Source organism: Phallusia mammillata, chromosome 1 (genome assembly GCF_965637545.1).
Source record: "Phallusia mammillata chromosome 1, kaPhaMamm4.hap1.1, whole genome shotgun sequence".
NCBI lineage: Eukaryota > Metazoa > Chordata > Ascidiacea > Phlebobranchia > Ascidiidae > Phallusia > Phallusia mammillata.
Genome location: NC_137252.1, coordinates 5,921,837 through 5,993,345, shown reverse-complemented (window position 1 = coordinate 5,993,345; position 71,509 = coordinate 5,921,837). Strand labels below are relative to the sequence as shown.

The 71,509-nt window shown below is 36.9% G+C and overlaps 5 protein-coding genes and 1 pseudogene across 6 annotated transcripts in view; 1 reads left to right on the top strand and 5 right to left on the bottom strand.

Annotated features, from left to right (window-relative positions):
• Positions 1-5,035, bottom strand: part of LOC145237161 (uncharacterized) — an 8,272-nt gene extending 3,237 nt beyond the window's left edge. The window contains exons 1-6 of the mRNA XM_080099927.1: positions 4,913-5,035; positions 4,235-4,364; positions 3,675-3,856; positions 3,391-3,611; positions 2,798-2,935; positions 1,281-1,318 (exon numbers count right to left, since the gene is read on the bottom strand). Coding sequence (XP_079956053.1) covers positions 1,281-1,318; positions 2,798-2,935; positions 3,391-3,611; positions 3,675-3,856; positions 4,235-4,364; positions 4,913-5,012 — 809 coding nt within the window. The 5' untranslated portion in view covers positions 5,013-5,035. The remainder of the gene's footprint in view (positions 1-1,280; positions 1,319-2,797; positions 2,936-3,390; positions 3,612-3,674; positions 3,857-4,234; positions 4,365-4,912) is intronic.
• Positions 5,036-15,334: 10,299 nt separating this feature from the next.
• On the bottom strand, positions 15,335-18,011 carry LOC145220661 (pre-mRNA-processing-splicing factor 8-like; annotated as a pseudogene). The gene is made up of 5 exons (XR_013858252.1): positions 17,994-18,011; positions 17,378-17,517; positions 16,570-16,710; positions 16,033-16,235; positions 15,335-15,625 (listed from the first exon to the last, which is right to left on the bottom strand). The product of XR_013858252.1 is annotated as a pre-mRNA-processing-splicing factor 8-like (transcript).
• Positions 18,012-19,506: 1,495 nt separating this feature from the next.
• LOC145220047 (pre-mRNA-processing-splicing factor 8) lies at positions 19,507-45,766 on the bottom strand. The gene is made up of 44 exons (XM_080087345.1): positions 45,526-45,766; positions 44,967-45,128; positions 44,673-44,837; positions 44,396-44,537; positions 43,890-43,966; positions 43,054-43,266; positions 42,642-42,767; positions 42,387-42,492; positions 41,810-42,003; positions 41,264-41,383; positions 40,955-41,042; positions 40,191-40,412; positions 39,606-39,740; positions 39,051-39,194; positions 38,371-38,553; positions 37,922-38,128; positions 37,281-37,444; positions 36,308-36,434; positions 35,883-36,075; positions 35,518-35,629; positions 34,965-35,148; positions 34,457-34,587; positions 33,668-33,814; positions 33,093-33,275; positions 32,559-32,703; positions 31,520-31,767; positions 30,820-30,999; positions 30,321-30,456; positions 30,041-30,176; positions 29,490-29,653; positions 29,128-29,274; positions 28,424-28,584; positions 27,972-28,186; positions 27,121-27,335; positions 26,287-26,434; positions 25,089-25,258; positions 24,637-24,735; positions 23,927-24,120; positions 23,053-23,194; positions 21,881-22,120; positions 21,562-21,701; positions 20,746-20,886; positions 20,210-20,412; positions 19,507-19,797 (listed from the first exon to the last, which is right to left on the bottom strand). The coding sequence occupies exons 1-44, from the start codon at positions 45,651-45,653 to the stop codon at positions 19,637-19,639; spliced, it is 7,038 nt and encodes a 2,345-aa protein (XP_079943471.1). The 5' UTR covers positions 45,654-45,766; the 3' UTR covers positions 19,507-19,636.
• Positions 45,767-46,425: 659 nt separating this feature from the next.
• Positions 46,426-52,717, bottom strand: LOC145209257 (uncharacterized). Its single transcript, XM_080079523.1, has 11 exons — positions 52,601-52,717; positions 51,848-52,150; positions 50,706-50,987; positions 49,876-50,007; positions 49,453-49,602; positions 48,421-49,314; positions 48,276-48,361; positions 48,116-48,212; positions 47,610-47,706; positions 47,245-47,388; positions 46,426-46,858 (listed from the first exon to the last, which is right to left on the bottom strand). The coding sequence occupies exons 1-11, from the start codon at positions 52,641-52,643 to the stop codon at positions 46,681-46,683; spliced, it is 2,406 nt and encodes an 801-aa protein (XP_079935649.1). The 5' UTR covers positions 52,644-52,717; the 3' UTR covers positions 46,426-46,680.
• Positions 52,718-53,788: 1,071 nt separating this feature from the next.
• On the top strand, positions 53,789-54,529 carry LOC145205717 (oxidized purine nucleoside triphosphate hydrolase-like). The gene has a single exon (XM_080078467.1). It carries the CDS (start codon positions 53,861-53,863, stop codon positions 54,395-54,397), a length of 537 nt encoding a protein of 178 aa, XP_079934593.1. The 5' UTR covers positions 53,789-53,860; the 3' UTR covers positions 54,398-54,529.
• LOC145205708 (putative E3 ubiquitin-protein ligase DTX2) lies at positions 54,436-60,519 on the bottom strand. The gene is made up of 8 exons (XM_080078458.1): positions 60,320-60,519; positions 59,024-59,259; positions 58,220-58,303; positions 57,762-57,954; positions 57,200-57,291; positions 56,851-56,953; positions 56,059-56,201; positions 54,436-55,078 (listed from the first exon to the last, which is right to left on the bottom strand). Exons 1-8 carry the CDS (start codon positions 60,459-60,461, stop codon positions 54,863-54,865), a joined length of 1,209 nt encoding a protein of 402 aa, XP_079934584.1. The 5' UTR covers positions 60,462-60,519; the 3' UTR covers positions 54,436-54,862.
• Positions 60,520-71,509: the final 10,990 nt, after the last annotated feature.

Here is a 71,509-nt window from a genome sequence, read left to right as displayed (position 1 = left end):
ATTACAGTTTTATGTGCAGCGTATTTGTACAGCATAAACAACCAACAAACCAAAGCATCGCATAGGTTTCGTAACCTCACAGTACGAAAAATAAATTTCATATTATTAGAAACGTCTCTATTATTCGGTAACAATTAAGCGCGTTATGAAAGGGTTTGGATTCTGATTTAATTGTTCGACTTCCCATCGTTCGAAGTCCCCGCGCAGCCAGTTCCGCTAAGATTTGACGAAAACTGGCGACCGCCAAAGCAGACGGTACGAAGTTATGCGAGGATATTCGTAGGCAACTCTGGGGTCTTTATCAGTCGCTTAGTAGGAGCTGGTAAGTAAACAGGTGCCAAATTGCTCGAGTTTAGTTTTAGGCAAAATTTAAAGTCGTTTTAGTTCGTTTGTTTGTTATTGTGTGTAAACAAAAGAAAGGTACGTAATGTGACCCTGTTTCGCGTATAAAAGGATAAAATTGGCGTAGAAAAAAGGTAAAATTAGGCAATACATGACAGGTAAATGCAGCAATAGTCAGTGCCAAACATCTTTTATACAAAAAGATAAAAAACAATTAGCGGCAAAACTTTTAACATTTATTGAAAATCTCTACAATCTGTACTGTGTTTTTCATATTTTGTATAATCACTCCTAAAAAGATTTGCAGCAGTCAAAAAAGAATATTCGTCATGATCTTATAGGTTACCAACAAAATTAAAAGCGATGAATGAACAGAAAACATCTCGAATGGCGGCCGTTTTCAATTTCAGTATTTCAAGAGTAATTTCGCTACTCATACTGTTCTTGAAAACGACCGACGTTCGCTGACGTCATCGATCGCGTCACAGTGCCGTCACAGACAAAGAATACAAATTTAGACAGGTTAAAACACACGACAGTGCATTTTGTGTATTAAGGGAGCATTCTTACTTGTGGACCACGTGCTGGGATCTAGCGACATCGTGTGGAATAATTATCTACCATTTTTACTCGCATGATTGGAGTAACGAGTCAAAATGTAATTTTAAAATGAGGTGTTTTGATGTTTATGTTGCTATTTTGATGCTTTTAATAAAACGTTACTATACAATATTGTGTTTGCTGAGGTTTTGCAACTTCGAGACACACCCAAATAAAAAAAACTTCGAATTTAAAAAATAGGGTAGGCAAAAGCTAAGAGTTTAAAAGATTTGAATTAGCAATGCATTAATGTTTGAAATATCTATAGTTTGTCGAAAAGCTGGTTTCAAATGCAGTAGACATGAGATGGGAAAGAACGGAAAAACCAAGTTACTTACGTGATATGTGTCAAGGTTGATTCTGGGGGAAAACACACCTGAAAAATAAATCAGATGCGGTCAATAAAGGGCTTGTCAAATAATGTTTGTTTGTATCAAGAACTTTGAAGCGATTGAATGAAATAAAATGTTTTTTGGATACTTTAATTTTCAAAAGTAAATCTTATAGAGATAGAGCCCAAATAAAACTAACAATTGCAGTTTTCCAGTCCTTTTAGACTTAATCATTTGTTCTATTTTTTTATACAACGATTTGAAAAGTATTAAGATTTCCATATTAATAAATGACTCTAGCTTTAAGTTCCGTTAAACCATAAACAATGCGCTTTTGAAATTAAAAATTGTTAGATTAGGAACGCTTGAATGTAGCCAAATGAAGTTTAGCAGAAAAGATGAACAAGCCCAAACGTTTGGGTGATTTTTGTCCAACGCACGCATTTAGACACAGTTGCCAAACCAACAGACTAAATGAAAAGCTCAATTGCTAATACTTGTCAATCAGTGCAAGTGATGTTACGCATACCAGGAAGCTATCGAAACATGACCCTGTCCAGCAGGAAACAATTGAGCTTTAAATGCGAGTTACAAGAAAATACCCAACGTTTGCAAGCTGTGACCGTAGCAAATTTAATGTTTGCAATCGCTGGGTAAATTAATTTCAATTTTCGTCCATTTTTATGCACAATAGCAAGCATTACCCGATGTTTTCGATTTAATGACTGACCAGTGGTTTCAATTTCCACAGTTTTTTTCTGGAATTTATACTCGCTGGGTGGAATGGGCTTTGTATTTACGCATCAGATGTTAGGTGAACTTTAATATCTACTAGAGCAGTGGCCGACAACCACCGGTCCGCGGCCCCGTGCCGGTCCGTGAGTGGTTAGTCACCGGGTCGCAAATAAAACTTGCTCAAGGTTCATATTGAGTCAAAGTAGTGATAACTGTAATTAGTTTTCAGTGCTGAACGTTTGTGGTTTTTAAAGGCCGGTCCGTGATTAAAAAATTCAGTTTCAAACCAGTCCTCAGTGCAAAAAAGGCCGCCGACCCCTGTACTAGAGGAAGTGGTAAAATTTTCATTAACAGTTGGCCGTGAGGTAGTGACCTACTTTACCGTAGTAGTTCCAAAACTTTTTATCATATTTTTTTCGGTTCACTAGCAATAAAAGCTAGTGTTACAAATAAAAGTCGTTTTTTTAATTTCTCACAACAAAATGCAGGATATATTTCAGCTAGATTCGCGGAATTACGCACAGAAATGATCCAAGGACAGTTCGTCAACTTACAAAAATAAAAACCAAGCTAAACAAACTAAAAATATACTTATTTCAGTTCCAATTTACTGCTGTTGTTTTGCTAATTGCAAAACATATAATGATTACCTAATTTGGTACTTACACAATTTGCAATTTAGTAAAGTGCAATTACTCAATTTGTAAAAAACATTATTCCACGATGTCAAACAAACTGATGGCATTTGTATCTTGCGGGTATATTGAGAAAATGATAAAGCATCTTACTTTTGTGTGGTTGCTTGTAATATTTCCGACATGTTCGTCGAAAACCAGATGCACATCCAAACACAAGGTGTCGCTGTCCTTCGCGGAAGTGGTCAATGTCATTTTGTTATCTTTCATCAAATGTTCTTGGTAGTTTGCCTTCAAAGAAATTGTGTTTTTTCCTATTTTGGCAGGTGTTATGGACTTAGAAACACTGTACGGCAAGGCATAATATAGAAAAAATATACCAGTATTGAATATACGTTCATCTTCCTAAACTATAAGTAATCATAACTTAGTGACAATAGCAGAATTCGTGTTCCGAAATGTTTACTTAAACGCAACCATGCCATGTTTGTTGCAAAATGAGACACTAACTGTCATAAAATGGTATATCTTTATAGGAAACAGAACACTTGTGTTTTCATGTAGAATATAATAACAAATTTCGCTAAACATATGACAAAAGATTTTATTTTACGTCATGTATGCTGTAGCGGCCTGTTAGTTTTTAAAACCAAAACCAGTTTAGGCGTACCAATGAGATTAATTTCGCATAAACACTTCCACTACACCTAAGCTCACTTAAGTTGCTGGATTATATGGTAAATAACCTGCTGTTCGTCCTTTCCACAGTTTGGTTGCATTGAGTCATCACAAGTATAATACATGACCTTGAGTTTAGGTCGCTCTCCCATTGTCTTGTAAACGTACTCGGCCATTGTCTTTCCGTTCCACCACGGGTGCCGTATTTGTCGGAACGTGATGTCAACCCTGTTCTTCTCTCGGTGGGCGTCAAAGTGCGGCGCCGAAAACTTTAAGGTTTTATGCAAAACTAGAAAAAAGTCAATTTTCTGTGGTTGGGGCTAAAAACTTTATGACGTCACAACCAACTTACGTTCTTCAATTGCAGAATACATGATGACGTCATCGCGTTGGTGCAAGTCATCTTCGCCTAGGGAAATCCCCTGATCGGTAACCCACAAGTAATAGGTTTCAAGAGGGTCAAAATATACGTCGATGACGCAGTTAGTGTGGGTGACGTCAACGCAGTTCTTTAACGGTGTCCACGGTTTTTCGCTACAGAAGAAAACAAATGTGTCAAATGCTAAAGAGAAATAAAAGAGTGATAAGTTTTGTTACTTTTTTGCACTTTTTATTAATCAGGTAAATTTTAAAATGTAAAGTAACGAAAATGGCAACGTTGAAGAGTGAAAGCCACTGTTTAACTAAAATTATTCGTTTTAGATCAGTTTTTTTCGCGTTAAATTAAAATGATGTGTCCAATAAATTCCAAATAAAAGAAATTAAATGTGCATTGTGTGTCCCTTATATCGTTAGTCCTTTCCAAACTAACGAAAAGTGTGCAAACTTATCATTAAAGCACAAATATAGGGTGACACAATTTTTTAACACAGGAACTATAAAGTGAAAACTCACAAAGTGTTTCATACTTACAAGTAGTAATCCGCATAGAACACAGTGTAATGTCTCTTTCCATCGTTGTCATCGTCCAACGGGTCCCACCATAAAGTGTGCACAAAATCCAATGTTGTTATTCTGAGATTGGAAGCCACTGCTACTGCGTCTGTCGAATTAACAAATTGGAAATCCTTGTTTTTTTCTGTATAATGCCAAGGATATTCTTACACAACAGCGAAAATATTTTACTTGTAAGCAAGGGTATATTCACATTCTCTAATAATATGCGCAGCTATTTTCAGACTGGTGATTATTTCAATGTATGTGATATTTTTTTTGCGACCTAAACAGATCTCTTTATCTCAAAAAGTTTTTTTACACCAATAAACTTAAAGTTAACCTTTCAATCTGAGATAATACAACAGCACTTACTGAGTGATCAGAGAAAATGGGTATAGAAATGCAATCGCCATTATCTTTGTACTGACTAATGATGTAACTTATTAAAACTAGGGTTTGCAGATTTTGTTTGAACAAATAAGAGATTTTTCGGACGTTTTAGGCCAAATATTTTTTGCGATATGACCGACAGCTTTAAAGCACAAAATGTGTCCGAAACTGTGGCCTAATTACGTTCTATTGAAACGAATTTATCACTATAGTTATGAAGTTGCAATTGTAACATTTTAGTGTAGAGTTTGTACAATTTCTTACCGGTTTCGTTTTTCACGGTTTTTTCAGCCATCTTGCTTGCGTTGTTGCAATTTCCTCCATTGACTTGCAACGTAACAAGAAACAAAACTAATACCTTCATTTTACAAAAATCCTACGCGCTCTGTACAAACAAGAGATTATACACAAATCAACAAATTAAAACAGTATTTGCATTCCAAAGACATCCTGTCCAAAAGAGATTTATTTTCCACTATTACTATTACAAGATGCGATGTGTAGGTTATATTCACGCAAATGCAAATGCTTGGCCTAATCGATGCAACAAAAACACACATTTAAAAAGCATCATTTTCGTAAAACGCTTGCAAATATCGAGAGGCACGAAAATGTGCCAGGGCAAACAGTTTAAGAATTGTGCTAACTATAAGGTTCAATTCAAATGACTTGGTAAAATTCATTAAATTCACACAAAGAACCAAAAAATTATAAAATCGCAACAGCTGACTATGACAATACTATAAAGCAACCGCATGCAGTTCTGTGCAAGATTGCTATGCGAGCTGTCATTTATATTTGCCCATCGCCGACCATAATTTTTTAAGAAGAAATGTTTCAGGAGATTAAAATCAGACGCCGGCATAAACAATCAAATTTACGTAATAAGTTCAAAACTTGGGTGACTCGCTTACGTGAAATGCTGCGTAGTGATGACGCCCACACTGAAAAACTGATAAGATCAAAATTTAAAGGAGAACCGACAAAATAATATTTCACACCTACTTTTAGGATGAGTTAAGTTAAGTTCGCTTGATAAAATCTTAGTCAAACAATTAAAGTGTGACACTATAGCAACGCAATAAATACGCAATGTTTAAACATTACGGAATGCCAAAACAGTAAAATGCACAGTTGGTGGGTAACCTTTCTAAAACAGTCTTGAGGTTTTACAGTGTTAAAATCAATGTGGTTTACAAATAAAGGTACATTTTACCCCACAAAAATTGTTGATTCGAGTATCTTCCGATTTCTGATTAAAAAAAAATAGCGAAAAAAATGCTTAAGCAAAGAAATAAAATGCAAACTTTTCAAAATATTTTGATAAATTACTGTGTTTTGTCTTTTTTTACCAAACAAGAATGTGAAATAAGCACTAGACAAAAAACTCGTATTACAAAAGGCATTAAACAGTTACAGAAGTCTGACAATTGTAAGGATTTAATCTGCCCGTTTTCCTTTAAACGTCAAACCTACACACCGCATACTTTGTCACAGCAATAAAGATCTGTTTAAGATAGGACAAGGTCGTTCGTTCAGTGAAGGTCGAACCCACTAATGATTCAGCACATAATTGTTTGTGCGTCATGCTACGTAGAAGTGTCAACCGCCATTTGTATGTAATCTTATTAAACGCGTGGTTGTGGCTGAACTTTTGAGACATTCGTTACATTATGACTAATTTATAACGCTTAAATGTCAAAACCGCAATTTTCGCAGTAAAGTTTGATTTGCGTGGTAATGAAACCAATTCAATTTTTCAATAACGTGTCAAACGCTAGCAATGTTAGATGCTCTAGCAAATCATACGGTGTAGCTGCAGCGCGTTTAGCCATTATCCATCGATTGTGCCTTTCACTGTTTTGTGCTTCATAACGTCTTAAGGTTGCGCAGCTATTTCCGGCTTGGTGATTGTTTTTTAGTGCAAGTGTGTCGCTATGTTCTGTTTCATCCAGCGAAATAAACTCAACTTAACTTAACTCGACTCAAATGTCGTTTGCAAAATCAACCAAATATAGCTGTCATTTTGGCTTGAATCTGAGCAAAACCCAAATATAGATGAGTATACATAAGTAAAGACTAAACAGGCGTCAGCAACCTTTTTGAACGAAGCGTATCAATTTACTTGTTGTGTCAAAATAATGGCTTCGCGTGCTAACATTTCAGCATGTAATCGTGCCCAGTGCCATTCAGAAGGAGGACAAATTCGTGCATGTAAGCTCGGTTTTAAAACTGTTTTATTACAAAAATCTAAACACAAGCAAAGTGATAGTTCAGGAAATAGTTTGGCCTGTCATAAAAAATCACTTTTGTCAACTTTGGCATGCATGTTGGAGGTTGCCTAACCCTGAACCAAATGCAAAATCATTACAAAAACACATTTTGCATTTTAGCTTGACTCCGAAGCTTTGACAGCAGATCAAAGGTACATAACGGTAAGACTACTATTGAATGGCCTTGTTTGTGTGGCAAAGAATCCTGTCTGTATCAAATAACCCGCCTACAATGCAGATGCCTGACACCTTACACCCGCCGGGTCGTGCTGGAATGGTGACACAGTAAAACATAGGGCACCGGCAACAACAAGTAAGGTACACAACCGACAGTATTGATAGAATAAGCCTACTGTTAGTTGTATGTCTTAAAATGAACACAAGTTTATAACTGGAAACAACCCTGAAGCGCCTATGCAGACCAGAGATCACGGCATACTCATTTATAAATCACAGTACGCCAGGTTTTTTGAAGGCGTCATACCGAATCAGCCGGTCACTTCTCATATGGCAAGGCGTAGACGTAGACTATAAAAATCTATATCGTTGTTGTTGTACGTATTATCGTCGTTATTGGTCAAAATTTCCCTTCAAAATGATTTTTTTTAATTGAGAAAAAACATACACGTTTATCACAGCCCACTGCGGGAGTAGTGGATTATCTATTTTGGCTTATAGTCATGATATCCACATATCAGACACAGTATTGAAATAAATTGCCAAGCTAACTGAATGCGTAAAAAAAATCAGAAATTTCAAACAGTTGACTTGAACAGTTGATTTTTTATGTCACAAGACACGTGCAAAAAGGGTGAACACAATGGGCCATTGAAAACCTCGCATTCGCTGCAAATTGTTGCAAGTATAAATTCAGAGGCCAGGGTTCAAGACCGCAACGCATTGTTTCACACGGTTCATTGAACCGTAACAAACCAAGACTTTTGTCCTTTTTTGCACCTGCCTGCTATTCGCAGTAAAGGCGTAGACTAACAGATGCCTACTTAACCAATAGAGGTCAGAAATTAAACGAAAACAGATACCAACATGCTATAAATGCTTTTCAGTATTCAACTCCCTATAGTGCAGTGGTTCCAAAACTTTTTTAAAACGACCCAACTATTATTTTAAAAAAAAATTTGTGATTTTCTGCGACCTATTGATATGCCTAATTAGTATTTTACTTTTTATCTGTAAAACGCAGAAGTTTTTCAAAAATTTAGTATAAGTGAAAATACTGTGTCAGTTTTGGCCAAAGTTATTCGCCCTTTGACCAAACATCCCGATTTGGCCCAAATTTTACGGAGAGTTCGATATGTTTACAGCCATGTGCAACTTGTCACGTTACAAACAAAGATCACATTAAAACAATTTGTTGTAAAATTATAAAAAAACGCGTCAGTTAAAAGCCTAACGGTAATAAGTAGATGCCCTTGTTACAAAAACAGGCAAACCAAATTTGGTAAAAACTGCCCTAGTACACTGCAAAAATCGTTAGTGTAGGTCTAATTGATCACGGTTAATAAAAACCTACATAAAATTTAATTTGAGTAAAGAAAGACCAAGTTATTGCACCCAGTCAAGCAGAACGACAATTCCAATAAATCTACGGTTTTGTATTAAATATCTAAACAAAATGACAAGGCAAATTTGCACAAGAAATCTCATCCCAATTACTTTGGCACGTGTCTCTACAAAAAAGTCTGTCAAAACAGGCCGGTAATTCAACTAGCACTTAGCCTAAAGCGTTAAAAAACCAGTTATAGGCAACACCCTTAAGCTCTTGTTGTCATTTGAAACTTAATCAATGCCCCATTGTCTGCCAACCAACACAATGTGACCAAACAATCCTCTATGAATGAAAATGTTTCCAATCTCTTGAAACAGGTTTTGACACGGCATATCAGAAGTAACGGACTTTTTCGTCGAATAAACCAACTGGATTCGATAAAATGTATTCAGCTACACAAACTTTTGATCATATTTCTCCAAATTCCAAGAAAACAAACGCTTGTGCATCAAAACAGGCCCACCTGTGAAACAAAATAGAGACGGAATGCTAAAAAACACACAAATTGCTGAGGCAATTAGATTTTACCACCAAACCTGGCTTGATAAATAGAAATTCACATATTTTGACCCAAATAATGGACAATTGCAGAGCCAATTATATATCATGAGTAAATGCATATTTATGAACACAAACAGCGCTTACACAAATTGCAATACACAAACTTGAGAATGCGTTGTACTGAATCAGACTAGACTAAGAGTCTAGTCTGGGTCTAGCCGCTAGACCTTTATTTAAACGAGGGATGGGCCTAAACTGCAATTGTTCTGTTTGGTCGAGCACTGAGCATCTCACGTTAACGCTCGGTGCTCGGCCTAGCACCCTCAGGTGGATTATGACGTCACAAACATCCCCTATTCCACGCAAGTTTTGGCTTTACAAAGTCGCTTACGTCACCAGTGGTGTATTTAAGCCGTGTAGGCCTTAGAAGTACGCGTTTTTTTACAATTATAACGCATTTAAATAAACTGTCATTTTTGTTCTTGTGTACCCTTTCAAAAAAAATTCGTACGTTAGTATAGGTAATTTGGTGCTCGGGTCAGTTTGTGCAACCGCTACCGAGTACTCGGGTTCTGGCTCGGCTCGGCCCGTTCCTACTTTAAACTATAGCATGGGTTCAAATCCCAAAGCAATGCTTCATCTGCCGGTTCATATTTAATTAAGTTCCTTGCAGACATTGCAGGAATGTATGTAGAAGTTGTTATTTGGGCGGCTTTTTTGGTAACGCTCATTCCCACAACCTTGCCGCATTTTTAAGATACGAATTTACGCTGTCTGCACGCTTCTTGACAATCTTGACAAGTTGTAGTCTTGGATTTCACGAAAATTAAAAGCTTGAACCAGAAACGACACAATTGTACTTGACCTCTGCGTTTCCAGCTGTAACAAACAGCTGAGTGGTTGACGTACAGTAGGAAAAACAGTTGCACGCAATTTGCACTGGTTTACACGCTAGGAAATTTAGACAACACAACTGTTTACTGAAGTGTGCACACGTACGCTTCACAAAAGGGGGTGGTGACCTTTGGTGCGTCGTTGGGTGATAACAAGGGGAGGATTACGTGCATTGCCACTAAAAAAACTGGTTAAAACCAATCAGCATATTTTGACAAGCGGCATTAAGAGCGTAATATTATTGTGAAATTTCATAATAAGCTACATAGATCGCATCGCATATCTCAATGAACATAACATAACGTTTTGTAAATATATTTCCATGCACCGCCTAGTTCAATTTTATGCACAAATGCAAGGTTGCAATCGCTTAAAACTACATAACTTACAGCTTTTTATCCCACCGCTCATTTTCCCACTGTTTCGTTTCAAATAGTAGCCCCATAGCACCTTAACTAATAGTAAACTAATAACAAACAACACACTTTACAAAACGCCTACAGAAACCTTGAAAGAATTAAATTAAAACTACGTCACATTTTCGCGTTTATGCGTACATTTTAAGTACGTAACACTTTTTTCTAAAAATAGTCCCCTTTTATCACACCTGAAACAAAAAACGTCACGATCTGACACATCGCATCGACCTGTAAAATCGATAGTTACGAGATAAAAAAGATAAAACAAGAAAATAGGTTGCAGTCAATAATGCATATTATAAATGTACCGAACGATTTTCAAGTGCAGTGACCCGAAACTGTTTTTCACATACCTTACAATTCCATCTACAAACCTTTTGAAATGTTGTCCTTTATTAGGTAAATAGAAGGAAACAAAAACGATCCTAATTTACACAATTTTGATCCAATATTTGTGTTTGTTGAATGAGTACTGTTGTTGTAATTGTCTGTCTGTTTTCACATCCAAATATGGATAAACGTACGTTTTTTGAACATATTTGTAAGATTAGAGAGCACACCGGTTTCACCCCATTTCATTCTAAGTTTTAACAAAAACACGCTCCCACACTTAGTTATAAAGCAGTGGTTCTTAACTTAACCTTGACTGATCACGTACCACCTGACAACATTTTTGATCGCTGCGTACCACCTGAACTCTGTTGTAAAAAGTAGAACGAGACACAGGCCTATTTTTGTTGACTATAGGACACCATATTTCTAAAACTCTTAAGGTTAGCAATTCCCAAGTTTGACCTCAAGCCAGGGTTTTGCCCCAAAGCCAGGGATATTCAGTTGTTTTATTAAGTTACATTCCATCATCTGACTAAGTTAGGTACAGCAAAAAATACTCGCGTACCACCTAAAAAGCTACGGAGTACCACAGGTTGTGTACGACAGTTCCCGGCCAATTAACTAATCTAATCAACCACCGTTTGCCCAAAATATGCTTGCGGGGCCCACTAAGCGAGTAACAAGTTTTCTGTGCACCACTTTGTTTTACTTTACTTTTTACTTTACATCAATTACAATAACCCATGCTTGCCAACACATACCTGTGCTCTAAATTGACTCTATACTGTAACTCTTTACTGTATCTCTGTAATATGGCAACATTCAGTTGTTAGTACATGTTCTACCTACCCAACACAAGGCGTTACCATGGTCTATGGATGGTAATCAACACCAAAAACTGCCTTTACTACTGTTCTACCCTGTTCAGTGAGTTAAGCGTAATCCCGTCCAACCCATTGTTCCGTAACACCGCCCATTTCATTTCGCACAAACGAGTAAAACACAAGCGCGGGAAAAAAGGCAAAATTGGAGCAGCCAGTTTCGGGGCTTGTTTTCTGTGTTTCTAGATGTTTCTGTCCACAATTTGTTGCCCTAAAAACAAATTAAACCTAAATCAATGTGTTAAAGTGTGTCTTAATCAACTTTGTGTTTTAGATATCATCAAAATGCTTTTTAATAAAGATAGAACTATACTGTGTTCAATATTGCATAAAGTGGCAAGTTACGTCGCATATTAATGCGTACCAATTATAACATTTGAGCCTAAGCCTCTTAAAATTCAAACCACAAAGTCTAAAATATCAGTCGATCAAGATTATCAGATGTCATAAAAAAGACTAAGTATGGAAATTTAAATGGAGTCAAGGCAAAATTTTAGTCTTGTAAAAAAATAGTCAAAAAGGGGTTTTTAGCACACTCACTAGATTACATGATCTGTCAAAGGCCTTTTAATTTATCCTAAAATCTATATTGACAAACTGCAAGTAACCCTGCACAATAAAATTGATGGCAACTTGTAAATAATTTATACCTTAGGTGTTTTTGTCTGCATGTTTGACGAACAAAGTGTCAGAAACAAACAACTTAGTGAACTTTGTTACGTTAAGTTCATACTCGAAGGTCACGGTTAGGATTGTAAAGTCTTAGTTCCAAATGACGTGCGTGGGAAGTTAATAATTAATGAACTTGTCAAAATCATCAACGGTTTGAGGTGGACTTAACTATAGACAAAGCACATTTCTCTTTGACCAGTTTGTAGAAAGTCGAGCCAAAACTATGGTCTGAAAACATGTTTTTTAAATCCAGATTTCAATCAAGTAAAGGTCAGTGAAAGCCTTTCACAGGCACTGGTAATGACAAAGACTAGAGAATGAAGTAAACAGCTGTTAGTAGCCGAAATCAGATAGAAATGGAATAAACTTTATTATGATGGTTTCAAGGTGGGAAGGACTATTGTACAGAGGGAATTTCATAAATGTCGGATCAGTAATTTCCACCATCCTATTTTTTCCGCGAATTCAAATGCTTTTGTCAGGAGTTTCCATAACCTCGATTTCGACGTTTTGCTTCAAAGGTAAAAATCAATTAGGTAGGAGTCAGAACCAGATTGGTCAAAGCAACGAAATAATTAACGATTCAACGGACTTGCAACAGCTCGACAGCGGACTCAAATCAACATTAACATTGCTATCAGCAGTGAGAATACAATTTTAACGGAAATGGTCACATGATACCAATTTAGGACAGAAAAGCGTTGCCCACGTTTGTAGCTGGTTTCAGAGGTGATTTTTTCCCAAAACGACTCTCGTTTAACATTCTTGTCTCGCATGGTGGGCACTAACGGGGCTTCCCAGAAATTTTGCCCAAGCCGGTGGAGTTGCGCTTTTTATTGTCATTAGCGGGACTCCTCACATACCCTACAAAAACATATATTTTACCTCAGTGCAAACACACTGGGTATTGAAGTATGTTTTGTTAAGATTTTGTTATTAGATAAAAAATATAAACTGTCAGAAGACTTACAGCCTAAATAATCAATACTTTGTTTTAAACTGAGCGCTTTTGGACTAACAGTAGCAATAGTTATAAAGCTTTGGCAACCGAATTGTATTTACTGTGATATTACACCTTATCTGTCAATTATATTTTTTATCCGTGTCTGGTATTTTTAAGGTTGTTGATAAAGGAAACAAATTTATCAAATCCTATAGCCTCGCAAGCACATAAATGGCCTCTACCAGCTTGGTCCATTGCAAAACCGTTGCAATGTTTGTTGAATACCCAAAATCACAGTACACAGGCCTTGGTATTTTCACACACTTCAAGCATGCCACGACCAATGTAATTTTGCCTGCACCCTTACCTAACACAAAAGCCGTCACATCGCGCTATTTGACCCCACTCGTTATACACACGTGCGTGGATGAGTCAGGCCTCAAAAATGTCGGTATTTTTTAAACCCATCCGCAAGCGAACAATGGTTCATTCAAGCGTAAAGATGTTGTTTTTTGCAGATTAAAGGACACGGTTGAACGAATATCGAAGAAATTTGAGCTTCCTGTGATTATTGTACAGTATGCCAAAATTGAATATTGCACAAAACAGAATTGGAAATCAGATAGAGCTATATACAGGTTTCGGGCGGTATGGGCTTAATTGTGAGTAAACCAGACCTGTTTCGAGCCTGCCTTCACACGCGGCATTATTTTGTCCTAAATTTTAACAAACATACCAAGTATAATTCTGACATTGTTAAAACAACACGTTTGGCCCAACTGATACAATATGTACAAAAATATCTCCATAGAACCAGTGGTGGGATTCAATTATTTGTCAGTCGGTTCTATTACAAAAGTCATATTTTTCAGTCAGTTCTGTTACAAAACGTCCATTGACAGTAACCAGTAAAGCCAACCGGTTCGCTAAACTCATAAAATTTTGTGAGATGGTTCTATAGAACCGGAGCGAACCGGCTGAATCCCACCAATGCATAAAACTACATATTATAAGTGGGCCATGACGACGCCTTATTTTGAGACCTCTAGCTCAGTACTTTGTTGCAAACAACAAAATTTAAAAACTAATTGCGGAATTACCAGCACTATACGGGTCAGATCAAAATCACTGAAACACAAAAACCCATCGACCGATCAATTGACTGACGTGCCTTCCTGTCTGACGATCATAACAACGCCGCCCTCATTGGATAAACACTGAAATAACGCGAAATTTTGCAACACTGGGTCGTTGCATTGCAGAAAAACCCGTTGATGGAATTGGCTGCGTGATTTACGTAACGTAATTGAAAACCCATCATGGTATGATCCGACCGCTTTAAGGCTTGTTTCTTCGTTGAAGTGATTCAAGAGGAGTTAGAACCAAAGCGGAAGGATTATTTGCTGATTCACCAGCCATGTGTCGTCGCTAAAGCCCTGTTGTGACTTATCTGCTCAAGTTCGTTGAAAACATTATGTCCCGCGTAGAGGCCATAGGAGTTAATTTGGAAAAAATATTCCAAGGCTTTGTTATAGAGAACCAGTTCTCAAACTGGGGGACGCGGTCCGCCAATGGTTTCACGGGAACCACTGAGAATACATTTGATAAGTGGATGAGTGTACTGTGACAACAACTTTTCCTTTTCAAGCAAACAAACGGCAAATGTTCTCGCATAATTTTATTTTTATATTGTTGTAGTAACGTAAAAAATGCCTTCATTCCCACGCAAGGTAATATTACGAAAACTAAACTAAATGCATCGTACATTTTTTTGCGGGAATAAATGACTTTTCGTTTCTTAACTCCAGGTTTTGTTTCGCAATGGCCTATGCAGTTTATTAAATATATATTAAACCTGGACCGCAAGTGTTCAAAGAAATTGCAAACCACTGCTATTGACATGGACCCAAAGAAAGGACAATCGAAAATTTAGTTTTCGTACCAAAAGAAACAATCGTTTTTGAACAAATCTTAGCATTTATACGAGACATGACATATCACATGCCATATGGATTGCCAGCAAACTCCTTGTCCGTAAAAATTGCTTCGTGCATCGCAAAACCAAGGACATTTCTTAGAAATAAGAACAGTATGGCAACCCTGGTTTTAGAGCTAGGCTAGGAAAAGCATGGATTGAGACCAGGAAAAGGAAACAAGAAAACTGAGCGTTTTCCTACCAGAATTCACAAAATATAACACACAATTTTTGGCAGCATTGTATTTTCATAATGTACAGATTGGTCCGGTTCGACACAAAACACACTACTTAAACGTATACTCATCAGTTTAACGTACACTTCCCGGCATACGTGGTACAGATCACTCATTATCCCTACATGTAATGGTCCTCCCGATCAGCCATCAGTGTAGCCCATCCTCCATCTTCTAGTGAAGCGAAGTTAAGAAAAATGTGAGGGACGGTGCACTTCGTGATAAAACTCCTTGGGATTAGAAAGCTGAAGATCGTATTTCATATTGGCGTCGTGACGCACACCTGTGAGCAGAAGGTATACGTTCAAATGTATTTCATGGTTTTTTTGTTGGTGAATTTAGAAATTAGACAAAATAAGAGAACGTGGCACTTTATCAAAGCAATGTTTGTCTGAGTGATACACCGATACCGGACAAAAAAGTTCGGTCCGAACCTAATATTCGGCCAACTGAACCTTGTGATGTTGGTCCAGGTGAACTCAATTCTGAAACTCTGAAAACACTTAATTGTGGCTGTTTTCAAAAGCATAACTGCCACATCCATATTTAGTAAACCAAAAAATTAAAAAAGGAGGACATTTGGGCACTTTTCCTTGTCCTCGAGGACAACTTTAAAAAGGAGGACATGTCCTCCAAAAGAGGACGTATGGTAGGCCTACCATTACACACAATTCAAAGACAATAACCCACCCATGAAATTATAATTCCACGATCCTTGGGAGGGGACCATGAAAAATCCAAGGAATCGATCTGAGAGCAGCATTTGGACTTTCTCATAATGGGATGGCAAATATCCTTTCGGGTTATTTCCCTTGTCCGTATTCTGACGTCCCCACTCGTATCCGCTAGGTGTCAGCTTGTACGCGGTGAGCGAGCATGAGCCGGGAGTGAAACTACGAGATGAAAAGTGGAAATGCAAGGCGGGAGGCAACACACATAAAAGTAATGGCATAGATTTTTTTGTATGGTTTTGCAAAGAAATTTGAGTTTTCGGTTTTTAATGATAGAAATAACATTCGCAAAGCTAAACATGCCATATGTATACTATGAATAAACACTTTGTCTTTGAAACATTTTTTGGCGTAATCTTGTTACCTGATGCTGAATAAAAGACAAAAAGTTTTCTAACGACAAAATTGACCTTAAACGAAAAAAAAACATTGACCTGTAACAGTCACAGGGTCACGAAATCAGGCGGTCCTATTGACAACACAACATTACATTTACCTGCATGTTATCACAACAGTTTTTTCTCCGTCCCACACAGGGTTGTCAGCCATTATCTTGGCATGTGTAGTGACATCTTGTGGAGAGAGTTGTGGCGATTCGTTAGGTTGGGTGTGAATCCAACCAAGTGGTTCCAATTCCCTGCGCAACAGAATAATGTGAGACCGATGTTACGAAATCAAATACACAATAATACTCCGCTATTTTTTACACACTTAATGTAGGGGTGTAATTAGAAATTTAAATACTGATTAAAACTGTTTCTGGTATAGAACTGTTATGCGCGATGCGAGGTAACAGTTACATTATTATTTATGGTCTGTGCCTATTTGCAAGAGCAGTTTTTCGAACAAAGAACTCTTTAGTTTATAGAGCTCTTCTCGCAATTGTAAAAAAGAGCTCTATAAATTTGATATTATGCCTGGCAGAAACAGTTAAAACAAAAAAAATGTTTTATGCATTCAAGCGCTCAAAATAACATCTATAGTTGGACCGAGTCTTCAGAATCGCTTTTTTCATGCTTGGGTCATAATAGCATAATATGCAACGCAGTTCAAACTATACTAAGCTCATCAAAGACTTTTATTACACAATTACACGATTTGTGGCACAAATTGCTTGTACAGATGAAAAAATGGAAACATCTAAAATTAGAAACAAACAACAACGCCTTGCCGATTGTTACGTCATATTTCACGTGTTGTCACAACAGCCTGAGCTTTCATTAAAAGTTAACAGGATCTATTGAAATAGTGGAATTATTATCTAAAAGTTTACCCATTTCAGTATTTAATAATTTTATACTTACTTGAGATATTCGTGCTGTGGTAGCTGGTTCGGTAGATGTACCGTCTGGTGCGTCCCCCATTGTGGAACCATCACTACACATCTGATTTCCTTCACTTGTGGATTGTCGGCCGGACTGACTCCGTACAAGAATCCAGCGATCTGTTACGTCATAAACACACTTGTTACGTAACAATTTAAATAAAAGACATGGCGATTTGAATAGCATGTCACGACCAATGTAATTTTGCCTGCACCCTCATCCAACACAAAAGCCGTCACATCGCGCTATTTGACCCCACTCGTTATACACACGTGCGTGGATGAGTCAGGCCTCAAAAATGTCGGTATTTTTTAAACCCATCCGCAAGCGAACAATGGTTCATTCAAGCGTAAAGATGTCGTTTTTTTGCAGATTTAAGGACACGGTTGAACGAATATCGAAGAAATTTGAGCTTCCTGTGATTATTGTACAGTATGCCAAAATTGAATATTGCACAAAACAGAATTGGAAATCAAATCAGATAGAGTTATATACAGGTTTCGGGCGGTATGGGCTTAATTGTGAGTAAACCAGACCTGTTTCGAGCCTGCCTTCACACGCGGCATTATTTTGTCCTAAATTTTAACAAACATACCAAGTATAATTCTGACATTGTTAAAAAAACACGTTTGGCCCAACTGATAGAATATGTACAAAAATATCTCCATAGAACCAGTGGTGGGATTCAATTATTTGTCAGTCGATTCTATTGCAAAAGTAATTTTTTTCAGTCAGTTCTGTTACAAAATGTCCATTGACAGTAACCAGTAAAGCCAACCGGTTCGCTAAACTCATAAAATTTTGTGAGATGGTTCTATAGAACCGGAGCGAACCGGCTGAATCCCACCAATGCATAAAACTACATATTATAAGTGGGCCATGACGACGCCTTATTTTGAGACCTCTAGCTCAGTACTTTGTTGCAAACAACAAAATTTAAAAACTAATTGCGGAATTACCAGCACTATACGGGTCAGATCAAAATCACTGAAACACAAAAACCCATCGACCGATCAATTGACTGACGTGCCTTCCTGTCTGACGATCATAACAACGCCGCCCTCATTGGATAAACACTGAAATAACGCGAAATTTTGCAACACTGGGTCGTTGCATTGCAGAAAAACCCGTTGATGGAATTGGCTGCGTGATTTACGTAACGTAATTGAAAACCCATCATGGTATGATCCGACCGCTTTAAGGCTTGTTTCTTCGTTGAAGTGATTCAAGAGGAGTTAGAACCAAAGCGGAAGGATTATTTGCTGATTCACCAGCCATGTGTCGTCGCTAAAGCCCTGTTGTGACTTATCTGCTCAAGTTCGTTGAAAACATTATGTCCCGCGTAGAGGCCATAGGAGTTAATTTGGAAAAAATATTCCAAGGCTTTGTTATAGAGAACCAGTTCTCAAACTGGGGGACGCGGTCCGCCAATGGTTTCACGGGAACCACTGAGAATACATTTGATAAGTGGATGAGTGTACTGTGACAACAACTTTTCCTTTTCAAGCAAACAAACGGCAAATGTTCTCGCATAATTTTATTTTTATATTGTTGTAGTAACGTAAAAAATGCCTTCATTCCCACGCAAGGTAATATTACGAAAACTAAACTAAATGCATCGTACATTTTGTTGCGGGAATAAATGACTTTTCGTTTCTTAACTCCAGATTTTGTTTAGCAATGGCCTATGCAGTTTATTAAATATATATTAAACCTGGACCGCAAGTGCTCAAAGAAATTGCAAACCACTGCTATTGACATGGACCCAAAGAAAGGACAATCGAAAATTTAGTTTTCGTACCAAAAGAAACAATCGTTTTTGAACAAATCTTAGCATTTATACGAGACATGACATATCACATGCCATATGGATTGCCAGCAAACTCCTTGTCCGTAAAAATTGCTTCGTGCATCGCAAAACCAAGGACAAATCTTAGAAATAAAAACCATAAGTTTAGGTGCCCTTTAACGCAAGGACAAATCTTAGAAATAAGAACAGTATGGCAACCCTGGTTTTAGAGCTAGGCTAGGAAAAGCATGGATTGAGAGGAAAAGGAAACAAGAAAACTGAGCGTTTTCCTACCAGAATTCACAAAATATAACACACGATTTTTGGCAGCATTGTATTTTCGTAATGTACAGATTGGTCCGGTTCGACACAAAACACACTACTTAAACGTATACTCATCAGTTTAACGTACACTTTCCGGCATACGTGGTACAGATCACTCATTATCCCTACATGTAATGGTCCTCCCGATCAGCCATCAGTGTAGCCCATCCTCCGTCTTCTAGTGAAGCAAAGTTAAGGAAATGTGAGGGACGGTGCACTTCGTGGTAAAACTCCTTGGGATTAGAAAGCTGAAGATCGTATTTCATATTGGCGTCGTGACGCACACCTGTGAGCAGAAGGCATACGTTCAAATGTATTTCATGTTTTTTTTGTTGGTGAATTTAGAAATTAGACAAAATAAGAGAACGTGGCACTTTATCAAAGCAATGTTTGTCTGAGTTATACACCGAACCCGGACCAAAAAGTTCGGTCCGAAACCTAATATTCGGCCAACTGAACCTTGTGATGTTGGTCCAGGTGAACTCAATTTTGAAACTCTGAAAACACTTAATTTTGGCTGTTTTCAAAAGCATAACTGCCACATCCATATTTAGTAAACCAAAAAATAAAATAAAAAAGGAGGACATTTGGGCACTTTTCCTTGTCCTCGAGGACAACTTTAAAAAGGAGGACATGTCCTCCAAAGGAGGACGTATGGTAGGCCTACCACTACACACAGTTCAAAGACAATAACCCACCCATGAAATTATAATTCCACGATCCTTGGGAGGGGACCATGAAAAATCCAAGGAATCGATCTGAGAGCAGCATTTGGACTTTCTCATAATGGGATGGCAAATATCCTTTCGGGTTATTTCCCTTGTCCGTATTCTGACGTCCCCACTCGTATCCGCTAGGTGTCAGCTTGTACGCGGTGAGCGAGCATGAGCCGGGAGTGAAACTACGAGATGAAAAGTGGAAATGCAAGGCGGGAGGCAACACACATAAAAGTAATGGCATAGATTTTTTTGTATGGTTTTGCAAAGAAATTTGAGTTTTCGGTTTTTAATGATAGAAATAACATTTGCAAAGCTAAACATGCCATATGTATACTATGAATAAACACTTTGTTTTTGAAACATTTTTTGGCGTAATCTTGTTACCTGATGCTGAATAAAAGACAAAAAGTTTTCTAACGACAAAATTGACCTTAAACGAAAAAAAACATTGACCTGTAATAGTCACAGGGTCACGAAATCAGGCGGTCCTATTGACAACACAACATTACATTTACCTGCATGTTATCACAACAGTTTTTTCTCCGTCCCACACAGGGTTGTCAGCCATTATCTTCGCGTGTGTAGTGACATCTTGCGGAGAGAGTTGTGGCGATTCGTTAGGTTGGGTGTGAATCCAACCCAGTGGCTCCAATTCCCTGGGAAACAAAAATATTGTGATGCTAATGTTATGAAGTTAACTACACAATAATGCGACGTCTTTTTTTGCATACATTACTGTTGTGGTGAAGTAAAAATTAAATACTGATCAAAACTGTTCTGGTATAGAATTTTTATGCACGTTATGAGGTAACAGTTACATTGTGACATTAGAGGCAATTATAGTTTGTGTCTCCTTGTAAGAGCAGTTTTGCAAACAAGGAACTCTTTAATTTATAGAGATATTCTGGCAATTGTAAAAAAGGGTTCTATGAATTTGATATTATGTCTGGCAGAAACAGCTTATACAAAAAACCTTTTAGGCATTCAAGCGCTCAAAGTAACATCCATAGCTGGACCGAGTGTTTAGAGTCGCTGTTTTTCATGCTTGGGCCATAATAGCATAATATGCAAAACAGTTCAAACCATACTAAGCTCATCAAAGACTTTTATTACACAATTACACGATTTGTGGCACAAATTGCTTGTACAGATGAAAAAATAGAAACATCTAAAATTAGAAACAAACAACAACGCCTTGCCAATTTTTACGTCATATTTCACGTGTTGTCACAACAGCTGAGCTTTAATTAAAAGTTAACAGGATCTATTGAAATAGTGGAATTATTATCTAAAAGTTTACCCATCTCAGTATTTAATAATTTTATACTTACTTGAGATATTCGTGCTGTGGTAGCTGGTTCGGTAGATGTACCGTCTGGTGCGTCCCCCATTGTGGAACCATCACTACACATCTGATTTCCTTCACTTGTGGATTGTCGGCCGGACTGACTCCGTACAAGAATCCAGCGATCTGTTACGTCATAAGAACACTTGTTACGTAACAATTCAAATAAAAGACATAGTGTTTTAAACAAAATAAGCAAAAGCCAATGGAATTTTCAGAAAATGTAAAATTTTAGCAAATGTCGTAAAACGTGGTCATACATTCAAGTCGGTTGTAAAAGAACACACGGAATAAACGTAACCAACCTGGGCACGCAGGTCAGAAATGCAGATAAACTTTTTCAACACATTCTTGGGCAGAATATAAGTGAAACCAGTCTCTCTGATATCGTCTGATGAAACATAGATGTGATTTGTCCTCAGATGTAAATTGGTTGCAGATATTGCTCGAACTCTCCATTCAGTTTTAGATGAGAAAGTTTGTGTCTCGTAGTTCGATGTTGTCGAAGTGATGATCTCGTCGCCATGCTTGTTCACTGTGCGTGTCTGCGAGTGGGAAAAAGGCGAGAAATTTAAATTCGGCCACTAGATGCAGTATTGGGATTAGCATTTAAAAAGTTGGATAAAAATTTACGTTTTTAAAAAAAAAAAAAAAAATTACGTTTTTTTTTCTGGCTAAAGCAGTAATCCCCACACCCCTACCCCTAGTCCTTTTGGGGGTAAATTACAAAGCCGACTACCCCTAACACAGTGTCAAAACCCCGAATTTTTTTTATCAGTAGAATTTGTCTAGAATGCAGAGTTGTAAGCCAAGCTTTTAGGTTCGGGTTCGGGCCTGACTTTACATTCGTTATCATTTGTGTCTCTATTTCAACAACTTGTGGGCCTAGTATAATTACTAGAGATGTACCGAATATTCGGTTTGCCGAATTTATTCGGCCGAATCGGCCACTTTTGCAAAGATTCGGTTTCGGCCGAATAATTTTTTGCAATTCGGCCGAAACCGAATCTTTTATGAACACACATTTAAAGCGTTGAGCGTGTCTTTCCTGCTTAGTACCAACGAAAATCCTGTCAGTTATTATATTTTTTACCACATTATCGTTTTCCCCACTGCAGACAACTAAATAGTAATTCATTGCCGGGTTGGAAATTATGCTTAAAGCAATGTTAAACCCCACAGAACTGAAATAAGGACGAAACACAACCATTCTGCACTAATTGTCTGGTAGATAAACTTATGTTTTCATGTCAAACGCGTACCGTACGACTTCGCGTGACGTTATAAATGATTCGGTTGATTCGGGTGAATTTATTCGACAAAACCGCCGAATATTCGGTTTCGGCCGAATCGAAATTTCGCCGATTCGGTACATCACTTAATTACAGGTTTTGGGCCTGAGCATTTAGATTTGGGCTCGTTTATAACTCTGGTTTGTTTGGTCTTTGCTTGGGTGAAAAACAGTCCCTTCACTTACTTGTGTAGCAGTAAGTTGCGATTGTTCCTTGGTCTGTTTCTCAATCTCTGCAATCTGTTGTCGTTGTTGTGAAGGTGCGCTAATCTCCATTCCGAGTATGATGTCACGGATTTCAGACTGAGTTAGCGACGCTACGTTCACACTGGTTGGAGAGGGAAGAGTTTTTATTAGTTTTTTGAAATCATGTTTACCGTATGAGTTAAGAAAAACACGAATCTTGGAATTTTAAGAATTTTTTTTAACTGATTTTTTTCGAATTTAGCGTTTTTCACATTTTCTGTGACAACACAATCATAACCGTTTTATCATGATAATTTTGACATGGATAATAAACAATAGATGTAAGTTCAGAAAAACACAGAATCTATTTGAATAAGATACTGACGATGCTGTATTAGCGAAATATACATATCTTTAAAACCAAAGGGTGAACGACTAAGTGTTTTTCTGAACTTACATCTATTGCTATAAGGCTTTTTAGTCTTCATTCACCAAGCAACGGACTGGGTGATTCCGGCTTTAAGTTTCAATTACGAGCGTTGGATAATAAACAAACCACATTCTACACATGAATTAAAGGATTTCAACGACATTCCTTGTTTAGTTTGCAAATCACGTTTAAAATCATGCCATGTCTAAATGCTTAGTTGTTCCAAGTTAAAGGTATCAAAACGTCAAAATGTTTACTAGTGTACATTTTTAACTCCCCTCTTATTACCAGTGTTTTCAAAACAGTATGTTGTTCACATAGGTTCCAAAACAAACTACAATTTTAAAAGTATCCTGATGTACATAACGATACCACATTACTTATTTAGATTGAAATTCCAAAGCAAAATTTTTCCAAAGGCAAATTGTACCACAAGCAACTTACTTATTTTTCTTTCCATAATCAGCTAAGATCAAATCTTTCAAAGCCACTTCGACTTTGATCCATTCGTCGAATCCCAGATTGGGCCACATGTGGTGGGCTTCAGTGATGGTGGTTTTATCAGGTTTCATAATTACCTTGCTACGATCCGGATTCACATGCAATGCTCGGAGAATCAGAATAAGACGAGAGAAAGCCTGAAATTCGAATGTTGAGATTTAAATGATTTTTTTATTTTGTGATTGAAAGTTTGCCTGTGTATTTTTGCTCATAAACATTTAACAAACTGATGCAAAAAATAAAAAATCGAAGGTAAAAATGATTAAATTATTACAATTATGGACACATCCCTGATTTAATGTAGTGTTTTATACGTAGTAGGTGCTATTTTACTTTAAATTACAAACTGCATTTTGTTCGCACCAAATTTTACAGGCTAAAAACATAAAAATATATTCCCAAAAATTTAATTCCAACCTAAATGTAACAGGTAAGGCTGCTTTGTCAATAAAAAAGGACAAAATTGCCATGAACACCAGCTTTTTGTCAACAATACCCAAAACATGCAATAAAAGTTGCATTAAAAAACTGCTTTACAGAATGAATGATTTTTACTGATTTATTAATTAGAATGATATATTACACATTTTGTGACGTCAGAAACTGAAGACGTAATAGTTATGATTTAGTTGTTTTTAAGCTTCGTTACTTACAGTGTATGATGAAATAGATTTGAGCCAATCATCATATAAGTTGAACAAAACCATCTGTGGTTCCGTGGCTTTTAGAATCAAATCACCCAACTTCTCAACCTGTCAATCAAAGTTGAATTTTAACTAAAGTACAAAGAATCAAACAAACGCACAACAAAACGGTTCATGTACTCGTACAAACGCATTTGCGTGGTTCAAACATGAAATGGTTTTGTAAGTGTTAATCATACAATAGCAAACCGTCAACCGCACAGAACTTTAAAGCAGTGCTACATATAAAACTATTTGTATGTATGTTTTATTTATGCTTATTAATCTATTGATAATTAATCTATTTGATTAGGCACTAACGTTCAAAATGTAAATCCGTGTTTAGGCAAAACACAATATTAGAGATTTCTATCTGCAAAACAATATCCAGCAACACAGAGTTCAAAATTACTGTTTCTGACCTTTAAACAAGCTTGGAATGGTAGTTGGAGCTCACTGCCTTTGATGACAATATTTGGGAAATCGAGCAGATGGACTTCTAGTGGATCCAACATTCCTTTACGAGTAACAATGATTTGCTTCGGTTGTTCCTCAACAGGGAGTGATCGGATGAGAGCAGCGACTTCCTCAGCTGCAATAGAAATCATACAACATTTGTTCAGGGAAGAAAGCATTTCGTTATAATCTCAGCTTTTTTAGTGTAAGTCTACAATGCTCCTAAAGAAGTACACATACACTAAATTTTCTGGTGAGTGGTTTAATGTTACAACCATAGGCGCCGAGTAGGCGGTGCACGGTGGCGGCCACCGTGGAAATTTTGGTTAGTTTATAGCGGTATCGTACGAAATATTGTAAAATCTGAAGAAAATTAGGAACAATTTTGCCTTTTAACAAGCGTGCTGGCGATTTAGCCACAAACCGTGGCTTAAAACTGCAACTTGTTTTGGTTAGTGGCTTGTTTATGACGTCAAACAAACAATTGTCTGCCAGTAAATGTTTGACCATTGTGTACAATGTAAATAAGCAAGGTGACGTTAAGCGACAACAATTTTACGAAACATTTTTTTAACGTTGCTAAACCAACGATAAACGTTACAGCAACGTGTTGCAATTGCATTATTTCAAACATATCTTGTTTTATTCTGATTTTGACAAACGTTGCATTCTATAGGAAGTTTTTTGGGCTTTAAATTTGAGTTCTTGTGGTTGCAAACATATGTGACGTCATACTTTACGTCCGCCACCTTGCACTTTTGTAAAACTCGGCGCCCATGGTTTCAACTACAAAATACATTTTCCGCTAGGCATGGGCCAAGCCTAGTCAGAACCCTAGTACTCGGTACGGAGCATCGCTGTTTTTAATGCTCGGTGCTCGGCCCGAGCAGTGGCACAAACTGACCTGATAATTAAATTTGCACATTCATGCCCTGCTAACGTACAAAAATAGTGTTAGAAAGGGTATCCATTAACAAAAACGCGTAGATAACAAAAAAAAACCTTCTGGGGCCTGTATACCTTAACACGCCTCTGGTGACGTACGGACCTTGGAAAGCTACAAAACTAGTGTGGAATTTGGTATGTTTGTAACAACAAAATTTAAAGCGTTTCTAAGTCGATATTAATGCAATTTGCAAAAAACACGCCTCTTATATCACCCACCTGTTTTCCACTTGGCAAGTTGTCCAAGACGCTTCTGACCAGCCCATACTGAAGTGTGGATGATTTTAAGGAACAGTTGACCGGTTCGTGGGTTGAAAATAAAAATTGCACCGTTGATTGGTTTCGTTGTCAAATTTCCCTCGAAAGTCTAAAAAACAAAAATAATGTAGGATTAAACACAAAACAGCATTCAGATGTTTACAATTTTACGTCTATATAGCGGTCACCATTGTTAAATCATATTTAATTTACTTATTGGTTTGGCTAAACAAAAAGTAAAGAGCAGTTTTAACTTTACAAACGCTGCTGGGTGTGGTGCCGACAGTTGAATGTTTTGTTTAAGGTTTCCTAGTAAATTAACTGACAATTTCTAGTTAAGGCACCATTTTAACTGTTTTGACACGAGGCAAAAAACGTTTGGCGGAATAACAAGAGAATGAACTCTTACGTGTATCTACTTGCTAATTGCAGCCATTAATGTTTGTAGATGGTTAGGATATGGAATAGCTGGGATCAGCCGTGAAGCGTCTATGCAGACCAGCGATCACGGCACACTCATATATAAATCACAGTATGCCAGGTCTATTAAAGGCGTTGTACCGAATCAGTCGGTCGCCGAGCATAATGTATGATGTTTTTGAATGTTAACATACACCCTAAAGAAAGACCAAGCCTAAGGATACCATGACAAAAAACACACAGTTAATACGGCATCTATCAATGACATTAAATTGGTTGTTGATCTGCACACTAAAAAAGTAGCTCACCCATACGCAAATCAGTCGACAATCTTGGCCAGGTTAAAAAATGTTTTAAGGTGATATTAACACGTACCTTGTGGATAGTGACTCTGTACACGTTTGTATCATCGACGAACCAGATAATTTGGTTACTGAACAATTCTCCATAGTTTTGTGACGACAGATAAGGTTCGGTCGGCTCACTGCTGTAAAGCTGGAGACCCTTGCGGATTCTTTCACGTAGCACGTACAAGGCCGGATTTGCTTTCATGATTTTCGCCATTGCTTGTTGGATAAGTGGTTTGCAACCTAAAGAATGAAACAATGCGATTGATCGGTTGTTCAACCATTTTATCGCGATGGTAATCTAGGCGTAAAGCTCTTGTTTGTTGTATTACAGTATGTCAGGCTATCAGAAGTCATTGAATGCAGAACATACTTTTAGTCATTTCACCAATACTGTGAGCTGAACACAGCGACAAATCTTTCGCTTGTATTGGGTTTATGCTTTCTAAAAATTTGTCCTTAAGAATCTAAAAATCACCGCAACATTTGTTTACTGTAAATCCGCACAAACGCGCGTATGGGGACCCTGAACAAAATGAGTTTAACTTTTTTCATGCCCTAAAAAACTCTAGCATTAGCACTGTTACATTTTTCTTTTTTTAAACAACAGCCTTAAGTTAACATATACATATATTTCAACATATACACCGCATGTTTAGTATCGCAAGACCTATGTTCAAATTGAAAAACACAAAAATTTAGCTGCAGACACCATTGTAAAGTTCAATAAACCTCGGCTGCTCCGGACCAGTTTGGAGCAAAAAATTGTCCGTATTAGGCGAGGCTCGACTTTTGTCCGAATTAGAGGTAGATCGTAATAACTGAATCCGGTTTGACCGAGGTTCACTGTAATAAACTTCTAAAAAACAACTCCCCTACCTGGGAACCAGTTGCCGTATGCGCTATGCAGATTGTATGCCAGATCAATAGCTATTAGCAATCCAGTAGGTGAAGGGTAGATACTCATGTTGTCTGTTGTGTAATCCAGAAACTTCGCCCTTCCATATCTCTCGATATCATGGCTGTCATAATCCCCCCATCTCAATTGAACATCCAACCAATACTTCTGTGTCGTGGTGCTGTCCATCGTGTCCCTACGTGGCGCAAAAGAGTCGTTTTTAATGGTCTTGGGGAAAAAAAGAGTTTTAAAAAAGGTTTCATAGAAAGGGTTTAAAAAGGTCTTTTTAAATCGGTTTAAATCTTTTTGAGAGGGAGAAAAAAAACAGAAGAGTTTCGAAAGTGTTTTTGAGTTGATTTAAATTCTTGTTGGAAAAAGCCTAAAAAGCTTTCAAAACGTTTTCGTTTCACATTCTCACAAGATTTCATCTTACTTTGAATCAGCAAGCAGAGATGGTCGTGAGACATTCCACTTGTAGGCAGCAAAGAGCAGTATATCGGCACATGAGCTGTTCATCTTATATGATTTACGAGGATGGATCGTTTCTTTCTGTACAGTTTCAATCTCCAATGCATCCAACTCTTGATCAAACACCTGGAGACATATGCGTTTGACTTTTGTACGCCTCTTGTGTGCAAACAATGCGAAAAACAGGCACCACTGGCGTCACAATATACATTATGACGTCATAAACAGTAAATACTGATCATAAGACCGTTCAACTCGATATGTGCACCAAGTTAGAAACTAATCTGGGCTTTTCAGCGTTAGATGGTATTTAGATGGTATATAAGTGGTGAACCTATTTCTTTACATCTGTAATACAGTAAAACCAATTCGATTTCCAGGAACTGTTGATGCCACATAGGCAAAATATATATTCCTTTATATGAACCGACTGATTCTGTTTTACCAAGGATTTTATCGTCCATTGGTTTTACTATAATATAGTAAACAAAACAGTGATTGTCAGTTTAAGCCATGCTGTTGATGGTTTTAATCTATTACATCTGTAATTTTAAAACAAAAACAAGCAAACACCTGGCGGCCGTTGGTGAAATAAGAATATGTGATGCGGCCATCAAAATGGTTGTGTACCCCTGAAGTAAAAGCATTTTAATGCTAGTGAAAATTTACCTGACACAAATCCATGACAACACTCTCATGAACTTTCTGCCACAAATGGGCCCTAAAAATCTGGATGAGCGATATTTTCAGTGTAGGGATTTTTCCGTGCATGAATATTCCAGTAAGATCAAGTTGCACTTGGAAACCAACATAGACCTGAAAAAAATTAGGTTGTACAAAAAATGAGTTATATTTGGATAGAAAAATATAGCATACAAATTAAGAGGTAGACAGTACATGGCACCACTATTAAAAAGAGTGATAAAAATGTGTACCAAAAAACAAAGCAAAATTTCCGTAAAAAAATGTTAAATATTTCCTTGCAACAAATCAAGTTTTGGTGTGGTCAAGGATATGATTTTTAGACTTACATTAGCTCTGTTGATAGTTGGTGACCACCATAAAGTGAATCTTCTATTTGGAATTTGGTTGAGACCAGACCGTTGAGCGTTTGTCAGTTTCTTATATTTCATTGACTCCTCGAAACCACTCGCCTTCTCCCAAAACAATCCCTCCCATGTCGGGAAGTAAGTTCCTAAAAAACAGTTGGTTCGGGTTAATCACAATTCCATTTAATTGCATACTGAGTCTAAGGGGTGGGTCAAAACTGCAAATGTTGGGTTTGGTCGGTCCCTCATGTCACCAGCGGTGTATTAAGTTTTACAGGCCACCAAAGTACGCATTTTTGCTATTTTTCAAAAGCATTTTTATTCTTCGATACCCTTTTGAACACTAGTTTCGTATGTTAGCGAGACATGAATATGCAAATATAATCCTCGGGTCAGTTTGTGCAACTGCTCGGCCGAGCACCGAGCATTAAAAACAACGATGCTCGGTACCGAGTACTCGGGTTCTGGCTCGTTATAAGCATAATGCATTCAGACAGTGTTCTGCTAAAGATTGAAACAAGCAGTGGATTTACCTTTGAAGAGAGTATGTTCAAGAATACCCTCAACGCCACCTAGTGCTTGAATCATGTCAGTTCTGTAATTGTTCAAATTCCACAACTTGCCATCGTGACGTTGGTGAGTCCACCAAAATGGATTCTGCTTTAAAACCTAAACAAAGAAAAACATTCATATGTTTTTACAGATCTGTGCACACATTGTGTTTTTAAAGCACTGAATTGGTGAATCATCCTATCTGAACACAATAGCAGAAAATAAAAACAAAAATAAAATCGAATTTCTTTGTAAGGTTACCTGATACTGCTTAAAGTCAGTTCTCACTCTCCATCCCTTGTCGTAAGCCAACGTGTGTCGATCTTTCTGGAACAAAGTGTTGATACGGGGAATTCCCCTGTCCCATGAATCTTCCAAATCCTCGAGAGTCAAACGTCTGCAAAAAATTGAGAAGGTTATGTAAGAGTAAAATGCTTTTTTAGCTGTGTTATGTTTGTATTTCAGCAGAAATGGATGTTTAGTTAAATATAATGGAACCCAAAGCTTTTTTACTCAATGGTTAGTATAATCTAGGTTATGGACATGAGGAAACAAGCCTTTTTTAACAGGGACTAGAGCTGTTTTCCAATCCCGAGTTTGTGAAGTGGCCTCATGAGTCAGCCAGCTTTTCCTTAACACATTGAATTGTATCTAAAATTGTTTTACATAGTGCTAGCTCTGCAAGTGTTTATTTAGGGACAAAAATGCCCAAAAGGGTGAAAAAATGCTCAGATTAGTAAATACAGCAAACCCAGCTGACCTGTTTTGAGCATTAGCTTCTTGTCGTTTGAGTGCGTACTCAGCCCACACTCTCTGTGAGTCGATGAACTCACTCTCCCACGGCATAATGTATCGATACAAGTTCGGAATGAGTTGATCCTCCTCGTGACTCATACCTGATCGGAAGTGAGTGATACCAACATCGGTCTGCTTTGACCATCTGAAATTGATGAGATATTTATGATTAAATGTGATAAGGTGATAGATGCAAGTATAAAAAGTATTATTATAAAGCACAGTAAACGTAGGTTAATCTGCACCTGTTGGGACCAAGAATAATAAGGGGAAGATCTGGATTAACCGTTATCGATTAGTTCAAACCTTATCACATTACAAATTATTTGTACCTCAAGTTTTGTCTGAATTAGGCGAAGACATGGATTAACCGAATCCGGTTTAACCGAGGTATATTGTCAAAGCACAAAATGCCGCACTAGTCAACAACAGTAGGTTGGTAGATCGTGTACCATTTTCGATCAGGGCAAAAATTTGTTATTTTTGTTTTAAGCCATGTCTTCTTTAATGAGCATGGTTTCTTGAAAGGAGCAGTGCAAACCTTGGTGCTAAATTAAGCTGAGCAGTTGCAGTAGTTTGGATTTTGAGTTTGTGCTATTGACACTGGACTAGTTGGTTTCATGAGATCGATGATCATTTTAGGAATTAATCAAAACATCTTTTACCTTAAATCGGATTGGGGGATCAAGACATGACCCATAGACAACATTCCCAAACCACCCAGTTCCTTTGGAGTGTAGAACACAACTGGTGGGAATCTACTCGGCATTTTTGAGTTCAATCCAATCTTTATACGAGTCTGAATCTTGTTTTCGCATTTCACAAGAAGATCGAGTAACTCTTGTGTGTTGACGACTGCCTCACGGAAGTACGTCATAAGTCCAATGAGTGCTGTGTTCCATTTGTTCACAATCTGTATAATATATTGATGTTGTTTTAAGATAAACTTTGCCATAGCAATACCAAATCAAGACGTAGAAACAAAGTGCTGGCATTTTAAAAGCAATGTTTGGGTAAATGTTAAACCAAAAACTTAATAATACTAAACATTTAACTGTTTGTTCTCTAATAATACATAAAGGATGGGCCAGGCCGAACCAGAACCAGAGTACTCGGTACCGAGCATCGCTGTTTTTTATGCTCGGTGCTCTGCCGAGCAGTTGCACAAACCGACCCGAGCATTAAATTTGCATATTCATGCCATGCTAACATACGTAACCAGTGTTCGAAAAGGTAACCAAAAACAAAAACGAAATATTTTTCAAATGCGTTAAATGGTCGAAAAAGCGCACTGCACGGGCATGTACAGCTTAATACACCGCTGGTGACGTAAGCGACCTTGTGCTAAAACTAACGTAGAATGGGGAATTTTTGTGACGTCATAATGCACCCAGCGTGCTCGGCCGAGCATTAACGTAAAATGCTCGGTGCTCGACCAAACAAAACATTTGCAGTTTGGCACATTCCTAATAAACCACCCTAAATTAATTTTAAAAGCAACATGCCTTTTTAACAAAGTTTACAGAAATTTGTGTTATCAGCTGTGGTGAGTAATTGCAAAAACACCTATTGAATAATTGCCTTTTGTGATAAATAGAGCATTTAAAAAAATCAAATGATAGGAAGAGTATTCATTTTTTCATTCATTTAATTTGTGACAACTGTCCAAGAAAGCTCATAATTAGGATTTCTCTTATGTTTGACCTTAGTGAATGTGGTTGATCCTGATGCCATTAAGATTTGTCGAACTCTGTTGTGGAATCGTTGAAGTGACTCGTTGTCCACACGAAGGAAGCATTGAGCAGTTCGCTCCTTTGTCACTTCATTTTGTAAATTCCAAACTCCATCTCTGTACAATTAGGTACAAAACATGGTAAATAAATACTATTGTGCTTATTCGGTAAAGAAAGGCTTTCTAATTAATATTTCACAGGATTTCGATTAAATAAAATTTGTTTTATTGCATACTGAACACCTAACTGTAACCTATTGTTTGCTAAGACATTATTCGATTTAAATGCATATTGCTTTTATTTGTAAGTAAATGCTTGGCTAATTAGAGTAACGGTTTAGTTTGCATTTGCTTTCAGTTTGTCCCTTTTTTGATTATTTAGCACAAAATGTAAAAATGAGTAAAATGAATTTTGAGCTGCAAAAAAAATTATCAACCAAGTAAATATATGGGGGTGACTTAATCTTTTGCACTTTCTAACCAAATTAAATCAAAGTTTTACTTACTTATGAGTAAACTCGTCAAAGGTGGTTCTGCACTTCGGTAAGATCCTGCATTCAAATCCAGACATGTTAAACAACAAGTTAGGATTGTCCTTGCTGTAGACCGACACAAATGAACTTTCCCATTGTACTGTGGTCACTGATCGAGGCAAACGATTCTTGATGTCCCAGAAAACTGCACGGCCCCTAGTTGAAAAGAAAAACAGAATTGTTGATAGGTTTAAAGAGAGATAAATACAAAGGGGATAATGTTAATGAGGCAACTGTTATAAAATGAGGAAACCATACAAATTACTTGAAATACTAGGTGGAAACACAGGTTTTCAAACCATGTACAACTAAGACATTTACTTTTGGTTGAGGTACATAACACTGAGTTCTAAATTTTTTTAACGAGAAAATACCAGACTTGTGTACAAAACATTACCACATTTCAATGTTCACTGCTGTCATCGTCAGGTGATAAAAAAAGAGAGGCAACTTGATAATGTGCAATAAAACAGTCTGTTTGTTTTTAACTGTATTGGGCTGTTATTTTCACCATTACACTTTAAGGCAGTGTGATTAATTTTCCTTACAAGTTAACATCATGCTTCATGAGACGCATTCGAGAATCTCGTGGCCAACATTTCTTGTTGTTGTATCCGACAATATTTTCATTGTTAGGATCTGGATGTTCAGTCAAATATCGCTGAATTAAATCCTTTGCTTCCTCAGCTGAAAATCTGTGACAAAAAATCAGTTTTATTACTTAAGCAGTCCTATGCAATCTAAGCCAGAAAAGTAAATTGAAAATTTTGACTTTTTATTCAACTTATTTTATATTTAATTTTTTCTGTTGACACTTTAATCGTTAACAGAGAATTTTGAAATTTACTGTACCGTTTGGTTGCAACAGTCACAGTTTTTAAATATATTAGGGCCACATATATCTACAATAAACTCCCATTAAGTTCTCTTTCAAACGTTTACATTAAAAATCAAGCACCCCTCGGGGTCTGCAAACCACAACTTGGGAACTACTGTTTTTGGCCTACTTGTTTTACATTCAATCAGTGTAAACCAGTGATTCTCAAATGCGGCGTTCAGGGCCACATGCGGCTCTCAGCTACTTATTTTGCCGCTCCCACCAAATCTCAGAAAACCTCTAAAGATTGCTATTTTAGCTTTCAAGGCAACAATTTTCAGTGATTTTCCTAATGTTTCTTTTTTTGTGGCTCCCTACACATTTAAAAAACTACCATTTGGCCCTGACAATTAAACAGTTTGAGAACCACTAGTGTAAACAGAAACATACAGCAACGCTACATATTTCACTTCACAAGGCAAAAAGCAAAAACACTAAAGTATCAGTTTCTGTTTTTTACCTGAAGAAGATGTGGATTTTGTCGATGTATCTTGAGTAGAGTCTGATTGGGTGAGCTGATTCGGTTGCAACACTCTGATATGTGAGGAAGTCGTTCGGCATCTGAGGAGGACCAGCCATCTCACTTGCTCGCTGTCAATCAAACAAATTGAGGTTATATGCGTCCATTTCGCTATGCACCGCTAAATTAAGTTGAGTTGTTATTTGGTTAGCAAAACCATAGTTACACAACCTAATTCTGTGAAGTACACAATTTAGTAAGTACAATTGATTGATAAAGGTTAAATCTTAAAAAAAAAACAATTGCCAATCAGTCTTACAATTTTGGCTGATCAAAAACAGCCAAAAGACTCATAAAACAATGTATCACCAACAGTTTCCGCATATTTTGTCTGTTTAAAAGATAATTTATTATATTTTTGCATTATGACAATAGTAACTATAATCTGAATGGGTAGCTTCAAAAATTTGGTTATATTAGAACACAAATATTTAATGGTTTCACTCACTTGCAAACCAAGCACCAATAAATCCAGCACAAGTCCGTAATATTGAACAACAAATGAAGCAAATTGCAATCCACGAATTATTCCATATGAGTTGGTGTGGTTCATGTCTTTGTAGTTGATCACAATATTGTTCTTGGCTGTCATGTAATCGGCAATATTGTGGTCCACAATCAGTCGCAGCAATCTGTTTGAAAAGGAAGGTTGTTTATGAAAGGAACATTTTTGAGATATCGTTTTAAATAAAATCCATCCTTTAAAATCCGTCTAACTAGTCCAACCACAACGAATTAGTTTCCTTGCACCCCTAAAAACACTCATTGGGGTTGGGATTGCAAGTATACTAAACTTTTGGGGTGTACACCTGGTGTATAAGCTCAACTCAACTGTACAGTGTTGTGCTAAATCATTGACATGAGGCATGTCATCTCTAAAAAAAGCCAGAAGTGTTTTATTGTTTTGAGATGTTTTCAAATTGTTACTACTTATATGTTTTTCGAAAGACCCATGACCCCCAGTAAAATGGCAAACGGCCCCCACGGGGGTCGCGACCAACCTGTTAAGCAGAGTGAGATCGATCTTTTCATAAATCTTCTCATATTTTGTTTCCATCATAACATTACATTCTCCTTCACCGGTTTCCCAAACCTCCTGCAAGTTGTTGATTCCTGTACAGAAAGATAAAATGTTACCAAATGCCAAAATGAAGTATAAAAAACATTTCATCTTTGGAGCAGTGATTTACCACAATTTTCAACTTGTGCTTATTTTCAAACAAAAACAGCTACGATCTATAGAAAACTCATTGTTGCATCAACAACATGTGAAATAGAAATAAAAGTAATTTGGGCCAGCTAAGAAACTGCTGGATAAACGGATATTAGTTACACACTTGATTAAAATATATTTCAATTTTTTTACCCTGACACCATTTGTAAACAAGAAGTGGAGGTGGTTCTGTGTCAGCTGGTTTAATCCACGGAGGAAACAGACGTCTCTTGTCCGATTCGTACCACAAATACTGGTCGAGATAGGCATCAGTGATTTTCTCGAGTGGTTCCACGTCATAAACAGGCACTAGATGGCTGTAGAGATCCATAAACTCGATGCCACACTGTAAAGAAATACATGAAAGGTTTAACATAAAGTTATAATGTTATTGATTTTATTAATGTCTAATGAGATTCTTTACAAACAACATGCCATTTTTTTTTTCAAACAACATCGAACATTAATAAATTTGTGATCACCTTTTTAAACTCATTTATTGTTGGTTAAGTGAGTTAAATAAATATACATTTATTTTAATCGAAGTTAAGTAATTTAGTGGAGTATTATGAATTTACCTCTTTAAATGCTCTCTGAGTGAGCAGATGACGCTTGATTCTGGACAAAGCTTCATGAGGGTTGTCATAAGCTTGTTCTACTAATCCTAGCTCTTCACGTTGTGACTGATTTAATCTGCTCTTTACACTGTAAACAAATTCACACCAATTAATTATGGATATATTTCTTGAACAAGAAAAACAGTGATATCAAAGAACCAAAGTTCCTTCACATTTTTCGCTCCTTTTTATTTTGTTTATTTCGGGTTTTAATTGGTGACTGGAGTGTAGGGTTCCTCTATTTCTCGACTTTTTCGTTTCTCGAGAAACGAGAAATTAAAAATCCATTTCTCGAGAATCTCATGAGTCTGGAAATTTTTATTTAAGCCGATTTTGTAACAAAAACAAACAAAAAAATTTCCTATTGTACGTTTTTTTCGCTTCTAGTAGCGATCGCAATTAGTGATTCGCTAGCAAATCAGCCGAAAACGAAGCGACTGTTATAAATCTTACGCAACCAGGCGTGACTACTGCCTGGGAAAGGTGAAAGTTTAGCGGCAACGCATGTTAAAAATCACTGTTTCGGAAGCAAAATAAGAAAGTTATGTGCCCAGTCCGCTCTAGAGGCGAGTTGAAACGAAAAATACACGTAAAAAGAGGTGTCGCATTTACTTTTTGTTTGAGATACGTGACGTAATTTTTCTCGAGAAATTTTTATTTATTTCTCGAGAATCGAGACTCGATTTTTTCGAGATTTCTCGAGAATTTCTCGAGAGGGAACTCTACTGGAGTGCTATCACCCTGATAAAAGCGACCTAAGGCCCCTTAAAAGTCAGTTAAAACCACACATTTGTCAAAAGAGCATTTTTGTTCATCCAAATAACAAAAGCTGTCTGAGAAATAAAGCATATCAAAATCAACTTCTTTAACACAACCCTATAAAAAAACATAACCTAGTTATTTAAAATCTAAGCTTCTCAGGGACATAATTTACCTGTAAGCTTCTTTCAGTCTTTCAAGAGCTAGTATGAGCAGTTTAGTGTCGTGTTTGTAACTGAGAGGAGGAAATGGAATTGGGGAGAATCTGCGACTTTCCAACCAATGAACTGTAGTTGTGTAAATTGCCACTGCCTCTTCGGCTGTGATGTAAGGTCCATCCTATCAAGGAAAAACATACAATCTTGGTTTAAGACATACTGTTGTACATAAGGACATTGGTGAAAATCTAATGGTATTTTAATTCGATTTCAGAAGTCGGTAGATTATAAAAGCAAATTTTAATGTTTAAAAATGAATAATCCAGTTAATCACAGAGGCTATTTATCTACATAGAGATCATAAACTGTAACCAGTGTAAATTTTAAGAAAACCGTTTATTTAGTTGCATAAAAATGTCAAATTGGTGACGCATTTAACTGGATTTGTATGTGTAACTATTTTTCCTACCACAAGAATTAAGTGAATGCTAGATTTTGTTCATGCAAAAAAACTAATTGCAACATTAACAAAGTTTAGCAACTAAGTTATTAATTCTTACACTTATAAGCTACAGAAAATTCTCAAACATTGTACCAATTGCCAAAAAAGTCATTTTGTGTGCCATGAGTGGTATTTGTCTCCACAATTAAAACCAACCTTAAGATAGTTATGTTGTCTTTCCTGTTCAGCTTTTAGATACAATCGAGTCAAACGTCCAAGATTTTTCTTGCACACAGTTTTGTCAACAGTCGCGCCTCGACGGATTCTCTCACGATTGTAATGAGCCGTGTTTGTCCACCAATCAGCTTTTGCTTTTACATATCGTAAGATCATGTTTTCGATTGGTGTAGGAAGGCCAGGCACCTGAGTTACACAAAAATCATTAAAGATTTAATTTTTTTTCTTGCCAAAAAAAAAATTTTTTTTTTTACTAAAAAAATATGTTATGAATTTTATCTTTAAAACAACAATAATGTTTTTTTTTATTTTGTATAGTGTATTTTTTCCTTCCATTTCACCAAATTTTTACTTTTATTGCTTTTTTTTATTTGATTTGTCAAACATTTTATTGATTGTCAAACAGCAATAAAAATTATATAAATCACCTTCCAAGGAATATTTGCTTTCCAGCATCTCCAAGCTTCACTGAGATGTTGAAGAATTGTCCGGGCTTTGTTTTGTTTAATTCCTTCTGGCATCATATCGATGATGTCATGCATGACTGACGCTCGAAGTTCAAGATCAAAGTGAGATTCGACTCGCTGCTTGGTAACTGTTTTTGCGACACCCTGAAAGTAAATAAGTGAAGTAAAATCTTTACCTTTACTATAAATATTTGTGTCCATGCAGAATGGTAAATGGGTTTAAAGATTTATATAACAATGAGATATGGCAGGCAAATTTTAACCAAAATAGCAACATAATTAATACTATAACCACAGAAGCTAAAGATTAAGCTGGGAACTTGTCACAAGTAACAGAATATTGGACAGTTTAGAACTGTATACAATTTCAAGGAAACAATTGTCTTGTATGCTCTTAATTTTACCAATGTACATAATTTATAGAAATGTTCCCACAACATTGGATACTTTTTCGTAGGTTGATAAACAGTTATAATGCCCAGAAAATATATCTATTATCCTCATGTCCATATATAGGGCAATTTTAACTGTTCAGAGAGAAGGTAATAAAAAAATTGATAACCACTGATCCAGAGGTAAAAACAAAATTGTTAGTGATCTAGTAAAACAAAATTTTAGCAAACACAAGTTCATGGACAAACCTTGGAGTGTCGTCCCTCGAACTGGCGAGCAAGCAAGTTACCCAACCATCGCTCCAACAATGGAGTGATTCCTCTCATAAAAAACATCCAAACCCTCCAACCTGGGGCCCAGAACCCACATCCTGGACCTTTTCCCACTGGACCCTGCATTCAAAAATGTTGAACAGTGATCAATCAAAGACAGACACGACGACAAACTTTCAGAATTTTTTACAACCAAAATCGAAATTGTGTAGAATATGTTCTGGAGGAAAGTTGATCACTGGTGTTAAAACAAGATCTGGCTACTCGTTATATGTTTATTACATTAAGTATGAAAAGTTTTTTACACATAACATAAGAATTGTGCAGTAAGAGGTAGGTGCCAAAACCTAGCCTGTAATAAGAATTTCTATAATCAGGACTCGAACTCCCCCAAAAAACTGTTCTTTAAAAACAATATTCTTATCCAAGATATAAAATGCTGTCAGTTGGGATTCAAAAGCAGTGGATGCAGTGATAATTTTAACCAAAAAACAAAACAGGAAATATTTTTAATAGTTGTCTATAACTTACAGTGTTAAAGCGGTAGTAGATGACATGTTTGAGATCTTTGCACATTCGAATCTGCCTCATCAGTTTATATTTGTATCTGTACATTCCAGTGAGTTGACCCACATGAGCAAATATGTATTGAAGGCCATCAGCAAGCTGAAATGTTGAGGAAAAATGTATATAGTTGTTTAGGATATAATTAGGTATTTATTATTGAACTTTGTATTGCAGTAACCACATAATTAACCAATGATATACAGTAAACTTTAATTAAACTGAATGTGATATTTTGGATCTTCACTCATTCTGAAAAGCTTACAAATGATTTGTAATGTGATAAGGCTTAAACTAATCAAATTGGGATCGTTGACCAACTTTTTGGTATAAATGGGTCAAGATTAACTAAGGTTAACTGCAAATTTTTCCTTGATAACTTGTCCAAACAGAAAAACAAAACAAAATATCACTGATGATTTTGGGACAGCGCCACCCCCAAAACCCGTTTATTTAAAACAATTACTGCCCTGCTAACTATTAAAGAAAAACAAAAAAACAAAAATTTTTTTGTTAGGCAGAATATACAGTATAAAATGCTGTGTTGCTCACCTGAAATGCATCCACATTGCCAAGTCTGTACTGCACATGGCTGTCGATCACCAACTTCGTCAGTCTGAGGATTTCTCTGCAAAGATGGAAAGCATTTCCGAACCTCGATTTCTTTCTCTCCTTGGTTGTGAGAGTTTTCACAGGTTTCAGGTTGAAATTGTAGTCAAGATGAAGGTAGTTGAGATTTTTACGATGGATGAGTAAGTTTAACATGTTGTAACCCTGAAAAAAGAGTGGAGTTTGTCTTTAACATTTAAAAAGTATCAATAAGGCTGTATTGGCATAACATGACTTATCAGTTCCAGGGAATGATGCCTAAAGAAATGATGAAAAAACAGGTTTGGACAAAATACGCATTTTTTTTTCTCATCGCTTCAAGATCCAATTCACATCAAATAAAAAGCTCAAAGGCACTGTATATCTTGTAAAAACATCATGCAAATAAATGATGAGCTGCAGACAGTGCACACTGTTACTCCCAACAAACTGGGGTGTTGTTGGGTCGCTACGATAGCCAATACAGCCCATGTTTGTCACCAGCTGCACCGATAATACCTTATAGGTCAAAACAGTGTGCACTGTCTGCAGCTTATCATTGTATATCAGTTTATTAAAAAACATTTGCACCTAGGACCAAACCTAAAAAATAACAAGAGTATTCGTGAAGTTAGACAGTGCAGTGCTACCAGGCAAGGCTAGTCAAATTTTACAAACTGATTAGAAACATTTAGTTTAAAATTGCTGCAATGATTTATGTCACTCACCTGTCTTGTAACTTGCAATCCAACTTCCACCCAATCAAGTTTAGTCGATTGGAAAAATTTGGTTGCCTTAAATGAGCGGAACAAATATCTATAAACACAAAATAAGACAATTCAAAGTCAGCCATTAACATGAGTTCCACCAAAATTACTTGCTACAAACAAAACTGTAGGTACTATGCAACTATGAGGTTTTAACTTTAACACAACAATTTATAACCACAAAAATTGTATTGGTTTATCTCAATCACAGGTTTATTAGATGATTTTACAGAATGTTGTACAGATTTTATGATAAATATCGTGACTGACCTTTTCTTCTGTGGTTTTGGTGGTCTTTGCTTCAGTGCATTCAACACAAAACATTTCAGCAACTTCTGATAAGAGACCCGAACTTTGACAGGCTGACCGGCTGGACAATGCTCTCTGTACCTGTTTCAAATTAATCTCATGTTACTAAAAATTGGTTACATCATGTCGGCAAAATGACGAAAACATAGGGTACAGTTAGACAATTACCAAAAACGGACACAAAACATATTCAATTTTATCATTTCCATGGAAGGACTGCATAACAAGAAACATTATTTTTTCATAACAATTGAAACATTATTTTTCAGGATTCGTTTTCACACTCATGCATCAATTACTGCTTTTAAAAATCAACCAGCCAATATTGAAAAATATTGCAAAAACTTCATGATACACTTTTTCATTTATAACCCATTTTCACAGTTTTTAAAAAAGGGTCAGATTTTTGATAAACTTTAGATAAAAAGCGTTATTACACACATTTCTATTAAATATTCAAAGTTTTTGACAAAAATGTCACACGTTATATAAATTAAATCCACTAACCATGTTTTGACCAGCGGTACATCTACAGCCCTTCGAGTTCTTGCAGATCTCAGATTGAACGGTCTCGGAGCCCACAGTAGAGCAATTCCATTAGCTGTGTTGTCGGAGTAAAGTGGGGTTTCCTGCAGCAGAGGTTGGATATAACCTGGAAGCTCAAAATCCTCCACTTCATCATCGAGTACTGGTTCAGCGGTCTGGATAAAGAAATTGCAAAAAAACAATGGTATATGTCTCACATGATAGAAGATATTTTGGGGGCCTGTGGGTAAACTGCGGGGTCAACTAGGGTCAAAATTCACATTACACAACTTTAGATATCCACCTTTAATATGCAAAAAAATGAACTTGTTTTAAACACACATTTTTTTACCAAAATGTGGGAAAATATCTACATTAGGCGGAAAAAAGAAAATGCCTGAAAACAGTGTGTGTCCTATTTGGGAAAGGAACCAATAATTATTATGCATTCATCATGAAAAGTTCTCTTATTGTGTTGTTCGAGTTACTGTATTGTATTGGTAGTTTTTCAAGTTGTAGCAAGAGAGCAAAAGTAATGTTTTTTATACAATTTTTGTACCTTGACAGCATGACGATGTGATATGGGGTTGATGATTGGATCAAAGTAAAAAGCAGGAAGATCAGGATCCTCAGTTTTAATAAACACAACATTTGGTGTGTGGTACCTGAAGAAACATAACAAAAAAACCATGTATAATTTTAATGCCAGCAAGCTGTTCTAAAACGAAATGCAAAATAGATACTACACCAGTTGGATATAAATCTAAGATCGATATTTGTTGGATAAGTTTTAAATAAGGTGATTGCTACTTACCATGCAAGGTGAACAAACTTTGGCAGGTTGTTGTATAGATATGGGAAAGCAATTTTGTACTCTGTTCGAATTTGTTGTCGGATAATAATTTTGTTGATGTCATTAAATTCATTCCAATCTTCATCCCTAAAAGACAAAAATACATCCGTTATGACCCAAACTCACTTCAAAAGTACATACATTGTTGTCATAAGTACATACATTGTCGTCATAAGTTTTCAAATTTTACACATAAAAAAGTTTGGGAATAGCAAGAAATGCTGATCAAAGTAGCAGTACTTAAACACATTTTAACTATTTATTGCGAAATTTCACTTATAGATAACCATCAATCTAAATCCACTGAACTTCGTAACACAATGAATGCAACAAATTAGAGGAAAACAACATTCTCAAATACCACAGTACTTACTGTAGGGTGTTGTCTCTGACAAGGGGTTCAAACTTTGGTCCACCAGGAATCGCTTGATTAAGAGCTTTCGATGTAAAAAAAGCTTTAAGGTCAAACAGATAGAAGTAGTTGTCGTCCACAAGATCTGTGATGAGTTGGTTTGCCATCCGATATAATGAGGACAGCTGTGGAAGGGACAAATTCCACTTTCGATAGGTTGGTCCATTCACAAACCTGCACAAAATCAATTGAAATGTAAAAAATACTGCTTGTTTTGCCATGGAAGTATGAGCTGCATTTGAAAACTACAGGCCCACTTGGTGTATTGCATTTATTCGCTAGGTACTTTTTTAAAGCAAGAAAACTCATAGTTAGTGCGATGTAACTTAAAAATGCTGTAGATACTGCATAAAGGGTTGAGGGTTGAAGTAGGGTTGGTTGAGGTTTTAGGTTTAGGTTTAGTCGTAGGACTATAGTGACACTTTTCCAGAAGTATTTGTGTGTTTTAACATTGCCTGCAGTATTTATGACTTGTCGTATAAAAACAGGAGAGCTGTAGTATATTTTTCATTATGTCGCACCTATTAGAGTTTAATCACACAAAAGAGAGTTACCTGCAGTATTTTTAAGTTACATTGCAATAAAAAAGGCTACAAAGCGAGTTGCCCAGCGCACTTGTAGTATTCGAAGGCACCTTTGACAAATGTCAGTGTCAGTGGTTCCTGGACTGTGGTCTGGTAGCTTTGTTAGTTAACACACAGCTTTTTAAAGAGTGGAGACTTGAAATATATATGTTTAAGGATGGTTAAGTGAAACATGGTCCCATGGAACATTAAACTTTAAATGTTTTGTCTTACTTTAGGTTATCCACAAGTGGCCGATGATCATAAAACCAATCCACAACAGCTGCATCTTCTTCTGGATCAAGTTCCATCTGTAAACAGGCAAGTACTTAGCAATTTTATCTTACATTTTGTATGTATATGTCCATTATGTACATTATGAAACTGCTTACTACTTATACAACACATTGTAAGTTTGTGTGTATCAAACATCTAACATGAAGAAAATTCAACCAATGTAGTTGTGACACTTTCAGAAAATGTGTCACAGTAAAAAGGAGCAGTGTCACCATCGAAGGACCAAAGGCCCGCCTTGTAAAAAACTTACGACATCTTAAAGTTGAACTGACGATAGTAGACAAGAGTAGTGTCAGGGTGGGTAAGTGATTTGGAACACGCAAGGACATGTCATGTGTGCGCACAATTTGCAGTCACATTAACAACATGGCTACTGGCGTCACAAACATACAAATACTCCATGTGTTATTAGGCATTAAACACACTGAAGAGCCTTTGCTTGCCTGTATAGGTTCCAGTGGTTCAACATCCAACACATTGTCAGCATAATCGAGAGGAGGTTCCTCGTCATCGAATGGAGGAAATCTCATCCTCTTAAAATGACGACGATCTCGTTTTTCTCTCCTCATCATAATCCACATGGATCTATATGAAAAATTGTAAACCATTTGTCAAAAAATATTTAACAGCTAGCTGGTGCCTTGTTGATCTAAATATTTAATTTTCAAACAATACCAAGACAAACATTTGTTCAAAAGTGTAAAGTAGTTTTTCTCTTACCCCCATTGTGCAATGTATGAAGGTTCAATCACCCAAGGAATTTCATTGATAAAAGTGATAGCACCAGTAATGTGATAAATGACTGGGACATCTCGAATCTGCTCCCAAGGCATTGGCATGTTTTCCATCAATTTTAACACAGCATGAGGCATATACTTTAATGCTCTGCCAAGATAAAAACAAGTTACACTTCCAGTAACGTAAAAAATTCTTCATTAATATCATTGATATAGTAATTGTATAATTTAAATTTAAAGAGATTTATTTGTGTGACAAAAATTCTGCTTGACATACCCCAAATAGACTCGTTTGTCATGACGAAACTTGCGGTTAGTCATATCTCCATGATTTTTCACAATTTTCCTCACATGCTCCGGTGGCATGTCTTCCTTCTGTGGGTCAACAAATCCAAACTTTCGTTTCTCGGCATAACGCTTGTTCTGCAATTGCTGCCATCTGCAAAAACAAAACTAAGATTAGCATTGAATACGTGTTTATGTAACTTAAATATGAAAGACTGAAACATAAGGTAACATTTATTCAAACATTAAATTGAGTTAAAGTCACTGCAATAAACTCCACATAGAGCGAAAAAGCGTACAATCGGAATTTTTTTGTTTGCTTTTGTTAGAAAATCTGCTTACAGAAAAATGTCGAGACTCTCACGATTTTCGAGAATTTTTTTTTCTCGAAAAATAGAGGAACCCTAGTGCAAAGCAAGCAATTTTTAATCGTGTGCAGCTGCCATACTCTGCAGACTGGAACATTGGAATCTTTAAACATGCTGTTGTTATCAAGCACAGGAACATAATATTTGTTTAAGTTCTAAATTTAATGGACATTTGTTTCTTACTTTCGGGATTTATCCTGGAGCTGTGCTTCAGTTAGTCCCCCAGCCACAGGAGGAGCCGTTCCAGGGGGTGCTAATGATTGCTGGACAAGGGCTGGAGGAGTCCCGTACCCAGCATATTGCATTTCCATTTTGCTGTTTTAATGATTAACAGCTAAATTGCAAACTACGAAGTCCAGCTTGATTTAATTAAGTTGGACTTTTTGTATACTTACTCCTGCATTCAAACGTGTAACCGTTGACACAAAGACTATTATAAGATGCGTGAATAAAAGTAAAAAGATCTTTTTCCAAAAAATCTATCTTATTATCAATAAATTGCTCAGAATGCTTTATGAAAGCCCACTAATTAAAAAATAAATAAATGAAACAATTTGACGGTGCAGTTTAAGTATAGAAGCTGGTTCTAGCTTAAAAATCTTTAATCTTCTTGTTTTTCAATTTACTACAAAGCACGCCAACAAATCAAAAAACAATCTACGTTAAGTAAGATGACCGAAACGAAATAAGGTTTTGACAATGTTTAACTTCATAGTTAGCGCAAAAGTATACAAAGGTATTGAACTATCTGATTCTATAAAAAATATTTGTTTCCTTACATTTTTTAAAACTTAAAATATTGTGTTGACTTAAACCTTTTTTACTGCATTTTACTTCTAGACGTCGTATCAATCATCCATTTTCCAAACAATCGTGCAAGAAACGTTTTCGGCAAGTATTATTGTCACCACGATTCAAGAAATTAGGCGGCAATCATTTTTGCCTACGAAATTCTTTTGAGCAGCAACCAAGGGCACTGCGGCAGTACCACATAGCTAGCATCAGTAAAATTAATCAATTAGCGAAACACAAAAAGAAGTTTACAACTACAATGATTTTTCTGTATCACTTAGCAAACCACCATAAAAACAAACAAAATTTGAAAAATATAACTGACACATGATGATCCAATGAATTTTTTAGATAATTTAAACATTTTTGATCACTTTTCGGTTTTTTAACCTGAACTGCCCTTCATGAAACAGTGGCAGAGGAGTATTGCACGGAAACTTTTAGTGAAACCCTAAGTCCCTGCCACATCAAACATATAGGACAAAACTAATCGCACTGTTTTTTTGCCCACCTATGAAGTAATTGGCGAAACTACATCTCTTTTATTTAGTCGCACCGCACTTTCATCGTGCAACGTTTGATGACAACATTCACGTTGGGAACAATGTCCCACTGAATAGCGGGCCAGGTTGTTGCCCACAATCCGTTTAAGTTGGCTCTGTAGCAAGCGTTGAACCACCAACCCCCACCTCCACTGTACAGCACTGAACATGAGTCGTCCGCCCTGCACAAATAAACAAACTGCTTTCTAGATTTGAATGTCCAATGCCGTGTAAAAAGTTTCTTGCTCAAGCAAACACTTTTTATAAGTCTTCACAAAACACAAGTTGCCTTGGCCTCGAGGACGTTAGTGTGTGTCCACAATAATACAGAGGGTATAGAAAAAAACATACAAATCTTCTGATTTTTACAAAATGCAAGCTTTTCACGCAAATTGAATTGGTCAATTTGAAAACGCTTTTGTGTGCTAATCAGTCGTGATAATGGTTTGGACAACTTGTAGACTTAGTACTGTTGTACGCTAGCCATGCGAGGATTAAAAACTGCCGAACACAATATGGTTACGCTAACAGCTAGGCCATAATGTTAACAGATGCATTGTTAGCCTACCAGTTATCGTTGTCCATATCATTGGTGCTAAACTCATATCCGTTCAAATCGTGACTTGACATAGAATCCCCACCAGTGGATGACGTCACATAACCACTGAAGTGTAACCGGTAGTTGTCGGTCTCCGGCCCGATCCAGAACAAACTGGAAAACAAAAACTTGATTGATTTAGTCTGGACATTTTGTTTGATTAGGTAAAAGACTTTTTTGACGTTTCGTCCTGTAGATGTAAATTTTACCCCAAAGAGAAAAAATATAACTACAGTAAACCGGATCTTCGCCTCACTCAGGTAAACTTGTGTACACAAATGATTTGTAATGTGGTTAAAGGCTTTAACTTTAAACCTAAATTGAAAGGGACAAACCTGTACTCCGCGTAGGTATATATTTCAGAGAAGTCCCACAGGTCAACAAATAAACGGCAAGTCATGTCTTCCGTTATTTCACGTATCTTATCCAAACCTGGAAAAGAATAAAAACTCACCAGGTTTATTACAAATACAAAAAAAAAGAAAAAAATTACAAACTAGTTTTCCTGATGCCTCAATACAAGTAAACGACAATTCAGGTGGACGTGGATACATGTATGAAGTTCACATTTCATCCTCCGCATTTATTAGCAAACATACTATTCAGCATTCAACTGGTTACTGCTTCTTTGAAGGAAGAAGTGGAAAAGATGCATGGTCTTAGAATTGTCCTATTGCTTTGTAAGCATTGAGATCTGGACATTGAGATCTTACATAACAATTTCTTTCATTTTTCAAAACTTATAAGTGGATATAAAACTAGGGCCACCAGGAATAATCGTTGATACTTTATCAAAATTAGGAAAAATAACTTATGTTAAAAACTAAATTCGAGCACAAACCGATCCAAAACTCTGTGTTTAAGCTGCCAAATCCGGCCTGATAGACTGTCCAAGGTCTACTAAACGAAACGCTTCCATCCTCTCGGTGTTGTATGACCTACAAACAGCAAATGTGATCAAAATAACTTTTGGTAACTATGTCGCATAAATCGTTATTTACACGCCAGCCATTCTCGCACAGAATTTGCTCCCCAGATTCGGTCGTTTGTAATCCATCTAGCTCTAAATCCCAACAATTATGGATTCCTGTAAAAAAATATACAGATTCTGTTTGTGTCAGAACCATTCTGCGACTAACAATTTACCTGGCGGTGTTGAAGTAGTTGTAGTCGGCATTGGTGTTGTTGTAGTCGGCATTGGTGTTGTTGTCGTCGGCATTGGTGTTGTTGTAGTTGGCATTGGTGTTGTTGTAGTTGGCATTGGTGTTGTTGTAGTTGACATTGGTGTTGTTGTAGTTGGCATTGGTGTTGTTGTCGTCGGCATTGGTGTTGTTGTAGTTGGCATTGGTGTTGTTGTCGTCGGCATCGGTGTTGTTGTAGTTGGCATTGGTGTTGTTGTCGTCGGCATCGGTGTTGTTGTAGTTGGCATTGGTGTTGTTGTAGTTGGCATTGGTGTTGTTGTAGTTGGCATTGGTGTTGTTGTCGTCGGCATTGGTGTTGTTGTAGTTGGCATTGGTGTTGTTGTCGTCGGCATTGGTGTTGTTGTAGTTGGCATTGGTGTTGTTGTCGTCGGCATCTGTGTTGTTGTAGTTGGCATTGGTGTTGTTGTCGTCGGCATCGGTGTTGTTGTAGTTGGTATTGGTGTTGTTGTAGTTGGCATTGGTGTTGTTGTCGTCGGCATTGGTGTTGTTGTCGTCGGCATTGGTGTTGTTGTAGTTGGCACTTGTGTTGTTGTCGTCGGCATTGGTGTTGTTGTCGTCGGCATTGGTGTTGTTGTAGTTGGCATTGGTGTTGTTGTCGTCGGCATTGGTGTTGTTGTCGTCGGCATCGGTGTTGTTGTAGTTGGCATTGGTGTTGTTGTCGTTGGCATTGGTGTTGTTGTCGTCGGCATTGGTGTTGTTGTAGTTGGCATTGGTGTTGTTGTCGTCGGCATTGGTGTTGTTGTAGTTGGCATTGGTGTTGTTGTCGTCGGCATTGGTGTTGTTGTCGTCGGCATTGCTGTTGTGGTTGTCGGCATTGCTGTTGTTGTAGTTGGTATTCCTGCGGTGATAAGTATAGCTGTAGTTGTAGCAAGTATTACTGTTGTGCAGGGTCAAATTTTACTTTTTAACTTAATAGGCACCACAAATAACACAATGAATAGTGAATTAGAAGGCGCCGATCTTCAAGCATACTAACTTTTCGGACAGCAAAACCGAACTTTGTAATCCAAACATTCCTGTGACATTGGGTGTGAGTTATTACATTCCAAACCAACTTCCAGGCTGAGGCGAACAACTTGCTGAGATTGGAGATAATCATCTCCGTTCAGAAGACGGGCATCGATTTCTAAACAAAAAAACTTCTAATAGTTGTCAACGAGCAAGACTTGTAAAGAATTTCGGGGTAAAAGATATAACAAAAATGGGTAAAAGATATAACAAATATATGATGGTATGTAAGGTGCATTTCCTGACATTATACAAAGCATGCGTTCATTATCCACTGCTTTAATAACAGAAATGTTTATGGATGCTTGGCACAAACAAAACCGAAAGAATATTACACCATTGCCTAAAGTTGTTATGCTTATCGTGTTTGAGGCGGACCAAACTTTCTTACCAGTTGGTGCATCGCATATTTCGTTTGGAAACTTAGTTCTAATTTGACTCAACAACTCATAATCTCCTCCGTTACTTGGGTCGTCTGTGTCGAAAAATATTGTCCAGTCCCCATCTTTACACCAACAAGGAGCTTAAAAACAAAATGACAGGACAGTAATTGGAAAAACACTGGTGGCAAAATGCGGGTGCCGGGACAAAGATTCTCTAAATCAAAGTTGTAAGCGGGCACGAAATTCGAGCCCAAACTCGAGAGTATAAGCCTGAAACCGGTGACCACATACCAGTTTGTATGTAGTTTAGATTTTCATGTGGCTGGACAACAAAACTTTTTCAAAGTTCACAAGTACCGGCGTGAGCAACATTGCCCACTCTGTTCCCGGGCACCAGTTTCTGAGCTGTATTTTTTGCGTGCGGGAATGTAAAATCGCATTGGAAGTGGCGGTCCCATTGTTTAGACCAGATTTAAACACAAATTTAACAAAATATGCAAACCCACTGATATTTTCTCAAACTGGGGTCCGCGGTCCTTTGGGGGTCCATATGAGAGTATTTTGCGGGGACCGCGAAAAGCTGGAAGTAATTCTATAATCTTATTTGGCGTCAGTTTGTGCAACTGAATAAGTGTAAATCAAAGTAGAATTGAGAATCGACTGTCTCCATTGCTAAACAATAGCCTTTATTGCATGCAAATAATAAAAATGCAATTGTTTGTGCACAATCGTAATGTTTTTGTCTTGAGAAAGTTTGAGAACTACTGCTGTAATCGTAATGCATAAATTATGCATCAACATGTACACCGCTAATCCTAAACAAACATCTTTGACTTACATTTTGGGCAACAGAATCTCACGGCATAATCCTCACATATTTGATTGTCGTTCTCGCACTTAAAACCCAATGTAGACGACACTTCCACAGTTTGACCGGCATCTCTGTAATCTAAGTGAGTTCCAACTATTTTCACATCGATTCCTGCAGGGTTCTCGCATATTTCTCCAGGATAGTTATCTTGTAGAAGTGAAATCGTCTCGAAATCTCCATCTAAGTCTGGATCGTCAAAATCGAAAAAGCGCGTCCATTCTCCACCACAAATTGGCGCCAAATGCTCGTCTAATGAAAACAAAAGAATGAAAGATTATTGAAGATTTTAACTACAAATTTGTTGCTGTTTGCTTAATTGTTTCTTTCACTTTTATTCTCGCGGGCAACACCTGGACGCTTACAATAAGTCAGCTGTCGAGGTGCCTGGTGTTGTTATTAACAGTCCGTCGGATCAGTTTTTATATGATATGTTAGACTTAGAGAAATAAACTCAGTTTTTAACCCATCGGGCTTTATCTGATTTCCTTATGAAATAGAACAATTTGATGTTAAAGCCAAGTAGTAGTCTATTGCGACGTCAAAAGGTATTTTTACAGTAATAAAACAAGGACAGGTCAAGGCATATGTATTTTGTTGTAACATTATTTCAGGAATGCACAACCTTCGTGAACATGTATAAAAAAATTATATGTACTGGCAGCCACGACGTAAATAAAACTCTTTTGCTAAATATTTTGATTTACAAACTGCCCCAAATCACCCGATCGAAATACATTTCGTGGACTGGAACCAGCCTAATAGCCATGCGTTAGACTTAATGTACGTCTATTGTGTGCAAACAATGCAAAAACACGCATCTGAAGCGTCACAATATATATCGTGACATCATAATCGACTAAGACTGCTCAGCTCAATCTATCCCGTAAATCTAAGTAAGCTAGAAATTATTCTGGACTTTTCAGGCGCCATTAGATGGTATATATATATGAAACGAACTTATTTATTTACATCATAAATATTGAAAAAAAGGAAACGCTGGGCGGCCGTTGGTGAAATGAGGATATGCGCTGCATATGTCGTCACAGAGAAAAGGTTGAGCACCCCTGCATTAGTTGATAAATTAGTAAAAAGACGGTAAAGAAACTCACCGAAACCATCAGGACAGCAGAACCTAACTTCGTAATCAAGGCAAAGTTCAAATATAGCTTGGCACACCAATCCACCAGCGGCCGTCAGATTAATTTGCATGAACTGTACGGGAAAGCTGGTGTAATGGGAATGAATGGAAACCACCCGAGCATCGGCAGCAAGCGGTGAATTACAAACTTCTTCAGGAAAGTTAAATCTGATTAATTCCAACGTCTCAAACTCGCCTGAGATGTTTGGTGTGTGTTGGTCAAAATATTTTGTCCACTTGCCATTGCATGGAGGGTCATCGGCAATAGACAAACCTATGTATGTATTTACATGTATATATGTATTGTGTTAATACATTTTAGGTACATAATCTACATGGTTTTGGTTATACAGAGAGGAAGTCAAATAAAGACCGAAGCACGAATGACGTGTAAAGGTGCCATTTTAGAAAGTAGTTTTTAGCAACTTTCATTCTTTCGGGAATCAAGAGTAACCACGCGATATACGACGTAGTGATTGATAAGTAGATGAAGTCAAAACGGAGTGAAAGGTCAAAACGTAAAAAAATTGTCGCAACTTTTGTTTGCAACAGCGACACAAAACGGTGTAAGGTCATACTGGAATCTTTTAGTTATTCGGATAAAAGCCTGAATCCTACTCTTAAAGCACTAGGCACTTCTGTACCGAGAGGGTAAACAGATAAACAAAAATATAAAACACAAGACACATGAACAGTAGCTACTAAGTTATTTTGAGTTACTGACCTGTCAAACATGCAAAAAACAACGACAACACAAAACTGGTCATTTTCCAGCTTTTCAATGAAGCTACATTGTACTTCTCACAGTCTTGTGCTTCGTTAGCATTAAATATTCTTGAGAGTGTCTAATAAAAACATAAGCAGTAAAATTCAGATATTCACCATAGATTCAGACTTGAAAAATAGCTTAAAATAAATATAAAATGATATAAAAATAGATTATCAACAAAACTGTCAGAGAGCTGGTACACAACAAGTATACACTGTTACAGGCATTTAACAATCGCTGTGCTTGTAGAAATTCCTAATATTCCAAAACAATCCAAAAACAAACAGTTCCTATTAGCCCGTTTGCAGCATTTATGATTTAACATGTCGTATGCACATATAGAGCCGTGTTACGCACTGCGCAATACCGAACCCATATTCAGCATTAGAACAATGCGACGTACGGAAGTGATTGATCACAGCCCAATCAAAGATGTTTTGTTTCACACAAGCATCTCTGCGGTTGTAAGTAACATGTTTTAACAAACTATTCGATTTTTGAAGCATCAAGAAATCTTTTTGTGAAATGATTTAAATATTTACGTTTACGTGAGAATACATAATAATTTTGATGTTACGAATAAACATACCATTGGGTAGTGGTTTGCTATTTTAAAATATTGTGCACGTTTTTAAAATTTCTCAAGTTGTGGAGAAACTTTACGCGCCAAAAACGCAATAAAGCGAACAAGTTGGTGAACCGTAGCGAAGCGCGCGCATTTCATGAATATTGTTTTTGCAATGAAAACTTTTCCACATAATGAAAGGAAATTTGTGGTGTTTTGGTACATATTACTGGTCTGTAAGTTTCAGTCTAGTAAAAATTCAAATTAGACCAACCTTAGTGCTGCCCGTTGATCATCCATTCCATATGCTTGGTAGATAATTGCAGTTCATGGTGCAATAAATATTATGTCTTCATATTGCGTAATTATTTGGCATAAACGCTACCATGATGGGCGATGGCTATCACCAATTGACATTTTGTTGGTTTTATTATAATTATATCTAAGAAAACAAAACAGGTAGCAGGAAAAGAAATGTTCGTTTATGTCATAAAGTATAACTAAATTCTCATAGAGTAGTAACTTACTTGATATGACATACATTTTAGTTTAGCGTTATTTGTTACTTACTAAAAGCAACACAAACCTATGTGAAATATTGTTTAAAGGCACCTACATGGTTTAGTGTATAAAATACAAATTAAGACAAGATGAAATACCAGCGATGTACATTGGTTCAAGTTGTTGATGGTGACAGAATTCTACTTGGGTTAAAAAAGAGGGGGTTTGGGGTTGGAAAGTGGAATGGATTTGGTGGAAAAGTTGAAAAGGGGGAATCTTTAGTGAAAGCTGCGATGAGAGAACTTCAAGAAGAATGTGGATTAATTGTAAATGAAGATGATGTTCGACAAATTGGAATGATTCTGTTTGACTTTGTTGGAGATGATTTCTTTATTGAAATGAACATTTTTAAAACCAAAAAATTTACTGGTGTTGTGCAGGAATCTGAAGAAATGAAACCAAAGTGGTTTCCTGTGTCAGAAATTCCTTTCAGTGAAATGTGGGCTGATGATATTGATTGGTATCCGATAATGTTGCGTGACGACATGTTTTATGGACACATGAAGTTCAAAGGTCATGAAACCATACTTAATGAGGATATTACTCTGGTGACATCCCTCAAAGAAATGTATTCTGTTCATGAAAAAACTTTGGAAGCTTATTCCATCAAACATATTGACCCTTAAATAGTATTTTTCTAATATTTGTGCGCATTTCGTTTTGGTTTGTAACAATTCTTTCATTTTAATCATGGACACTTCATTTTCTAACTTTTTGCAAGTGGTTTTTACTATTAAAATCAGCTGGGAAAACATGAATCAACGAAACGATGACAGAAAACAGACAGCAATAATGCACAACATATGGTACACATCTAAAAGCGTAGTGCATGAAATCAGGCGAAACTTTGCTAACATCTCTAATTGTCATATAAAATTGAGAACAGTTAATACCAATATAACTTTGCCTGGGTGCAAAACAAGTTTTAAATGTGAGGAACATTAACAATTTACAACACATTTGGTAGTAAAAGAGTGGGAAAATGGGAAGGGTAGTAAAAGAACAAATTATTTACACCAAGCATGATGCTTTGTAAAGCTTGGATGGTAATAGCATATGATATGGAAAAATTAAAATTTTGAAACTTTTTTTCAAATATCAGCCTCAGTAACCCCTTGTGCTCTAAGCTCTTCAATGACATTTGTGAAATAGCCAGGGTCTGGATAGCCATGAGCAGAATTAGAGTACATTGAAGTTTTGTGATGAATCTCATTCCAAGTAACACAATTATCCCATCCGTTTGTCACCGAACGGCCGATCGTGAATATTAGTTTTCGCTTCCATGCAACTTTCAATAGTTTCAATATCTAAAAAACATTTAGTCAGTTTAGAGAACCTGGACAAAATGTACAGTACTGAAATTCGCATAATAGTAAAATACTACTGTTGGGAAAATTAAAATGCAGGGCATGTACCAGCTACAAATTGATTGCATGTATTTTCACCTTCAACCAATCAACATGATTTTTTTCTTGACCAAAAACAAACTTGCTTTTTGATGCTCTGGTGTTTAAATTTGCGGTGTATAAAATTTGCTACATTTGGCTGAGATTCAAACTGAATATTTGGCAGTAACATACCACTTAACAAAATAAGTTGTTCATTTTCGGTACCATAAGTTGGGACACACAGGTATACAAAACACTTGCTTCTAATGCCCTCCTGTAGGGCAGGGGTCCGCAAATACTTTTTGGTGCAACCCTAATAAAATTGCTCTAAATTCTCGCGACCCAAGCATTTTGCAAAATTGCTCTAAATACTCGCGACCCAAGCATCAAGTCTGTGGAAAATACTATCAACTTAATATCAATTTTAAGACAATTTTTAAGATATTATGCTATTGTCAGTTGCTATTTTCACATAAAACCATAGCTAAACGAACATATTTTTAACAAATGAAAACTGTGGGCTCTGTGTTGAGAACACAGCTAATCAGAAAATGCATGCTTGTATAGGTGCGCTTAACTTTTTGCATTGTTACATAGACTGTATGTCACAGTTACGTAGTCATACGTAACAATGCAATAATGATTAAAAGGTTAAAAATGCCGAAATTCATTAATACTGTAGATGCGATGCTTATATTCATGGAAAATTTTGAAATATTTCGCGACCCAGACTGGAAGGTCTCGCGACCCAAATTTGGGTCGCGACCCACTATTTGTGGACCCCTGCTGTAGGGCAGCATAAAGATTATCTGTTTTAAAGGAAAACAGTACCAAGGTTTACACTTACAAACCTGTCTTGGTGTTGGCTGCGACTTTTCTTTTATTTACCAGTTTCTTACCTTTTGACCTTCTTTGTTATCAGGAAGATAAGCTTGTCTTGGAAAACCAATTGCCTGGTATGGTTTGCCTGGGTTTGGATGTTCTTGTGTTTGAACACCACTATGTATTGAATATGTAATCGAAATTGTCCGACACCTGAACCCTGTATAATTATTCAGAAGTCACACTTTTTAAGGTGTTTGAAGTCAAGATTGTTTGGCTCTAAATTTCAGCCAGTGGTGGGATTCAGCCGGTTCGCTCCCGTTCTGTAAAACCGTCTCACGAAATTTTATGATATTAGCGAACCGGTTAGCATAACTGGTTACTGTCAATGGATATTTTGTAACAGAACCGGCTGAAAAATGCGACTTTTGTAAAAAAAAAATGGCTGACAAAAAAATTGGAATCCCACCACTGGTTTCAGCCAATATTACTACAAAACCACATGGCAAAAAATCAAATTCTGGAAAGCAAACATATATTTCTCACAAGTTTGGGTAAGCCCTATTATTTTACATGTTACAGTAGGACTTTGAAAATAAAACTTTTAAATCTTAGTTTTGTTATTCTGTTTTTTCATGTTGTTTTTAAATTCCTGCAAGTTTTTTTCTTACAAACGATCCATTTCCAGGAAAGAGCTTTCCATTTTACCATTTTGGTAAAAAACAGCAAGAAATTGGGCTAACATACAGGTTGCTTTGAGTTGGAGTAATAATAATTTTTAAGAGTGGAGTTGGAGTTGAAATTGTATTACCCTACTCCACAACCCTAGTTATTATTACATTACAAATCTTTAAAATGACTTTCAGTACCTGGTAAGCTTGTGTGGATAATTCTGTCAGTCATTTGCCCAGGAGGTTGGATTCCTGTTTTCTCGCCATAAATCTTCTTGCAATAAGGACACATCAAACTTTTCTGCAAGGATGAATAAACAGAAATACACAAAAATATAATACAGACAATTATAGATATTTTGACATTACTTTTGTTTGCATACTAAACTGCCCAACCATAATATCAGTGGTTATAAGTTAAAATTTACTGTTAAACTGATTATTCACAGCAAGAAACCACTTCAGAACACATAGTTAAACATGACGTTTTATTGTAATGAGTCTTACTGGGTCAAATACCCTTTGCAGATACAAACTAAAAACTTACACTTTTGTCACTGTCGAAAGCTGCTTTTAAGCACAAAGCATGAAACTTGTGTTGACACTGCTTTAGTTCAAGGACATGGCAACAGTCTTCACCTGATAGTAAAAGGAATACAATTCATTTTCAACAAACAGATTAAATATTTGAAGGTTTTAATTTTTTGTTTTGGCAACTAACTGAAAACACAATACATATTCCACAATACTGGAAAGGTTGCTTTCCTATATATTGCCAATATATAAATATATGTATTTATGTATATATTCATACTTCATCCTATCCCATGACTATCGACATACACCATATGGCATACTTGCCACAGATATACATTTATTGCCTAATTTTAAGATGGTACCTATCGCATAGCATTTTATGACATCATAGCAGAAACGCAAAACTTTAGATACCTGTTTATGGGATTTTGACCATATCGTGGGAAAACAACCACATTGGGCAGAAAAAAAAACTTCTGAAAACAAATTGTGCCCCCTTTAGTGAAAGGGCCTCAAGTTAATAAACCAAAGTTGATTTCTGTCATTGCAATTGGCTAGCATATTTTGCAAACCTGGTGAGGCTGGGAATCCTGATTCATCCTGTAACGAACCCATACAGATGCAACAATCCTCTTTGGGCACATCAGGTAGAGCAATTGCAAATGATTTTAAGTCTTTGGGAACCGTAGTCGACTTTGTGTATTTGTATGTTGGTTCATTTAAAGTTGTTTCAGATTCGTCTTTCTCATCATCAGAAATGCTTGACTGCAAAAATGAAAATTTATAAAAAACGTTTTACAACTTAACTATGACAAAGATTAGCTAAAATCCATAGTAACACAGAAATTCCCAAGAAATAAACAAACAGCTTTGTCTTATTTTGTAATGAAAAACAGCTTTCAAAACAATATTTGAAACCAGAAAAACAGGATTTTTAAAAAACAACATATACTTGTATTCCTTTTTACTCCACAATGCTGATACTGTTGGTAAAACAAATAAAGTTTCCAATGCACATTGTTGATTTTACCTGAATGGCAGAGCCAAGCTTGGGATACGGGGATTTCAATTTATCTCTTTTTATCCCTCTCTGATTCTGAGTTTTGTTGTTAATCTATGCAATAAATTAAAGGTCATTAAAATGTAAAAGCCCTTTATGTAGCGTTCTTGAATTTGAAAATTAAAAAGTCAAACTAGAATGCAAATAAATTTATGTTTACATATAAATGTGTGGTGCTCAATTTCAATGCTTTTGATGTACCAAGCCTATTTTCAATAGCATGTTACTTCTTATATTATTTGTAATAAGCTTGAATTGTTTAAGCTGCAGACAGTGCACACTGTTTCGACCTATAAGGTCATCAGTGCAGCTGGTGACGAGAGATCGGCCGTATTGGCTAGTGTAGCCATCCAACGGCACTCCAGTTTGTGGTGAGCAACAGGGTACAACCCCATACATCACCCAGTCTGTTCGATGCCACAACTGGGAATACAGCACAAATGAAACTGGCTCACAGTGGCCAAGCAACTGCTTGGGAACCACAGTGAAGTCGGCTCAGTGTCACAGTATCAATGTAAAAGCATAGAGCCAATAAATGATAAGCTGCAGACAGTGCACACTGTTTCGACCTATAAGATAGCTACACTAACCGATACGGCCGATCTCTCGTCACCAGCTGCACTGATGACCTTATAGGTCGAAACAGTGTGCACTGTCTGCAGCTTATCATTTATTGGCTCTATGCTTTTACATTGAATTGTTTACTTTTGCAACTTGCACACTACATACAAAACTAGTAACAACGAAAAAAATTATCATTGCTTTCTTGGTTACCTGTAACTGTCTCTGAAAGTCGATTGTGTAATTCAGATCAATGCTTGCAAATTTGTTTGATAGATCAACAATAGACATGTCCTTGTTGTAGTTTTTCTCAATGAAATTAATCGCTTCAGCTGGATATGGTTTCCAATCTGGGGATCCACCTGCACTGCTGTCCCACATCCATAGAATTTGCTTGGCCAGAGCACAGTTGCTGGGCAGCTCTAGGCGGCGTATTGGACATGTTCTTCCTAAAAAAAATTACATGAAAATGAAAACACTGGATGTTTTGTTTCTTATGGAAGAAATGGTACCAGTTCTGTAGGGTACCATATGACAGGTATAAAAGTCTATACAAAACAAGTTGTCCAACCCATTGTTGCACAATGTAGTCTCATGTGAAAAACATATACCGTATTTTACGGACCATAAAGCGCACCCGATTATAAGGCGCACTGTCAATAAATTGCTTTGATTAGTTTCTTGTTCATACATAAGGCGCACCGGGCTATAGAACGCAAGGTATTTTAAGGAGTATGGGTTACCGTATAAAGCTTACTTGTTACATAATAAATGTAAGCAAGTCACAATAGTACAATGAGCAAAAGAAAAAATGAGCCTAGTGAATAGCACAGTTGCTAGTTGCTTTTACCGTAGTTTATTGTGTAAGACGGTGGTTTATTTATATAATAATAGTATCGGTACTGGTTTTGAGTGTAGGCAATAAAGCACTACTTGATCCATACATTAGGCGCACCGGCTTATAAGGCGCACGATCAATTTCATCCAGTTCAGTTCAAGTCATGTACAAATCAGACAATTTATGTGTTTTCGTTGTACCAGCTGCACTTTTTTGGGCACAAGACAGCTCCAATGCTTTACTGCATAACAACGGTTTGGACAACTTGTGTTTTATATGGACTTTGGGTAGGGGTTTGTAAATAATATTATAATTTGACTGAATTAACGTTTGGGGCTCATATTCTTACAAGTCGTATCATGCAGTGTTTAATATCTCTTCCCGAGGATATATACCACTTGAAACATCCAGAATTTTTAAGGATTTTAAACCTATATAGGTTTGTTTGCGTTGCAGTGTTCTATCTATGCATTAAAATTTGAAAAGTAAAATTTGCTTTAAAAGCTATATCAGAGTATAATATCTCCCATAAATCTTGTTGAAGTGGTGTTTAAATCGAATATTCTTAAAAGAGAATTAAATTTATGCAACATGTTTCTCATTGGGATAGCAGTAAGTAGACAGCATAACACTACTTTATACTTAATTTCGACAATGTAAAGCCAGTTTACCAGTGGCTCGATCAACTTCTTCAAGTTCTCGAAAATCAAATGCTCTGTTTTGAGTAAGTTTTGCAATCCGATTTAGTTTTGGATTTTTCTTGTATTTGGCATAAGCATCTTCAAGAATCCAGCAAAAGTCAGCGTCAAACATCTGCCAACTTGGATACAACTCATTCTGAACCTCCCAAACCACAATTTGACAATCTTTAGCAGAAACTAAACAACAAACATAAAAAGTTATCTAATAAAAAATAACGTCAAAATATTAGTTAAACATGACAAAATTAATACAGTAGAAATGTAAACTTATAAAAGGTCGTAAACTTACCCGGCATAATGCGATTTTAACGGGTAACACTAATTTACGGAATGATGAATGGTCGGAATGGTCGGAACGCTCACTAATTTACGGAATGGTCGGAATTGTCGGAATGGAATGAATAGGGCCAAAACTAATTTGATGAATGGTCGGAACGGAATGAACTGTCGGAATAGAATGAACTGTCGGAATGGAATGAATGACGCTGTAGGAGGCTAGGAGCAGAATGATCTGTCAGAATGAAATGAACGAAGCTGTATGAACAGAATGAACTGTCGGAATGAAATGAACGAAGCTGTATGAACAGAATGAACTGTCGGAATGAAATGAACGAAGCTGTAGGAACAGAATGAACTGTCGAAATGAAATGTACGAAGCTGTATGAACAGAATGAACTGTCGGAATGAAATGAACGAAGCTGTAGGAACAGAATGAACTGTCGAAATGAAATGTACGAAGCTGTATGAACTGTCGGAATGAAATAAATGACGCTGTATGAACAGAATGAACTGTCGGAATGAAATAAACGAAGCTGTATGAAGAGAATGAACTGTCGGAATGAGATGAACGAAGCTGGATAAACGGAATGAACTGTCGGAATGAAATCAACAAGGCTGTATGAACAACTGTATTATTGCCAAATAAATGCAACAGAATCAATCGAACGTGTTTCCTTTTTAATTAAATTTGTTATCGTATGAATGTTGTACCACAGGGGTGTGCAACCTGCGGTCCGCGGGCCAAGTGCGGCACATTAAGATAAAAGTTATGTGGCCCACAGAGACGCTTGGTTTCAAATGTACTGGAAAACGAGTCCAGTTACTTTATATTTTTGAACAGATCAATACCCCCGGTCATAGGCGCCGAGTGGGCGGTGGCGGTGTGCCGTGGATATTTTGATTTGTCTGTAGTGGTGTAATACGAAACATCGTAAAATCTGGAAACAATTAGCAAAAACTTTTAAACAAGCTTTTAAGTTTGCTTTTAAACAAGCATGCTAGCATAAAAGCAACAAAACGTGTAGAAACTGCGACCTGTTTTAGTTAGTGCTTTGTTTATGACGTCAAACACAGAATTGTTGGCAGTGAATGTATGGCTTTTATATTGTACTGTAATGCACGCATTAGTGACGTCACGAAACGTGACGTCATAATTTACAGATTTATTGTTATTATTACATTGTTTGATTTGGGCGCAGCAGCAACTACAACCTTTACAGTACTTTCAAGCAACCCCGCTTCCATTGTCTAAAAGTTTACATGTCAAAGTTTTTTTATTATTAAGTTCACAACATCCTAAAACATTGGTGAGACATTGCGACCTTTTGCGAATAACAAGAACAGCAAATTCGCAGCGGGCTGTGCTAATATTTTTTTTTTGGTTTAACTTTAACCTCGTAAATTTAGCTTTGTCTTATCGCCTTATGGTCGTTGTTTATCTACGGTTTGCCAACACAACAAACAATCAATTTATTATTACCCGACGTACTGAGACTCTTAACCAAGGATGGCAGTACGGTACGGTACGCATTGCATTGACCGTACCACGTCAGTGGCGTAGCCAGGGAGGGACCAAAGGGGCCATGGCCCCTCCCAAATTTTCAAAGTTGTACATTGATAAACTTTAATTTAGTGTAGTTTCGTCCCGCATCATTGTGGTTTCATCTCTCAACTATCAAAGGAATATATAAATTACCAAAAATGACTTTTGTCACCAAGTTGTAGACCGAAATCCATGCTTTTTTGATTCATGCAGACATGGAATAAATCAATAAAGCGTTTGGCTGCCCCGTCGAACCACAGTCTGGCAAGTCACGTGTTTGGTAAAAGCACGCCGAGCGTTAGCAAAAAGTTGTATTAGAAAACAAATTATTTGGCCTCTCCCAAAATGTTTGGCTGCCTACGCCACTGTACCACGTACCTCGTTACGCAGAGCGTACCGTGCCAAATGTCAGAAATCAAACTACTTGAGGTACGGTACGCAAAATCGTACCGTAGGCCCACCTTTAAATAAACCAATCGGGATTAGGTTGGATACATTTTATGACATGCACTTAAAGGAGCAGTGTCTAAACTCTAAACATGCTGCCCCACTACAACCAGCTTATTCGAAATGAAAGGTTGATGTGTTTTCTACGATGGGCTCATGCAGCGACAGTGTGTAATTTTCAATAGCATGTTTTTTAAAATCATTGCTGCGAAAGAGACAGCAACAACACTAGCTAGATTTTTAACTAACTTGAGAATCAATTACAAATGTCGAGTTAATCTCTGTTCTTGTCATGTGCGCGTTTTAATAATACGCCCACAGTACGCGTAACCCTCCTTTTGCGTAGCGGTCAGCCCGTAAGCACAAATAAGCAGTGACGTCACAAACTTTTTTGAGTACTGTTGTAGTACAGGGACATTGTGATAAAATCATGTCATAAACAATTTAAATTCAAGTTTCGAAAAAATTCAAAGATGATCCGTTTATTCAACATGTATTATGCGTACCAGTACAGTGGTACGGTACGGTGGTACGCTCTAGTAAAGGACCGTACTACGTACCGTACCGTACCGTACCCGTACCTCAGCTTTCGTCGCGTACCGTAGTTTTTGATGAAATTCGCTGCGTACTGTACCGTACTGCCATCCTTGCTCTACCTTACTTTGCGAAACCAAACACACTTGAAAAATAGTTCGGACAACGCTACGTTGAATTCACGACTATGCAATTTGTAAAGATTAACGATTGTGCTGAAAATAACATTTATCCACTTGGGAGACGTTATTTTACTTAAAAAGTATTTTTTCCAAAGTAACCTAGCTTCGTTTTTAAGAAAGTCAAAGGCCGTAGGTTGCCGTTTTTGGACAAGCTTAGTCTTTGTTAAAACTTTTATTCAGATTAATATATTTGCCTGACCGAAGAACACTGAGCAAGTAAATTGTATCATTAACAAACATCGAGCCGGAAATAATATAACATTGAAATCATCTAAATTCCTTTTGTTTCGTTCATACGATAACATTCATTCGATTCCGACGTTCATTCCGTTCCTACAGCCCCATTGATTTCATTCCGACAGTTCATTCTGTTCATATAGCTTCGTTCATTTCATTCCGACAGTTCACTCAGTTCATACAGCTTCGTTCATTTCATTCCGACAGTTCATTCTGTTCATACAGCTTCGTTCATTTCATTCAGACAGTTCATTCTGTTCCTACAGCTTCGTTCATTTCATTCCGACAGTTCACTCTGTTCCTATAGCTTCGTTCATTTCATTCCGACAGTTCACTCTGTTCCTATAGCTTCGTTCATTTCATTCCGACAATTCACTCTGTTCCTACAGCTTCGTTCATTTCATTCCGACAATTCACTCTGTTCATACAACTTCGTTCATTTCATTCCGACAGTTCATTCTGCTCTTACAGCGTCATTCATTCCATTCCGACAGTTCATTCTATTCCGACAGTTCATTCCGTTCCGACCATTCATCAAATTAGTTTTGGCCCTATTCATTCCATTCCGACAATTCCGACCATTCCGTAAATTAGTGAGCGTTCCGACCATTCCGACCATTCATCATTCCGTAAATTAGTGCTACCCATTTTAACAGCAGCTTGAAGTAAAAAAAATCAGTTCCTCTTTTGTTTTCGTTCAACTGCAGCAAAACTGTACTTACGCCGTAGGGAATTCCCCACACTTGTGAAGTCATAGAAGTGTTGCAATATTGCTTCTTGTTAATTTTTTTGCTGAATGTCTCAAATATTACAACCTTTATTTGTACTTTTTATTTGTACTTTTTATTACCATCAAACGTTGTGGTTTTGAGTCTGCACATTTTTTATTGGCTGCCATGTCTAACCATGGTGATTTTTTGCACATAAAAATCGTTACAAAGTTTATGTTCAGGTTGCAGTTGTGCTGAAAAAAAAACAAAAAACAAATCAAATTGGGCTAATGCTAATCATTTATTCCAATTTCGATTTCACATTTTTAAATCAGATGCGCTATCCGAAGTTATCTTGGACTGTCGCTTTCGCCTTGGAAGTGAGTAGCTTCAAAGACAACGCAATTGCGTATGTGGATACCAAATAGTGAAAAACGGGAATAGCATGGACCATATTTTAGTACATTGTGTTTGCTGGCAATTCTTTTATTTTTGTGAGCAAGGTTGAGCATTTAATTTACCACAAGATCAACTTAATTAAGGCAATGTTTGGCTATGCGCGGGCCATACTTTTAAGAGTTTTTTCCTTTCAAAGGGCAACGGTAACGAGCTTTCCCTCAAACGTAACTAGAGACGAAAGCAAAACTTGAGTTTCGACCCAACCGAATCACGGCTACAGTTTAAACGTTCACAGCTCCACTAACCGATCGCTCAATTAAAACAATGAAATAATGATCGTGGGACCGCAACACTTTTGAGAACCCAAGTCATGTCTCTTAATTAAAAAGACCCTTTTCAGAAACAAGTATCAACTCGACTCAACACGTTGGCAAAACATATCGTTTCCAGCAACCGTTGACTCGCAGTTACAATTCAAAACAAAACCGTATCTCTAATTGTTTTTCCTGGGTATATAAAAGTGCCAACAAATAAGGGTTATTATTATTAGAAACCGTTTGTTGGAGATAGAGTAGGTTTCTTAGCTTTTAGTCTTAGTCTTAAGGTTTTGGTATGTCTGTTTAACTTTATTCTCCAGTTTATATTTTTGTTGAGCTCGCCTAACCAGAACAGGCTGTAAAAAGAATATATTCTTTTATATACAGTGAACGAGTTTTCGCAAGCTTGGCCAGGTTAAGGCATATTGTTATTAATTATATCAAATGGTTGTTCGGATCAAAAGTAAAACGGTGAAGTGAATGCATAAAACGTACCGTTCCAGTAGAATCACACTCACTAAGTTTTAGGCTGCAAACAGCTTAAGTGATGCTATGGTAGTACCTTTACGGCTGTACGTTTTTAACGAGGTCACAGTGTAATCTGGTTAAGGTGCTCGCGAACCATCAGTAATAAAGAATACAAGTATCAGATACTCGAATGTAACGCTCTAAAAATACAGCTCAGTTTAAATAACTGTCACTGTTACTGTCAAAAGTCACACAAAACATGTCTGCAACATCGCGATGTTCCACCTATAATACTCTTTGAGAGTGAAGCGAAAAGTGATTTACACATGTTAACACAGTGGTTCTCAAACTTTTTCATTACTTTTTTAAAACGGTCCCTTTGTCAGTCGGACTTTTAGTCGACCCCGAAGCAAACTTGAGTTTGAGACCATTGTTATTCTGCCAGAATAAAAACTAAAAAAGGAATGCGAAACGAGAGAACATCACGAATGATCGCGTAACAAACAGCTTGGCCAAATCGAAACATTAACGAAATACGCTAAATTTAATACAATTTTTAAAAACTTTTCGGGCCTATTATTTTCCTAAAAATCACAACACTATCTTTTCTTTCAATGTATTTCAATAATCCGTTTTCAAAAAAGTGAACCCGACTCGATAATTACAGCAAAATGCAATTAACTAACGTCCACTTTGGGACAAATGCCGAAAGTGACGAAATATGCTAAGTTCAATACAATTTTTGAAAACTTTTCGAGCCCATTATTTTCTTTAAATTCGCAACATTGCCTCATCTTTTAGTCTATTTTAACTATCCGTTTTCAAAAAAGCGAACCCGACTCGATAATTACAGCAAAATGCAATTAAGTAACACCCACTTGGGGCCAAATGCCGAAAGTGACGAAATACGCTAAGTTCAATACAATTTTTGAAAACTTTTTTAGGCAATGAGGCGAATTTAAAGAAAATAATGGACCCGAAAAGTTTTTTAAAAATTGTATTGAAATTAGCATATTTCGTCACTTTCGGCATTTGACCCCAAGTGGGTGTTAGTTACTTGCATTTTGTTGTAATTATCGAGTCGGGTTCACTTTTTTGAAAACGGATTGTAAAAATAGACTAAAAGATTAGGCAATGTGGCGAATTTAAAGAAAATAATGGGCCCGAAAAGTTTTAGGACATTTTGTTTTTTGTCCTAACATTTCCGAATTTTGCTGATTGAACAATTTTTGTTTTCTTCCTATTTTTTACAGGTTGCCACACTTTCTTTTCGATTTTTACAGGCTGACAAACGTCATTGGTCGCCAAGAATTGTTGATAAATTGTTGAACCCATTGTCTTTAACAATACACATTGCCAGTAAAAAATTAAAATAGCTGCAACTCAAGCGCAATAAAATATAAGCAGTTGTTAAGTTGGATTCATGTCTCTTGGTGAAAAAATACATGGCGATTCACACTAAAACAATCACCAAGACGGAAATAGCTGCGCATCCTTAAAACGTTATGGAGCGCACTAAACAGTGAAGGGCACATGGTGGATAATGGCTAAATGCATTGCAGCTCCACGCATCGCTAATTATGTTTTTGATTAGGATGTCACAGACGACTTGATTAATTTTTTTTTAGTTTTGGATATAACTTAGTTATTGCAGTCTTAAAGGAAAAACGCAACTGAATGGTTTCGTACTGATGTGTTTTGTTTTATGTAAAGTTAATTTTGTGTACTAATTAGTCTTCCACTGTCAGTTTGTAGGAAGCTGAACACATCTGAGCAATTAATGTACAAAAATACTAGTAAAAAACAAATACTAGTAAAAACATGACTTGTGATTATGCCAAACCTACTATTGTTATTTAGGATTACGTAAAATCGCCAGCAAGGTTTTACTAGTTTAAGCGAACTTTGGCCAGAGGAGATGATGGAGGAAATATGTATAGGCCGTCTGAGGCAAAATTCTGCTTCGGCCCGCTTTGTTAACTGTGGCCCTGATCTGGGTTTTACCAAACGTAAACTTAGAAGGAAGTAAACTTGAGTTTGTCACGTCACAGTCTTCCTGTACGCATATATCCGTGCCCTTTTTATCAACTCGTGTTAAGCGATCTGAGAACGTGAAGTCGTGGTCAACATCGCTGTATTGATTTGCCTGAAAAACATAAAGGTTTTTACGGCCACAGAAACTTTGGAAAAAACAATTTAAATAGAAGCTGAGCCGCATGTATTTCAGAAAAAAATTGTTTGTATTTGAAGTTTCAATGCAGAGCAAAACTTCTGTGCTGTCGAGTACTCTGTATGACTACAAATTTTGGAACAAGATTTACGATAAGCAGCACAATGCAAAAGACGTTTATTTGCATAAAACTGCTGGAGCTTATAAGATAGTGAGGTTGGCATCGATAAGTAGACGAAAGGAAGAACATGCATGAACATTTGACTGCATTAAATAATAGACTTCGAACTAATGTTTTGTTGTTGGTTAAGGATTTGGTTTAAAATAGAGTAATTTACATCCGACGAGTTTAATCATTACAGTTATGGCGCAAAAGAGACCTGGCAAAAAACTTGGTAACCTATTTCATAGCGCTGAAACCTAGTTCCTACAACCCATCCCTTTTAAAAACTTATTTTTAAAATAAACGTGCGACACAACCACAAATTTGTTGAGGTCTAATTATTACTGGCCAAAATCTTTGTAAAGCGGTTTACTTGGGCGAATAAATTTGAAAACCGAATCAAACGTTTTAACGTCGGGGTAACACGCGCTAACGTTTATTTAGCTTTCCAAACCACCAACTGAGTAATTCGAAACGGAAGCAAAATCCGAGTTTCGACCCAACCGAATCACGGCTACAATTTAAACGTGCCCAGCTCAGCTTACTGATCGCACAATTAAAACAATCAAATAACAAGCATGAGATCGCAACAATTTTGAGAACCCACAAGTCATACCGTCGTACTCACGGCAGAGTAGTAAACGAGCCTGAAATTGGAGCCCGAAACCCGAAAGTACAAGCGCGAAACTCGGCCCTAACCGTTTTTGTTTAGACCCGAAAGTTTGGTTGACGGGCATATATACTGAAGGGGGGAAAGAGGAGACAACAAACACGTTAGACAATTGGTCTTGAACGAAGCGTTTTAGGGCTGTTTTGACAGCTACTTAAATAAATACTGACACAGGTAGGTAACCTAAACCCAAACGGCCTAAACCCGGCCCGAACCCGGCCCGAACCCGGCCCGAAAAGCCCGGCCCGACGTACAACTCTGGTTAACAGGACCCGTCCCACAAACAAGTTTAAACTTGACTCAACACATCTAAAATGGCATAATCTCGTTTTCCAGTGACCGTTGGACCGCACTAACAAATAATAACAACACCACATTAACAATGTTTTTCTGGGTATATAAGATTGTATGCCAACAAATAAAGGTCATTCGTACAAGGCCTCCTGTTGGACACAGAGTAAGATGCATTTTTTAGTCTGTTAGCTTGTTCTGTTGTATTGATTTCAATTTATTTTCTTCTTCAGTTTATATGTTTGTTCAGCTAGCTTAGTCAGAATAGTTTGCAAATAATTGTTCTCTGACACAGAAAGGATTAGCGGCAAACGAGTTTACGCATGCTTGGCGAGACGTGTTGCTGTTACTGTTATACAACAAATGGCTGTTTACATTAAAACTTAGGCGATATTGTTTTAAACATAATTGTCATTTAAGTTTGGTTTAAACACTGGGTTTGCCTTGCAAAAACTCGCTGTGAACAAGAGACATGCATGAAACAAGTTTATGACCAGTGCTAGTATAGTCAATATAGTCATGCTAGTGTTGGTAACATTACACTGCAAATCCTAAAGTAGTTTTGTTACATTTTTCTCCAGCAGACAGCAAAGTCAGTCTAGAAAAATTTGCTTTACTTGTGTTTCCTAATCTTTTTTTGTATTACTGCAATTAGTTTACAGGACCGATATGCTTGACTTTTATCTGTTACTCTGATTTATAAGTTGAAACGGTTGGTTACATTGTACATCAAGATGTCAGGTAAGAAATTTTTTATTGTTCGTGCAATTGTTTTATGATTATTTTCACGGGCAAAAATGCAAGTCAACAGAGCCAGTCGATTTTAGGTATACCAGGGGTCGGCAACCTTTTTTGTATTGCGGACCGTTTTTAAAAGTAAAATTTTACCGCAAAAATCTTAAATTGGCTATGTTTTATAGCATTTAACCTGAAAAGTTATACGCTGTTAAAGAACTCCTTGCGAACCGGGACCGGGTCGCGGACCGCGGCGGTTGCCGACCACTGATGTATACGACCAACTAGGCTAAACCGTGTCTGCTATGATTTTTCTAAAAAAATAATCGTTTTTATTAAACGCCGCTAATCCAATATATGCGGTGAAGTTCTATCATGTGCAAACACAGACGATTGCCAATAATCGTGTTAATTTTGACTTAATGCTCGTTAATATTTTATGTTCAATAAACTTGCTGACACGATTTGTTTTCAAGTTATTTATCCTCAAACCTTTATTTTAACAGGCGAGCCAAAAGTCTTGCCTCTATTCGATGAGAAAGATGTCTCCAACAGCTTTGGTGACCTTGAGATTGAGGACGTTAAAAAATATCTAGCGTCTGGAACACGTTGGGTGAGTAACTAAAGAAGTACAAAGTAAAATGTCTTGCTATAAATTACATGAGTTAGAAATACCTGTCAGCGGTATTGGTATTGGGCGGTGTTCTGAGGTCCTTTTTAGGTCGGTTTTAAATACATCAGAAATACTCAAGTCCAGACGCACTCATATTCTGAAGTTATACTACTTTTCGACAAAAAGAAATCGCTGCGCGTCGTATTTGACGTAATTTTTGTACCTGCCTTTTAAGCGAAAGCATTTTGAAGATTAAGAGGTGTTGTGGGAATCAAACCCAAGGCATTTTGCCTAAAAGTTAAGCTATCTATATAATTTTGGCGATGCAAAATAGATGAACTTAAATTAGAATACAGTACCTGAAATTTTTTATGGTTGATTAAACTTTTTATCAACAATGAAATCATATCACAAGAAATGCCAATAACAAAACTCTACGGTTCAACAGATGAAAAATCAAGAAGCCATGTTCCGTGCTTGGGTAAAATGGAAGGATCTTAATCCAACTGAACTCGAAGGTTAGTGCTATAAACAATTTATGATGGCTGCCTTGTCTGTAAATCGCAATAAACTGCAAGCTATAGCTAAATACATTTTACTTTCATACATTAACGGTACATTCGTGTTTGTTGCAATTCTAGTGAAAACGTTTTTTTTTTCTACAATTAAAATTTAGATCAGCTCATTTACGAAACTGGTATGGCAAATTTTAAAAATGCATTTTTTAGTTTCATAACTCGGTGTTTTAAACCAATATTTTTGAACCCAATGTTGTCCTAACTCTGACCAAGAATAAAATTCTAGCTACGTGACCCCCTGTTTAACGCTGACACCGTTTATAACTTTTTACCTTTTATAACCTGTTTTTAATTTTAAAAACTTGTTATTTTACTTAAAACTGCTATTTGTTAGGTGAAGAAAAAAAGTTGCCGCATTTCGGCAAAAAGATTGATGAGAAAGTGTGTTACAATAGCTTTGGGGATTTGAAGTTTACAGATGTTCAAAAATACGTTAATTCAAAAAGAAGTATCATTGATTTGGTAAGTAATTCTATAACTATTAAACTCGGAAGTTTTTGCAATATTCGTGGCGTAAACACCGTGGTCATGCGGATAAATTTACGTATACTGTAGCGCTGTTTATTTGCGCGAGCTCAAATATCGAACGGCAACAAGACAGAAAAAGTGAGGCATGGCACGTTGCGAATAGAAAAGGCTCGTGACGTATTGTGCGATTCGGTTAATTACGCGTTGATGGACAACGCAGTTGAGGAAAACACCCAGTTGTCGCCACAATAGCGTATGTATCGTGGTGAAGATCAACTTTGTTTGGATCTCGAATGATTAATTGATTAAAGCTATACGTAGTAGTAATGTACAGTCGATGGGCACTATACGAGCAC

Excerpts from the sequence above, each read along its gene's own strand:
- LOC145220047 (XM_080087345.1), bottom strand. The coding sequence starts at position 45,653 with ATGGAAATGCAATATGCTGGGTACGGGACTCCTCCAGCCCTTGTCCAG. Across the intron at positions 36,076-36,307 it reads CTCAGAGAGCATTTAAAGAG|TGTGGCATCGAGTTTATGGA; the intron begins GTAAATTCATAA and ends ATTTCTTTACAG. Across the intron at positions 19,798-20,209 it reads GTGGAATTATAATTTCATGG|GTGTGCGTCACGACGCCAAT; the intron begins GTGGGTTATTGT and ends TTCTGCTCACAG.
- LOC145209257 (XM_080079523.1), bottom strand. The coding sequence starts at position 52,643 with ATGACCAGTTTTGTGTTGTCGTTGTTTTTTGCATGTTTGACAG. Across the intron at positions 49,315-49,452 it reads TCGGTTTTGCTGTCCGAAAA|GAATACCAACTACAACAACA; the intron begins GTTAGTATGCTT and ends TTATCACCGCAG. Across the intron at positions 47,707-48,115 it reads AAACACAGAGTTTTGGATCG|GTTTGGATAAGATACGTGAA; the intron begins GTTTGTGCTCGA and ends ATTCTTTTCCAG.
- LOC145205717 (XM_080078467.1), top strand. The coding sequence starts at position 53,861 with ATGAAATACCAGCGATGTACATTGGTTCAAGTTGTTGATGGTGACAGA.
- LOC145205708 (XM_080078458.1), bottom strand. The coding sequence starts at position 60,461 with ATGTTTGACGCTGACTTTTGCTGGATTCTTGAAGATGCTTATGCCAAA. Across the intron at positions 59,260-60,319 it reads AGAAGTTGATCGAGCCACTG|GAAGAACATGTCCAATACGC; the intron begins GTAAACTGGCTT and ends AATTTTTTTTAG. Across the intron at positions 56,954-57,199 it reads CTTTCGACAGTGACAAAAGT|AAAAGTTTGATGTGTCCTTA; the intron begins GTAAGTTTTTAG and ends TCATCCTTGCAG.